Source organism: Schistocerca gregaria, chromosome 6, assembly GCF_023897955.1.
Source record: "Schistocerca gregaria isolate iqSchGreg1 chromosome 6, iqSchGreg1.2, whole genome shotgun sequence".
Lineage (NCBI taxonomy): Eukaryota > Metazoa > Arthropoda > Insecta > Orthoptera > Acrididae > Schistocerca > Schistocerca gregaria.
The window spans coordinates 24,062,518-24,134,606 of record NC_064925.1 but is presented as its reverse complement, the minus strand read 5'-3'; positions in this window follow the sequence as shown (position 1 = coordinate 24,134,606).

Genomic DNA, 72,089 nt, shown 5'->3' with positions numbered 1-72,089 from the left:
ATGCCACTAGATGTGCATCGGAAACTACTACTGGTCTTCCAGGGAACGATCAAAGCGTAGACTGTTTGAGACATACCTCCCGTGGAGGAAGGTGCGCATGGTGACTGTTGTATTTAATCACGATGCAATTTCTGTGTTTCATCAACACTCTGATAGTCCACAGATTACATAATGCCTCCAGATGTGCATTGGAAACTACAACTGGTCTTCCAGGGAACGATCAAATTGTAGACTGTTTGTGACATTACCAACATTGAGGAAAGTGCGCATGGTGACTGTTGTATTCAATCCCGATGCAATTTCTGTGTTTCATCAACACTCTGGTAGTCCACAGATTACAGAATGCCTGCAGATGTGCATCGGAAACTACTACTGGTCTTCCAGGGAACGATCAAAGCGTAAACTCTTTGAAACATTATTCCCATGGAGGAAGGTGCGCACAGTTACTGTTGTATTCAATCCCGATGCAGTTTCTGTGTTTCATCAACACTCTGATAGTCCACAGATTACAGAATGCCACCAGATGTGCATCGGAAACTACTACTGGTCTTCCAGGGAATGATCAAAGCGTAGACTGTTTGAGACATTACTCCCGTGGAGGAAAGTGGGCATGTTGACTTTTGTATTCAGTCCCGAATCAATTTCTGTGTTTCATCAACACTCTGATAGTCCACAGATAAGAGAATGCCACCAGATGTGCATCGGAAACTACTACTGGTCCTCCACTGAACGATCAAAGCGTGGACTGTTTCAGACCTCACTCCCGTGGAGGAAAGTGTGCATGGTGACTGTTGTATTCAATCACGATGCAAATTCTGTGTTTCATCAACACTCTGATAGTTCACAGATTACATAATGCCTCCAGATGTGAATTGGAAACTACCACTGGTCTTCCAGGGAACGATCAAAGCGTAGACAGTTTGAGACATTACTCCCGTGGAGGAAAGTGTGCATGGTGACTGTTGTATTCAATCCCGATGCAATTTCTGTGTTTCATCAACACTGTGATAGTCCGCAGAATACAGAATGCCACCCGATGTGCATCGGAAAATACTACTGGTCTTATACTAAACGATCAAATCGTAGACTGTTTCAGACATTACTCCCATCAAGGAAAGTGCGGATGGTGATTGTTGTATTCAATCCCGATGCAATTTCTCTGTTTCATCAACACTCTGATAGTCCACAGATTACAGAATGAAACCAGATGTGCATCGGAAACTACTACTGGTATTCCAGGGAACGATCAAAGCGTAGACTGTTTGAGAATTACTCCCATGGAGAAAAGTTCGCATGATAACTGCTGTATCAAATCCCGATGCAATTTCTGTGTTTCATCAACACTCTAATAGTCCACAGATTACAGAATGCCCCAGATGTGCATCGGAAACTACTACTGGTCTTCCAGGGACGATCAAATCGTGGACTGTTTCAGACACACTCCCAAGGAGGAAAGTGCGCATGGTGGCTGTTGTATTCAATCCCGTAAGCAATTTCTGTGTTTCACCAACACTCTGATAGTCCACAGATTACAGAATATCTCCAGATGTGCATCGGAAACTACTACTGGTCTTCCAGGGAACGTTCAAAGCGTAGACTCTTGGAGACATTACTCATATGGAGGAAAATGCGCATGGTGACTGTTGTATTCAATCCCGATGCAATATCTGTGTTTCATCAACACATTGAAGGTCCACAGATTACAGAATGCCTCCAGATGTGCATCGGAAAATTCTAATCGTCTTCCAGGGAACGATCAAAGCGTAGACTGTTTGAGACATTACTCCTGTGGAGGAAAGTGCGCATGGTGACTGTTGTATTTAATCACGATGCAATTTCTGTGTTTCATCAACACTCTGATAGTCCACAGATTACAGAAGCCTCCAGATGTGCATCGGAAACTACTACTGGTCTACCAGGGAACGTTCAAAACATAGACTCTTAGAGACATTACTCATATGAAGGAAAGTGCGCATGGTAACTGTTGTGTTCAATCAAAATGCAATATCTGTGTTTCATCAACACTTTGAAGGTCCACAGATTACAGAATGCCTCCAGATGGGCATCGGAAACTACTACTGGTCTTCCAGGGAACGATCAAAGCGTAGACTGTTTCAGACATACCTCCCGTGGAGGAAAGTGCGCATGGTGACTGTTGTATTTAATCACGATGCAATTTCTGTGTTTCATCAATACTCTGATAGTCCACAGATCACATAATGCCTCCAGATGTGCATTGGAAACTACAACTGGTCATCCAGGGAACGATCAAATTGTAGACTGTTTGAGACATTACCAACATTGAGGAAAGTGCGCATGGTGACTGTTGTATTCAATCCCAATGCAATTTCTGTGTTTCATCAACACTCTGGTAGTCCACAGATTACAGAATGCCTGCAGATGTGTATCGGAAACTACTACTTGTCTTCTAGGGAGCGATCAAAGCGTAAACTCTTTGAGACAATACTCCCATGGAGGAAGGTGCGCATGGTGACTGTTGTTTTCAATCCCGATGCAATTTCTGTGTCTCTTCAACACTCTGATAGTCCACAGATTACAGAATGCCTCCAGATGTGCATCGGAAACTACTACTGGTCTTCCAGGGAACGATCAAAGCGTAAACTCTTTGAAACATTACTCCCATGGAGGAAGGTGCGCACAGTTACTGTTGTATTCAATCCCGATGCAGTGTCTGTGTTTCATCAACACTCTGATAGCCCACAGATTACAGATTGCCTCCAGATGTGCATTGGAAACTACCAGTGGTCTGCCAGGGAACGATCAAAGCGTAGACTGTTTTAAACATTACTAAAATGAAGGAAAGTGCGCATGGTGACTGTTGTATTCAATCCCGATGCAATATATGGGTTTCATCAACACTTTGAATGTCCACAGATTACAGAATGCCACCAGATGTGCATCGGAAACTACAACTGGTCTTCCAGGGAACGATCAAAGCGTAGACTGTCTGACACATTACTCCCATGGGGGAAAGAGCGCATCGTGAGTGTTTTATTCAATCCCGATGCAATTTCTGTGTTTCATCAACACTCTGATAGTCCACAGATTACAGAATGCCACCAGATGTGCATCGGAAACTACTACTGGTCTTCCAGGGAATGATCAAAGCGTAGACTGTTTGAGACATTACTCCTGTGGAGGAAAGTGCGCATGGTGACTGTTGTATTCAATCCCGATGCAATTTCTGTGTTTCATCATCACTCTGATAGTCCACAGATTACAGAATGCCTCCAGATGTGCATTGGAAACTACCACTGGTCTTCCAGGGAACGATCAAAGCGTAGACTGTATGAGACATTACTAACATGGAGGAAATTGCGCATGGTGACACTTGTATTCAATCCCGATGCAATTTCTGTGTTTCATCAACACTCTGATAGTCCACAGGTTACAGAATGCCTCCATATGTGCATCGGAAACTACTACTGGACTTACAGGGAACGATCAAACCGTAAACTCTTTGAGACATTACTCCCTTTTAGGATGGTGCGCATGGTGACTGTTGTATTCAATCCCGATGCAATATCTGTGTTTCATCCACACTCTGATACTCCACGGATTACAGAATGCCACCAGATGTGCATCGAGAACTACTACTGGTCATCCACTGAACGATCAAAGCGTGGACTGTTTCAGACCTTACTCCCATGGAGGAAAGTGCGCATGGTGACTGTTGTATACAATCACGATGCAAATTCTGTGTTTCATCAACACTCTGATAGTTCACAGATTACATAATGCCTCCAGATGTGCATTCGAAACTGCCACTGGTCTTCCAGGGAACAATCAAAGCGTAGATAGCTTGAGACATTACTCCCGTAGAAGAAAGTGCGGATGGTGATTGTTGTATTCAATCCCGATGCAATTTCTGTGTTTCATCAACACTTTCAAGGTAAACAGATTACAGAATGCCTCCAGATGTGCATCGGAAACTACTACTGGTCTTCCAGGGAACGATCAAAGCGTAGACTGTTTGAGGCATTAATCCTGTGGAGGAAACTGCGCACGGTGATTGTTGTATTCAATCCCGATGCAATTCCTGTGTTTCATCAACACTCTGATAGTCCACAGATTACAGAATGCCACCAGATGTGCATCGGAAACTACTACTGGTCTTCCAGGGAACGATCAAAGCGTAGACTGTTTGAGACATACCGCCCGTGGAGGAAAGTGTGCATGGTGACTGTTGTATTTAATCACGATGCAATTTCTGTGATTCATCAACACTCTGATAGTCCACAGATTACATAATGCCTCCAGATGTGCATTGGAAACTACAACTGGTCTTCCAGGGAACGATCAAATTGTAGACTGTTTGAGACATTACCAACAATGAGGAAAGTGCGCATGGTGACTGTTGTATTCAATCCCGATGCAATTTCTGTGTTTCATCAACACTCTGGTAGTCCACAGATTACAGAATGCCTGCAGATGTGTATCGGAAACTACTACTGGTCTTCCAGGGAACGATCAAAGCGTAGACAGTTTGAGACATTACTCCCGTGGAGGAAAGTGTGCATGGTGACTGTTGTATTCAATCCCGATGCAATTTCTGTGTTTCATCAACACTGTGATAGTCCGCAGAATACAGAATGCCACCCGATGTGCATCGGAAAATACTACTGGTCTTATACTAAACGATCAAATCGTAGACTGTTTCAGACATTACTCCCATCAAGGAAAGTGCGGATGGTGATTGTTGTATTCAATCCCGATGCAATTTCTGTGTTTCATCAACACTCTGATAGTCCACAGATTACAGAATGAAACCAGATGTGCATCGGAAACTACTACTGGTATTCCAGGGAACGATCAAAGCGTAGACTGTTTGAGAATTACTCCCATGGAGAAAAGTTCGCATGATAACTGCTGTATCAAATCCCGATGCAATTTCTGTGTTTCATCAACACTCTAATAGTCCACAGATTACAGAATGCCCCAGATGTGCATCGGAAACTACTACTGGTCTTCCAGGGACGATCAAAGCGTGGACTGTTTCAGACACACTCCCAAGGGGAGAGTGCGCATGGTGGCTGTTGTATTCAATCCCGTAAGCAATTTCTGTGTTTCACCAACACTCTGATAGTCCACAGATTACAGAATATCTCCAGATGTGCATCGGAAACTACTACTAGTCTTCCAGGGAACGTTCAAAGCGTAGACTCTTGGAGACATTACTCATATGGAGGAAAATGCGCATGGTGACTGTTGTATTCAATCCCGATGCAATATCTGTGTTTCATCAACACATTGAAGGTCCACAGATTACAGAATGCCTCCAGATGTGCATCGGAAAATTCTAATCGTCTTCCAGGGAACGATCAAAGCGTAGACTGTTTGAGACATTACTCCTGTGGAGGAAAGTGCGCATGGTGATTGTTGTATTCAATCCCGATGCAATTTCTGTGTTTCTTCAACACTCTGATAGTCTACAGATTACAGAATGCCCCCAGATGTGCATCGGAAACTACTACTGGTCTTCCAGGGAACGATCAAAGCGTAGACAGTTCAAGACATACCGCCTGTGGTGGAAAGTGCGCATGGGGACTGTTGTATTCAATCCAGATGCAATTTCTGTGTTTCATCAACACTCTGATAGTCCACAGATTACAGAAAGCCACCAGATGTGCATCGGAAACTACTACTGGTATTCCAGGGAACGATCAAAGCGTAGTCTGTTTGAGAATTACTCCCATGGGGGAAAGTGCGCATAGTAACTGCTGTATCCAATCCCGATGCAATTTCTGTGTTTCATCAACACTCTGATAGTCCACAGATTACAGAAGCCTCCAGATGTGCATCGGAAACTACTACTGGTCTACCAGGGAACGTTCACAGCATAGACTCTTAGAGACATTACTCATATGGAGGAAAGTGCGCATGGTAACTGTTGTGTTCAATCAAAATGCAATATCTGTGTTTCATCAACACTTTGAAGGTCCACAGATTACAGAATGCCTCCAGATGGGCATCGGAAACTACTACTGGTCTTCCAGGAAACGATCAAAGCGTAGACTGTTTGAGACATTACTCCTGTGGAGGAAACTGCCCATGGTGATTGTTGTATTCAATCCCGATGCAATTCCTGTGTTTCATCAACACTCTGATAGTGCACAGATTACAGAATGCCACCAGATGTGCATCGGAAACTACTACTGGTCTTCCAGGGAACGATCAAAGCGTAGACTGTTTCAGACATACCTCCCGTGGAGGAAAGTGCGCATGTTGACTGTTGTATTTAATCACGATGCAATTTCTGTGTTTCATCAACACTCTGATAGTCCACAGATCACATAATGCCCCCAGATGTGCATTGGAAACTACAACTGGCCATCCAGGGAACGATCAAATTGTAGACTGTTTGAGACATTACCAACATTGAGGAAAGTGCGCATGGTGACTGTTGTATTCAATCCCGATGCAATTTCTGTGTTTCATCAACACTCTGGTAGTCCACAGATTACAGAATGCCTGCAGATGTGTATCGGAAACTACTACTTGTCTACTAGGGAGCGATCAAAGCGTAAACTCTTTGAGACAATACTCCCATGGAGGAAGGTGCGCATGGTGACTGTTGTTTTCAATCCCGATGCAATTTCTGTGTCTCTTCAACACTCTGATAGTCCACAGATTACAGAATGCCTCCAGATGTGCATCGGAAACTACTACTGGTCTTCCAGGGAACGATAAAAGCGTAAACTCTTTGAAACATTACTCCCATGGAGGAAGGTGCGCACAGTTACTGTTGTATTCAATCCCGATGCAGTGTCTGTGTTTCATCAACACTCTGATAGTTCACAGATTAAAGATTGCCTCCAGATGTGCATTGGAAACTACCACTGGTCTGCCAGGGAACGATCAAAGCGTAGACTGTTTTAAACATTACTAAAATGAAGGAAAGTGCGCATGGTGACTGTTGTATTCAATCCCGATGCAATATATGGGTTTCATCAACACTTTGAATGTCCACAGATTACAAAATGCCTCCAGATGTGCATCGGAAACTACAACTGGTCTTCCAGGGAACGATCAAAGCGTAGACTGTCTGACACATTACTCCCATGGGGGAAAGAGCGCATCGTGAGTGTTGTATTCAATCCCGATGCAATTTCTGTGTTTCATCAACACTCTGATAGTCCACAGATTACAGAATGCCACCAGATGTGCATCGGAAACTACTACTGGTCTTCCAGGGAATGATCAAAGCGTAGACTGTTTGAGACATTACTCCTGTGGAGGAAAGTGCGCATGGTGACTGTTGTATTCAATCCCGATGCAATTTCTGTGTTTCATCATCACTCTGATAGTCCACAGATTACAGAATGCCTCCAGATGTGCATTGGAAACTACCACTGGTCTTCCAGGGAACGATCAAAGCGTAGACTGTATGAGACATTACTAACATGGAGGAAATTGCGCATGGTGACACTTGTATTCAATCCCGATGCAATTTCTGTGTTTCATCAACACTCTGATAGTCCACAGGTTACAGAATGCCTCCATATGTGCATCGGAAACTACTACTGGACTTACAGGGAACGATCAAACCGTAAACTCTTTGAGACATTACTCCCTTTTAGGATGGTGCGCATGTTGACTGTTGTATTCAATCCCGATGCAATATCTGTGTTTCATCCACACTCTGATACTCCACGGATTACAGAATGCCACCAGATGTGCATCGGGAACTACTACTGGTCTTCCACTGAACGATCAAAGCGTGGACTGTTTCAGACCTTACTCCCATGGAGGAAAGTGCGCATGGTGACTGTTGTATACAATCACGATGCAAATTCTGTGTTTCATCAACACTCTGATAGTTCACAGATTACATAATGCCTCCAGATGTGCATTGGAAACTACCACTGGTCTTCCAGGGAACGATCAAAGCGTAGATAGCTTGAGACACTACTCCCGTAGAAGAAAGTGCGGATGGTGATTGTTGTATTCAATCCCGATGCAATTTCTGTGTTTCTTCAACACTCTGATAGTCCACAGATTACAGAATGCCTCCAGATGTGCATCGGAAACTACTACTGGTCTTCCAGGGAACGATCAAAGCGTAGACTGTTTGAGGCATTACTCCTGTGGAGGAAACTGCGCATGGTGATTGTTGTATTCAATCCCGATGCAATTCCTGTGTTTCATCAACACTCTGATAGTCCACAGATTACTGAATGCCACCAGATGTGCATCGGAAACTACTACTGGTCTTCCAGGGAACGATCAAAGCGTAGACTGTTTGAGACATACCGCCCGTGGAGGAAAGTGCGCATGGTGACTGTTGTATTTAATCACGATGCAATTTCTGTGTTTCATCAACACTCTGATAGTCCACAGATTACATAATGCCTCCAGATGTGCATTGGAAACTACAACTGGTCTTCCAGGGAACGATCAAATTGTAGACAGTTTTAGACATTACCAACAATGAGGAAAGTGCGCATGGTGACTGTTGTATTCAATCCCGATGCAATTTCTGTGTTTCATCAACACTCTGGTAGTCCACAGATTACAGAATGCCTGCAGATGTGTATCGGAAACTACTACTGGTCTTCTAGGGAACGATCAAAGCGTAAACTCTTTGAGACATTACTCCCATGGAGGAAGGTGCGCATGGTGACTGTTGTTTTCAATCCCGATGCAATTTCTGTGTTTCTTCAACACTCTGATAGTCCACAGATTACAGAATGCCTCCAGATGTGCATCGGAAACTGCTACTGGTCTTCCAGGGAACGATCAAAGCGTAAACTCTTTGAAACATTACTCCCATGGAGGAAGGTGCGCACAGTTACTGTTGTATTCAATCCCGATGCAGTTTCTGTGTTTCATCAACACTCTGATAGTCCACAGATTACAGAATGCCACCAGATGTGCATCGGAAACTACTACTGGTCTTCCAGGGAATGATCAAAGCGTAGACTGTTTGAGACATTACTCCCGTGGAGGAAAGTGGGCATGTTGACTTTTGTATTCAGTCCCGAATCAATTTCTGTGTTTCATCAACACTCTGATAGTCCACAGATAAGAGAATGCCACCAGATGTGCATCGGAAACTACTACTGGTCCTCCACTGAACGATCAAAGCGTGGACTGTTTCAGACCTCACTCCCGTGGAGGAAAGTGTGCATGGTGACTGTTGTATTCAATCACGATGCAAATTCTGTGTTTCATCAACACTCTGATAGTTCACAGATTACATAATGCCTCCAGATGTGCATTGGAAACTACCACTGGTCTTCCAGGGAACGATCAAAGCGTAGACAGTTTGAGACATTACTCCCGTGGAGGAAAGTGTGCATGGTGACTGTTGTATTCAATCCCGATGCAATTTCTGTGTTTCATCAACACTGTGATAGTCCGCAGAATACAGAATGCCACCTGATGTGCATCGGAAAAATCTTCTGGTCTTATACTAAACGATCAAATCGTAGACTGTTTCAGACATTACTCCCATCAAGGAAAGTGCGGATGGTGATTGTTGTATTTAATCCCGATGCAATTTCTGTGTTTCATCAACACTCTGATAGTCCACAGATTACAGAATGAAACCAGATGTGCATCGGAAACTACTACTGGTATTCCAGGGAACGATCAAAGCGTAGACTGTTTGAGAATTACTCCCATGGAGAAAAGTTCGCATGATAACTGCTGTATCAAATCCCGATGCAATTTCTGTGTTTCATCAACACTCTAATAGTCCACAGATTACAGAATGCCTCCAGATGTGCATCGGAAACTACTACTGGTATTCCAGGGACGATCAAAGCGTAGACTGTTTCAGACACACTCCCATTGGGGAAAGTGCGCATGGTGGCTGTTGTATTCAATCCCGTAAGCAATTTCTGTGTTTCAGCAACACTCTGATAGTCCACAGATTACAGAATATCTCCAGATGTGCATCGGAAACTACTACTGGTCTGCCAGGGAACGTTCAAAGCGTAGACTCTTAGAGACATTACTCATATGGAGGAAAATGCGCATGGTGACTGTTGTATTCAATCCCGATGCAATATCTGTGTTACATCAACACATTGAAGGTCCACAGATTACAGAATGCCTCCAGATGTGCATCGGAAAATACTAATCGTCTTCCAGGGAACGATCAAAGCGTAGACTGTTTGAGACATTACTCCTGTGGAGGAAAGTGCGCATGGTGATTGTTGTATTCAATCCCGATGCAATTTCGGTGTTTCTTCAACACTCTGATAGTCTACAGATTACAGAATGCCACCAGATGTCCATCGGAAACTACTACTGGTCTTCCAGGGAACGATCAAAGCGTAGACAGTTCGAGACATTCCTCCTGTGGAGGAAAGTGCGCATGGGGACTGTTGTATTCAATCCAGATGCAATTTCTGTGTTTCATCAACACTCTGATAATCCACAGATTACAGAATGCCACCAGATGTGCATCGGAAACTACTACTGGTATTCCAGGGAACGATCAAAACGTAGTCTGTTTGAGAATTACTCCCATGGGGGAAAGTGCGCATAGTAACTGCTGTATCCAATCCCGATGCAATTTCTGTGTTTCATCAACACTCTGATAGTCCACAGATTACAGAAGCCTCCAGATGTGCATCGGAAACTACTACTGGTCTACCAGGGAACGTTCAAAGCATAGACTCTTAGAGACATTACTCATATGGAGGAAAGTGCACATGGTAACTGATGTGTTCAATCAAATTGCAATATCTGTGTTTCATCAACACTTTGAAGGTCCACAGATTACAGAATGCCTCCAGATGTGCATCGGAAACTACTACTGGTCTTCCAGGGAACGATAAAAGCGTAGACTGTTTGAGACATTACTCCTGTGGAGGAAACTGCGCATGGTGATTGTTGTATTCAATCCCGATGCAATTCCTGTGTTTCATCAACACTCTTATAGTCCACAGATTACAGAATGCCACCAGATGTGCATCGGAAACTACTACTGGACTTCCAGGGAACGATCAAAGCGTAGACTGTTTCAGACATACATCCCGTGGAGGAAAGAGCGCATGGTGACTGTTGTATTCAATCCCGATGCAATATATGGGTTTCATCAACACTTTGAATGTCCACAGATTACAGAATGCCTCCAGATGTGCATCGGAAACTACAACTGGTCTTCCAGGGAACGATCAAAGCGTAGACTGTCTGACACATTACTCCCATGGGGGAAAGAGCGCATCGTGAGTGTTGTATTCAATCCCGATGCAATTTCTGTGTTTCATCAACACTCTGATAGTCCACAGATTACAGAATGCCACCAGATGTGCATCGGAAACTACTACTGGTCTTCCAGGGAATGATCAAAGCGTAGACTGTTTGAGACATTACTCCTGTGGAGGAAAGTGCGCATGGTGACTGTTGTATTCAATCCCGATGCAATTTCTGTGTTTCATCATCACTCTGATAGTCCACAGATTACAGAATGCCTCCAGATGTGCATTGGAAACTACCACTGGTCTTCCAGGGAACGATCAAAGCGTAGACTGTATGAGACATTACTAACATGGAGGAAATTGCGCATGGTGACACTTGTATTCAATCCTGATGCAATTTCTGTGTTTCATTAACACTCTGATAGTCCACAGGATACAGAATGCCTCCATATGTGCATCGGAAACTACTACTGGACTTACAGGGAACGATCAAACCGTAAACTCTTTGAGACATTACTCCCTTTTAGGATGGTGCGCATGGTGACTGTTGTATTCAATCCCGATGTAATATCTGTGTTTCATCCACACTCTGATACTCCACGGATTACAGAATGCCTCCAGATGTGCATCGGAAACTACTACTGGTCTTCCAGGGAACGATCAAAGCGTAAACTCTTTGAAACATTACTCCCATGGAGGAAGGTGCGCACAGTTACTGTTGTATTCAATCCCGATGCAGTTTCTGTGTTTCATCAACACTCTGATAGTCCACAGATTACAGAATGCCACCAGATGTGCATCGGAAACTACTACTGGTCTTCCAGGGAATGATCAAAGCGTAGACTGTTTGAGACATTACTCCCGTGGAGGAAAGAGGGCATGTTGACTTTTGTATTCAGTCCCGAATCAATTTCTGTGTTTCATCAACACTCTGATAGTCCACAGATAAGAGAATGCCACCAGATGTGCATCGGAAACTACTACTGGTCCTCCACTGAACGATCAAAGCGTGGACTGTTTCAGACCTCACTCCCGTGGAGGAAAGTGTGCATGGTGACTGTTGTATTCAATCACGATGCAAATTCTGTGTTTCATCAACACTCTGATAGTTCACAGATTACATAATGTCTCCAGATGTGCATTGGAAACTACCACTGGTCTTACAGGGAACGATCAAAGCGTAGACAGTTTGAGACATTACTCCCGTGGAGGAAAGTGTGCATGGTGACTGTTGTATTCAATCCCGATGCAATTTCTGTGTTTCATCAACACTGTGATAGTCCGCAGAATACAGAATGCCACCTGATGTGCATCGGAAAATTCTACTGGTCTTATACTAAACGATCAAATCGTAGACTGTTTCAGACATTACTCCCATCAAGGAAAGTGCGGATGGTGATTGTTGTATTCAATCCCGATGCAATTTCTGTGTTTCATCAACACTCTGATAGTCCACAGATTACAGAATGAAACCAGATGTGCATCGGAAACTACTACTGGTATTCCAGGGAACGATCAAAGCGTAGACTGTTTGAGAATTACTCCCATGGAGAAAAGTTCGCATGATAACTGCTGTATCAAATCCCGATGCAATTTCTGTGTTTCATCAACACTCTAATAGTCCACAGATTACAGAATGCCTCCAGATGTGCATGGGAAACTACTACTGGTATTCCAGGGACGATCAAAGCGTAGACTGTTTCAGACACACTCCCATTGGGGAAAGTGCGCATGGTGGCTGTTGTATTCAATCCCGTAAGCAATTTCTGTGTTTCAGCAACACTCTGATAGTCCACAGATTACAGAATATCTCCAGATGTGCATCGGAAACTACTACTGGTCTGCCAGGGAACGTTCAAAGCGTAGACTCTTAGAGACATTACTCATATGGAGGAAAATGCGCATGGTGACTGTTGTATTCAATCCCGATGCAATATCTGTGTTACATCAACACATTGAAGGTCCACAGATTACAGAATGCCTCCAGATGTGCATCGGAAAATACTAATCGTCTTCCAGGGAACGATCAAAGCGTAGACTGTTTGAGACATTACTCCTGTGGAGGAAAGTGCGCATGGTGATTGTTGTATTCAATCCCGATGCAATTTCGGTGTTTCTTCAACACTCTGATAGTCTACAGATTACAGAATGCCACCAGATGTCCATCGGAAACTACTACTGGTCTTCCAGGGAACGATCAAAGCGTAGACAGTTCGAGACATTCCTCCTGTGGAGGAAAGTGCGCATGGGGACTGTTGTATTCAATCCAGATGCAATTTCTGTGTTTCATCAACACTCTGATAATCCACAGATTACAGAATGCCACCAGATGTGCATCGGAAACTACTACTGGTATTCCAGGGAACGATCAAAACGTAGTCTGTTTGAGAATTACTCCCATGGGGGAAAGTGCGCATAGTAACTGCTGTATCCAATCCCGATGCAATTTCTGTGTTTCATCAACACTCTGATAGTCCACAGATTACAGAAGCCTCCAGATGTGCATCGGAAACTACTACTGGTCTACCAGGGAACGTTCAAAGCATAGACTCTTAGAGACATTACTCATATGGAGGAAAGTGCACATGGTAACTGATGTGTTCAATCAAATTGCAATATCTGTGTTTCATCAACACTTTGAAGGTCCACAGATTACAGAATGCCTCCAGATGTGCATCGGAAACTACTACTGGTCTTCCAGGGAACGATAAAAGCGTAGACTGTTTGAGACATTACTCCTGTGGAGGAAACTGCGCATGGTGATTGTTGTATTCAATCCCGATGCAATTCCTGTGTTTCATCAACACTCTTATAGTCCACAGATTACAGAATGCCACCAGATGTGCATCGGAAACTACTACTGGACTTCCAGGGAACGATCAAAGCGTAGACTGTTTCAGACATACATCCCGTGGAGGAAAGAGCGCATGGTGACTGTTGTATTCAATCCCGATGCAATATATGGGTTTCATCAACACTTTGAATGTCCACAGATTACAGAATGCCTCCAGATGTGCATCGGAAACTACAAGTGGTCTTCCAGGGAACGATCAAAGCGTAGACTGTCTGACACATTACTCCCATGGGGGAAAGAGCGCATCGTGAGTGTTGTATTCAATCCCGATGCAATTTCTGTGTTTCATCAACACTCTGATAGTCCACAGATTACAGAATGCCACCAGATGTGCATCGGAAACTACTACTGGTCTTCCAGGGAATGATCAAAGCGTAGACTGTTTGAGACATTACTCCTGTGGAGGAAAGTGCGCATGGTGACTGTTGTATTCAATCCCGATGCAATTTCTGTGTTTCATCATCACTCTGATAGTCCACAGATTACAGAATGCCTCCAGATGTGCATTGGAAACTACCACTGGTCTTCCAGGGAACGATCAAAGCGTAGACTGTATGAGACATTACTAACATGGAGGAAATTGCGCATGGTGACACTTGTATTCAATCCTGATGCAATTTCTGTGTTTCATTAACACTCTGATAGTCCACAGGATACAGAATGCCTCCATATGTGCATCGGAAACTACTACTGGACTTACAGGGAACGATCAAACCGTAAACTCTTTGAGACATTACTCCCTTTTAGGATGGTGCGCATGGTGACTGTTGTATTCAATCCCGATGTAATATCTGTGTTTCATCCACACTCTGATACTCCACGGATTACAGAATGCCTCCAGATGTGCATCGGAAACTACTACTGGTCTTCCAGAGAACGATCAAAGCGTAAACTCTTTGAAACATTACTCCCATGGAGGAAGGTGCGCACAGTTACGGTTGTATTCAATCCCGATGCAGTTTCTGTGTTTCATCAACACTCTGATAGTCCACAGATTACAGAATGCCACCAGATGTGCATCGGAAACTACTACTGGTCTTCCAGGGAATGATCAAAGCGTAGACTGTTTGAGACATTACTCCCGTGGAGGAAAGAGGGCATGTTGACTTTTGTATTCAGTCCCGAATCAATTTCTGTGTTTCATCAACACTCTGATAGTCCACAGATAAGAGAATGCCACCAGATGTGCATCGGAAACTACTACTGGTCCTCCACTGAACGATCAAAGCGTGGACTGTTTCAGACCTCACTCCCGTGGAGGAAAGTGTGCATGGTGACTGTTGTATTCAATCACGATGCAAATTCTGTGTTTCATCAACACTCTGATAGTTCACAGATTACATAATGTCTCCAGATGTGCATTGGAAACTACCACTGGTCTTACAGGGAACGATCAAAGCGTAGACAGTTTGAGACATTACTCCCGTGGAGGAAAGTGTGCATGGTGACTGTTGTATTCAATCCCGATGCAATTTCTGTGTTTCATCAACACTGTGATAGTCCGCAGAATACAGAATGCCACCTGATGTGCATCGGAAAATTCTACTGGTCTTATACTAAACGATCAAATCGTAGACTGTTTCAGACATTACTCCCATCAAGGAAAGTGCGGATGGTGATTGTTGTATTCAATCCCGATGCAATTTCTGTGTTTCATCAACACTCTGATAGTCCACAGATTACAGAATGAAACCAGATGTGCATCGGAAACTACTACTGGTATTCCAGGGAACGATCAAAGCGTAGACTGTTTGAGAATTACTCCCATGGAGAAAAGTTCGCATGATAACTGCTGTATCAAATCCCGATGCAATTTCTGTGTTTCATCAACACTCTAATAGTCCACAGATTACAGAATGCCTCCAGATGTGCATCGGAAACTACTACTGGTATTCCAGGGACGATCAAAGCGTAGACTGTTTCAGACACACTCCCATGGAGGAAAGTGCGCATGGTGGCTGTTGTATTCAATCCCGTAAGCAATTTCTGTGTTTCAGCAACACTCTGATAGTCCACAGATTACAGAATATCTCCAGATGTGCATCGGAAACTACTACTGGTCTTCCAGGGAACGTTCAAAGCGTAGACTCTTAGAGACATTACTCATATGGAGGAAAATGCGCATGGTGACTGTTGTATTCAATCCCGATGCAATATCTGTGTTACATCAACACATTGAAGGTCCACAGATTACAGAATGCCTCCAGATGTGCATCGGAAAATACTAATCGTCTTCCAGGGAACGATCAAAGCGTAGACTGTTTGAGACATTACTCCTGTGGAGGAAAGTGCGCATGGTGATTGTTGTATTCAATCCCGATGCAATTTCTGTGTTTCTTCAACACTCTGATAGTCTACAGATTACAGAATGCCACCAGATGTCCATCGGAAACTACTACTGGTCTTCCAGGGAACGATCAAAGCGTAGACAGTTCGAGACATACCTCCTGTGGAGGAAAGTGCGCATGGGGACTGTTGTATTCAATCCAGATGCAATTTCTGTGTTTCATCAACACTCTGATAATCCACAGATTACAGAATGCCACCAGATGTGCATCGGAAACTACTACTGGTATTCCAGGGAACGATCAAAACGTAGTCTGTTTGAGAATTACTCCCATGGGGGAAAGTGCGCATAGTAACTGCTATATCCAATCCCGATGCAATTTCTGTGTTTCATCAACACTCTGATAGTCCACAGATTACAGAAGCCTCCAGATGTGCATCGGAAACTACAACTGGTCTACCAGGGAACGTTCAAAGCATAGACTCGTAGAGACATTACTCATATGGAGGAAAGTGCACATGGTAACTGATGTGTTCAATCAAAATGCAATATCTGTGTTTCATCAACACTTTGAAGGTCCACAGATTACAGAATGCCTCCAGATGTGCATCGGAAACTACTACTGGTCTTCCAGGGAACGATCAAAGCGTAGACTGTTTGAGACATTACTCCTGTGGAGGAAACTGCGCATGGTGATTGTTGTATTCAATCCCGATGCAATTCCTGTGTTTCATCAACACTCTGATAGTCCACAGATTACAGAATGCCACCAGATGTGCATCGGAAACTACTACTGGTCTTCCAGGGAACGATCAAAGCGTAGACTGTTTCAGACATACCTCCCGTGGAGGAAAGTGCGCATGGTGACTGTTGTATTTAATCACGATGCAATTTCTGTGTTTCATCAACACTCTGATAGTCCACAGATCACATAATGCCTCCAGATGTGCATTGGAAACTACAACTGGTCTTCCAGGGAACGATCAAATTGTAGACTGTTTGAGACATTACCAACATTGAGGAAAGTGCGCATGGTGACTGTTGTATTCAATCCCGATGCAATTTCTGTGTTTCATCAACACTCTGGTAGTCCACAGATTACAGAATGCCTGCAGATGTGTATCGGAAACTACTACTGGTCTTCTAGGGAGCGATCAAAGCGTAGACTGTTTGAGACATTACTCCTGTGGAGGAAAATGCGCATGGTGACTGTTGTATTCAATCCCGATGCAATATCTGTGTTTCATCAACACTTTGAAGGTCCACAGATTACAGAATGCCTCCAGATGTGCATCGGAAACTACTAATGGTCTTCCAGGGAACGATCAATGCGTAGACTGTTTGAGACATTACTCCTGTGGAGGAAAGTGCGCATGGTGACTGTTGTATTCAATCACGAAGCAAGTTTTGTGTTTCATCAACACTCTGATAGTCCACAGATTACAGAATGCCCCCAGATGTGCATCGGAAACTACTACTGGTCTTCCAGGGAACGATCAAAGCGTAGACAGTTCGAGACATACCTCCTATTGAGGAAAGTGCGCATGGAGACTGTTGCATTCAATCCAGATGCAATTTCTGTGTTTCATCAACACTCTGATAGTCCACAGATTACAGAATGCCACCAGATGTGCATCGGAAACTACTACTGGTATTCCAGGGAACGAGCAAAGAGTACACTGTTTGAGAATTACTCCCATGGAGGAAAGTGCGCATGATAACTGCTGTATCCAATCCCGATGCTATTTCTGTGTTTCATCAACACTCTGATAGTCCACAGATTACAGAAGCCTCCAGATGTGCATCGGAAACTACTACTGGTCTACCAGGGAACGTTCAAAGCATAGACTCTTAGAGACATTACTCATATGGAGGTAAGTGCACATGGTAACTGATGTGTTCAATCAAATTGCAATATCTGTGTTTCATCAACACTTTGAAGGTCCACAGATTACAGAATGCCTCCAGATGTGCATCGGAAACTACTACTGGTCTTCCAGGGAACGATCAAAGCGTAGCCTGTTTGAGACATTACTCCTGTGGAGGAAACTGCGCATGGTGATTGTTGTATTCAATCCCGATGCAATTCCTGTGTTTCATCAACACTCTGATAGTCCACAGATTACAGAATGCCACCAGATGTGCATCGGAAACTACTACTGGTCTTCCAGGGAACGATCAAAGCGTAGACTGTTTCAGACATACATCCCGTGGAGGAAAGTGCGCATGGTGACTGTTGTATTTAATCACGATGCAATTTCTGTGTTTCATCAACACTCTGATAGTCCACAGATCACATAATGCCTCCAGATGTGCATTGGAAACTACAACTGGTCTTCCAGGGAACGATCAAATTGTAGACTGTTTGAGACATTACCAACATTGAGGAAAGTGCGCATGGTGACTGTTGTATTCAATCCCGATGCAATTTCTGTGTTTCATCAACACTCTGGTAGTCCACAGATTACAGAATGCCTGCAGATGTGTATCGGAAACTACTACTGGTCTTCTAGGGAGCGATCAAAGCGTAAACTCTTTGAGACAATACTCCCATGGAGGAAGGTGCGCATGGTGACTGTTGTTTTCAATCCCGATGCAATTTCTGTGTCTCTTCAACACTCTGATAGTCCACAGATTACAGAATGCCTCCAGATGTGCATCGGAAACTACTACTGGTCTTCCAGGGAACGATCAAAGCGTAAACTCTTTGAAACATTACTCCCATGGAGGAAGGTGCGCACAGTTACTGTTGTATTCAATTCCGATGCAATTTCTGTGTTTCATCAACACTCTGATAGTCCACAGATTACAGATTGCCTCCAGATGTGTATTGGAAACTACCACTGGTCTGCCAGGGAACGATCAAAGCGTAGACTGTTTTAAACATTACTAAAATGAAGGAAAGTGCGCATGGTGACTGTTGTATTCAATCCCGATGCAATATATGGGTTTCATCAACACTTTGAATGTCCACAGATTACAGAATGCCTCCAGATGTGCATCGGAAACTACTACTGGACTTACAGGGAACGATCAAACCGTAAACTCTTTGAGACATTACTCCCTTTTAGGATGGTGCGCATGGTGACTGTTGTATTCAATCCCGATGCAATTTCTGTGTTTCATCAACACTCTGGTAGTCCACAGATTACAGAATGCCACCAGATGTGCATCGGAAACTACTACTGGTCTTCCAGGGAATGATCAAAGCGTAGACTGTTTGAGACATTACTCCCGTGGAGGAAAGTGGGCATGTTGACTTTTGTATTCAGTCCCGAATCAATTTCTGTGTTTCATCAACACTCTGATAGTCCACAGATAAGAGAATGCCACCAGATGTGCATCGGAAACTACTACTGGTCCTCCACTGAACGATCAAAGCGTGGACTGTTTCAGACCTCACTCCCGTGGAGGAAAGTGTGCATTGTGACTGTTGTATTCAATCACGATGCAAATTCTGTGTTTCATCAACACTCTGATAGTTCACAGATTACATAATGCCTCCAGATGTGCATTGGAAACTACCACTGGTCTTCCAGGGAACGATCAAAGCGTAGACAGTTTGAGACATTACTCCCGTGGAGGAAAGTGTGCATGGTGACTGTTGTATCCAATCCCGATGCAATTTCTGTGTTTCATCAACACTGTGATAGTCCGCAGAATACAGAATGCCACCTGATGTGCATCGGAAAATTCTACTGGTCTTATACTAAACGATCAAATCGTAGACTGTTTCAGACATTACTCCCATCAAGGAAAGTGCGGATGGTGATTGTTGTATTCAATCCCGATGCCATTTCTGTGTTTCATCAACACTCTGATAGTCCACAGATTACAGAATGAAACCAGATGTGCATCGGAAACTACTACTGGTATTCCAGGGAACGATCAAAGCGTAGACTGTTTGAGAATTACTCCCATGGAGAAAAGTTCGCATGATAACTGCTGTATCAAATCCCGATGCAATTTCTGTGTTTCATCAACACTCTAATAGTCCACAGATTACAGAATGCCTCCAGATGTGCATCGGAAACTACTACTGGTATTCCAGGGACGATCAAAGCGTAGACTGTTTCAGACACACTCCCCTGGAGGAAAGTGCGCATGGTGGCTGTTGTATTCAATCCCGTAAGCAATTTCTGTGTTTCAGCAACACTCTGATAGTCCACAGATTACAGAATATCTCCAGATGTGCATCGGAAACTACTACTGGTCTTCCAGGGAACGTTCAAAGCGTAGACTCTTCGAGACATTACTCATATGGAGGAAAATGCGCATGGTGACTGTTGTATTCAATCCCGATGCAATATCTGTGTTACATCAACACATTGAAGGTTCACAGATTACAGAAAGCCTCCAGATGTGCATCGGAAAATACTAATCGTCTTCCAGGGAACGATCAAAGCGTAGACTGTTTGAGACATTACTCCTGTGGAGGAAAGTGTGCATGGTGATTGTTGTATTCAATCCCGATGCAATTTCTGTGTTTCTTCAACACTCCGATAGTCTACAGATTACAGAATGCCACCAAATGTCCATCGGAAACTACTACTGGTCTTCCAGGGAACGATCAAAGCGTAGACAGTTCGAGACATACCTCCTGTGGAGGAAAGTGCGCATGGGGACTGTTGTATTCAATCCAGATGCAATTTCTGTGTTTCATCAACACTCTGATAATCCACAGATTACAGAATGCCACCAGATGTGCATCGGAAACTACTACTGGTATTCCAGGGAACGATCAAAACGTAGTCTGTTTGAGAATTACTCCCATGGGGGAAAGTGCGCATAGTAACTGCTGTTTCCAATCCCGATGCAATTTCTGTGTTTCATCAACACTCTGATAGTCCACAGATTACAGATGCCTCCAGATGTGCATCGGAAACTACAACTGGTCTACCAGGGAACGTTCAAAGCATAGACTCTTAGAGACATTACTCATATTGAGGAAAGTGCACATGGTAACTGATGGGTTCAATCAAAATGCAATATCTGTGTTTCATCAACACTTTGAAGGTCCACAGATTACAGAATGCCTCCAGATGTGCATCGGAAACTACTACTGGGCTTCCAGGGAACGATCAAAGCGTAGACTGTTTCAGACATACCTCCCGTGGAGGAAAGTGCGCATGGTGACTGTTGTATTTAATCACGATGCAATTTCTGTGTTTCATCAACACTCTGATAGTCCACAGATCACATAATGCCTCCAGATGTGCATTGGAAGCTACAACTGGTCTTCCAGGGAACGATCAAATTGTAGATTGTTTGAGACATTACCAACATTGAGGAAAGTGCGCATGGTGACTGTTGTATTCAATCCCGATGCAATTTCTGTGTTTCATCAACACTCTGGTAGTCCACAGATTACAGAATGCCTGCAGATGTGTATCGGAAACTACTACTGGTCTTCTAGGGAGCGATCAAAGCGTAGAATGTTTGAGACATTACTCCTGTGGAGGAAAGTGCGCATGGTGACTGTTGTATTCAATCCCGATGCAATATCTGTGTTTCATCAACACTTTGAAGGTCCACAGATTACAGAATGCCTCCAGATGTGCATCGGAAACTACTAATGGTCTTCCAGGGAACGATCAATGCGTAGACTGTTTCAGACATTACTCCTGTGGAGGAAAGTGCGCATGGTGACTGTTGTATTCAATCACGAAGCAAGTTTTGTGTTTCATCAACACTCTGATAGTCCACAGATTACAGAATGCCTCCAGATGTGCATCGGAAACTACTTCTGGTTTTCCAGGGAAGATCAAAGCGTAGAATGTTTGAGACATACTCCCTTGGAGGAAAGTGCGCATGGTGACTGTTGTATTCAATCCCGAAGCAATTTCTGTGTTTTATCAACACTCTGATAGTCCGCAGTTTACAGAATATCTCCAGATGTGAATCGGAAACTACTACTGGTCTTCCAGGGAACGTTCAAAGCGTAGACTCTTTGAGACATTACTCATATGGATGAAAGTGCGCATGGTGACTGTTGTATTCAATTCCGATGCAATATCTGTGTTTCATCAACACTTTGACGGTCCACAGATTACAGAATGCCTCCAGATGTGCATCGGAAACTACTACTGGTCTTCCAGAGAACGATCAAAGCGTAGACTGTTTGAGACATTACTCCTGTGGAGGAAAGTGCGCATGGCGATTGTTGTATTGAATCCCGATGCCATTTCTGTGTTTCATCAACACTCTGATAGTAAACAGATACACAATGCCACCAGATGTGCATTGGATACTACTACTGGTCTTCCAGGGAACGATCAAAGCGTAGACTGTTTGAGACATACCTCCCGTGGAGGAAAGTGGGCATGGTGACTGTTGTATTCAATCCCGATGCAATATCTGTGTTTCATCAACACTTTGAAGGTCCACAGATTACAGAATGCCTCCAGATGTGCATCGGAAACTACTAATGGTCTTCCAGGGAACGATCAATGCGTAGACTGTTTCAGACATTACTCCTGTGGAGGAAAGTGCGCATGGTGACTGTTGTATTCAATCACGAAGCAAGTTTTGTGTTTCATCAACACTCTGATAGTCCACAGATTACAGAATGCCACCAGATGTGCATCGGAAACTACTACTGGTCTTCCAGGGAACGATCAAAGCGTAGACAGTTCGAGACATACCTCCTATTGAGGAGAGTGCGCATGGAGACTGTTGTATTCAATCCAGATGCAATTTCTGTGTTTCATCAACACTCTGATAGTCCACAGATTACAGAATGCCTCCAGATGTGCATCGGAAACTACTTCTGGTTTTCCAGGGAAGATCAAAGCGTAGAATGTTTGAGACATACTCCCTTGGAGGAAAGTGCGCATGGTGACTGTTGTATTCAATCCCGAAGCAATTTCTGTGTTTTATCAACACTCTGATAGTCCGCAGTTTACAGAATATCTCCAGATGTGAATCGGAAACTACTACTGGTCTTCCAGGGAACGTTCAAAGCGTAGACTCTTTGAGACATTACTCATATGGATGAAAGTGCGCATGGTGACTGTTGTATTCAATTCCGATGCAATATCTGTGTTTCATCAACACTTTGACGGTCCACAGATTACAGAATGCCTCCAGATGTGCATCGGAAACTACTACTGGTCTTCCAGAGAACGATCAAAGCGTAGACTGTTTGAGACATTACTCCTGTGGAGGAAAGTGCGCATGGCGATTGTTGTATTGAATCCCGATGCCATTTCTGTGTTTCATCCACACTCTGATAGTAAACAGATACACAATGCCACCAGATGTGCATTGGATACTACTACTGGTCTTCCAGGGAACGATCAAAGCGTAGACTGTTTGAGACATACCTCCCGTGGAGGAAAGTGGGCATGGAGATTTTTGTATTCAATCCCGATGCAATTTCTGTGTTTCATCAACACTCATATAGTCCACAGATTACAGAATGCCACCAGATGTGCATCGGAAACTACTACTGGTATTCCAGGGAACGATCAAAGCGTAGTCTGTTTGAGAATTACTCCCATGGAGGAAAGTGCGCATGGGGACTGTTGTATTCAATCCAGATGCAATTTCTTTGTTTCATCAACACTCTGATAGTCCACAGATTACAGAATGCCACCAGATGTGCATTGGAAACTACTTACTGGTATTCCAGGGAACGATCAAAGAGTAGACTGGTTGAGAATTACTCCCATGGGGGAAAGTGCGCATGATAACTGCTGTATCCAATCCCGATGCAATTTCTGTGTTTCATCAACACTCTGATAGTCCACAGATTACAGAATGCCTCCAGATGTGCATCGGAAAGTACTACTGGTCTTCCAGGGAAGATCAAAGCGTAGAATGTTTGAGACATACTCCCATATAGGAAAGTGCGGATGGTGACTGTTGTATTCAATCCCGAAGCAATTTCTGTGTTTCATCAACACTCTGATAGTCCGCAGATTACAGAATATCTCCATATGTGCATCGGAAACTACTACTGGTCTTCCAGGGAACGTTCAAAGCGTAGACTCTTTGAGACATTACACATATGGATGAAAGTGCGCATGGTGACTGTTGTGTTCAATCCCGATGCAATATCTGTGTTTCATCAACACTTTGAAGGTCCACAGATTACAGAATGCCTCCAGATGTGCATCGGAAACTACTACTGGTCTTCCAGGGAACGATCAAAGCGTAGACTGTTTGAGACATTACTCGTGTGGAGGAAAGAGCGCATGGCGATTGTTGTATTGAATCCCGATGCCATTTCTGTGTTTCATCCACACTCTGATAGTAAACAGATTACAGAATGCCACCAGATGTACATCGGATACTACTACTGGTCTTCCAGGGAACGATCAAAGCGTAGACTGTTTGAGACTTACCTCCCGTGGAGGAAAGTGGGCATGGAGGTTTTTGTATTCAATCCCGATGCAATTTCTGTGTTTCATCAACACTCTGATAGTCCACAGATTACAGAATGCCACCAGATGTGCATCAGAAACTACTACTGGTATTCCAGAGAACGATCAAAGCGTAGTCTGTTTGAGAATTACTCCCATGGAGGAAAGTGCGCATAGTAACTGCTGTACCCAATCCCGAAGCAATTTCTGTGTTTCATCAACACTCTGATTGTCCACAGATTACAGAAGCCTCCAAATGTGCATCGGAAACTACTACTGGTCTTCCATGGAACGTTCAAAGCATAGACTCTTAGAGACATTACTCATATGGAGGAAAGTGCGCATGGTGACTGTTGTATTCAATCCCAATGCAATATCTGTGTTTCATCAACACTTTGAAGGTCCACAGATTACAGAATGCCTCCAGATGTGCATCGGAAACTACTACTGGTCTTCCAGGGAACGATCAAAGCGTAGACTGTTTGAGAATTACTCCCATGGAGGAAAGTGCGCATAGTAACTGCTGTATCCAATCCCGATGCAATTTCTGTGTTTCATCAACACTCTGATAGTCCACAGATTACAGAATGCCTCCAGATGTGCATTGGAAACTACAACTGGTCTTCCAGGGAACCATCAAATTATAGATTGTTTGAGACATTACCAACATGGAGGAAAGTGCGCATGGTGACTGTTGTATTCAATCCCGATGCAAATTCTGTGTTTCATCAACACTCTTGTAGTCCACAGATTACAGAATGCCTCTAGATGTGTATCGGAAACTACTACTGGTCTTCTAGGGAACGATCAAGGCGTAAACTCTTTGAGACATTACTCCCATGGAGGAAAGTGCGCATGACGATTGTTGTATTGAATCCCGATGCCATTTCTGTGTTTCATCCACACTCTGATAGTAAACAGATACACAATGCCACCAGATGTGCATCGGATACTACTACTGGTCTTCCAGGGAACGATCAAAGCGTAGACTGTTTGAGACATACCTTCCGTGGAGGAAAGTGGGCATGGAGATTTTTGTATTCAATCCCGATGGAATTTCTGTGTTTCATCAACACTCATATAGTCCACAGATTACAGAATGCCACCAGATGTGCATCGGAAACTACTACTGGTATTCCAGGGAACGATCAAAGCGTAGTCTGTTTGAGAATTACTCCCATGGAGGAAAGTGCGCATAGTAACTGCTGTATCCAATCCCGATGCAATTTCTGTGTTTCATCAACACTCTGATAGTCCACAGATTACAGAAGCCACCAGATGTGCATCGGAAACTACTACTGGTCTTCCAGGGAACGTTCAAAGCATAGACACTTAGAGACATTACTCATATGGAGGAAAGTGCGCATGGTTACTGTTGTATTCAATCCCAATGCAATATCTGTGTTTCATCAACACTTTGAAGGTTCACAGATTACAGAATGCCTCCAGATGTGCATCGGAAACTACTACTGGTCTTCCAGGGAAAGATCAAAGAGTAGACTGTTTGAGACATTACTCCTGTGGAGGAAAGTGCGCATGGTGTTTGTTGTATTCAATCCCGATGCAATTCCTGTGTTTCATCAACACTCTGATAGTCCACAGATTACAGAATGCCACCAGATGTGCATCGGAAACTACTACTGGTCTTCCAGGGAACGATCAAAGCGTAGACAGTTCGACACATACCTCCTGTGGAGGAAAGTGCGCATGGGGACTGTTGTATTCAATCCAGATGCAATTTCTTTGTTTCATCAACACTCTGATAATCCACAGATTACAGAATGCCACCAGATGTGCATTGGAAACTACTTACTGGTATTCCAGGGAACGTTCAAAGCGTAGACTCTTTGAGACATTACTCATATGGATGAAAGTGCGCATGGTGACTGTTGTATTCAATCCCGATGCAATATCTGTGTTTCATCAACACTTTGAAGGTCCACAGATTACAGAATGCCTCCAGATGTGCATCGGAAACTACTACTGGTCTTCCAGGGAACGATCAAAACGTATACTGTTTGAGACATTACTCGTGTGGAGGAAAGAGCGCATGGCGATTGTTGTATTGAATCCCGATGCCATTTCTGTGTTTCATCCACACTCTGATAGTAAACAGATTACAGAATGCCACCAGATGTGCATCGGATACTACTACTGGTCTTCCAGGGAACGATCAAAGCGTAGACTGTTTGAGACTTACCTCCCGTGGAGGAAAGTGGGCATGGAGGTTTTTGTATTCAATCCCGATGCAATTTCTGTGTTTCATCAACACTCTGATAGTCCACAGATTACAGAATGCCACCAGATGTGCATTAGAAACTACTACTGGTCTTCCAGGGAACGTTCAAAGCGTAGACTCTTAGAGACATTACTCATATGGAGGAAAGGGCGCATGGTGACTGTTGTAATCAATCCCAATGCAATATCTGTGTTTCATCAACACTTTGAAGGTCCACAGATTACAGAATGCCTCCAGATGTGCATCGGAAACTACTACTGGTCTTCCAAGGAACGATCAAAGCGTAGACTGTTTGAGACATTACTCCTGTGGAAGAAAGTGCGCATGGTGATTGTTGTCTTCAATCCCGATGCAATTCCTGTGTTTCATCAACACTCGGATAGTCCACAGATTACAGAATGCCACCAGATGTGCATCGGAAAGTACTACTGGTCTTCCAGGGAACGATCAAAGCGTAGACTGTTTGAGACATACCTCCCATGGAGGAAAGTGCGCATGCTGACTGTTGTATTCAATCACGATGCAATTTCTGTGTTTCATCAACACTCTGATAGTCCACAGATTTCATAATGCCTCCAGATGTGCATTGGAAACTACAACTGGTCTTCCAGGGAACCATCAAATTGTAGATTGTTTGAGACATTACCAACATGGAGGAAAGGGCGCAATGTGACTATTGTATTCAATCCCGATGCAAATTCTGTGTTTCATCAACACTCTGGTAGTCCACAGATTACAGAATGCCTCTAGATGTGTATCGGAAACTACTACTGGTCTTCTAGGGAACGATCAAAGCGTAAACTCTTTGAGACATTACTCCCATGGAGGAAGGTGCGCATGCTGACTGTTGTTTTCAATCCCGATCCAATTGCTGTGTTTCATCAACACTCTGATAATCCACAGACTCCAGAATGCCTCCAGATGTGCATCTGAAACTACTACTGGTCTTCCAGGGAATGATCAAAGCGTAAACTCTTTGAAACATTACTCCCATGGAGGAAGGTGCGCATGGTTACTGTTGTATTCAATCCCGATGCAGTTTCTGTGTTTCATCAACACTCTGATAGTCCACAGATTACAGATTGCCTCCAGATATGCATTGGAAACTACCACTGGTCTTCCAGGGAACGATCAAAGCGTAGACTGTTTTAAACATTACTAAAATGAAGGAAAGTGCGCATGGTGACTGTTGTATTCAATCCCGATGCAATATATATGGGTTTCATCAACACTATGAAGGTTTACAGATTACAGAATGCCTCCAAATGTGCATCGGAAACTACTACTGGTCTTCCAGGGAACGATCAAAACGTAGACTGTTTGAGACATTACTCCCATGGAGGAAAGTGCGCATGGTGAGTGTTGTATTCAATCCCGATGCAATTTCTGTGTTTCATCAACACTCTGATAGTCCACAGATTACAGAATGCCACCAGATGTGCATCGGAAACTACTACTGGTCTTCCAGGGAATGATCAAAGCGTAGACTGTTTGAGACATTACTCCTGTGGAGGAAAGTGCGCATGGTGACTGTTGTATTCAATCCCGATGCAATTTCTGTGTTTCATTATCACTCTGATAGTCCACAGATTACAGAATGCCTCCAGATATGCATTGGAAACTACCACTGGTCTTCCAGGGAAGGATCAAAGCGTAGACTGTTTGAGACGTTACTAACATGAAGGAGATTGCGCATGGTGAGAGTTGTATTTAATCCCGATGCAATTTCTGTGTTTCATCAACACTCTGATAGTCCACAGGTTGCAGAATGCCACCAGATGTACATCGGAAACTACTACTGGTCTTCCAGGGAACAATCAAACCGCAGACTGTTTGAGACATTACTCCCGTGGAGGAGAGTGCGCATGGTGACTGTTGTATTCAATCCCGATGCAATATCTGTGTTTCATCAACACCCTGATAGTCCACAGATTACAGAATACCACCAGACGTGCATCGGAAACTACTACTGGTCTTCCAGGGAACGATCAAAGCGTAGACCGTTTGGGATCTTACTCCCGTGGAGGAAAGTGCGCATGGTGACTGTTGTATTCAATCCCGATGCAATTTCTGAGTTCCATCAACACTCAGTTAGTCCACAGATTACAGAATGCCTCCAGATGTGCAACGAAAACTACTTCTGGTCTTCCAGGGAACGATCAAAGCGTAGACTGTTTGAGACATTACTCCCGTGGAGGAAAGTGCGCATTGTGACTGCTGTATTCAATCCCGATGCAATTTCTGTGTTTCATCAACTCTCTGATTGTCCACAAATTACAGAATGCCACCAGATGTACATCGGAAACTACTACTGGTCTTCCAGGGAACGATCAAATCATTGACTGTTCGAGACATTACTCCCGTGGAGGATTGTGCGAATGGATACTGTTGTATTCAATCCCGATGCAATTTCTGTGTTCCATCAACACTCAGTTAGTCCACAGATTACAGAATGCCTCCAGATGTGCATTGGACACTACCACTGGTCTTCCAGCGAACGATCAAAGCGTAGACCGTTTGGGATCTTACTCCCATGGAGTAAAGTGGGCGTGGTGACTGTTGTATTCAATCCCGATGCAATTTCTGTGTTCTACCAAAACTCTGATAGCCCACAGATTGCAGAATGAAACCAGATGTGCATCGGAAACTACTACTGGTCTTCCAGGGAACGATCAAATCATTGACTGATCGAGACATTATTCCCGTGGAGGTATGTGCGCATGGTTACTGTTGTATTCAATCCCGATGCAATTTCTGTGTCCCATCAACACTCTGATAGCCCACAGATTGCAGAATGCCACCAGATGTGCATCGGAAACTACTACTGGTCTTCTAGGGAACGATCAAAGCGTAAACTCTTTGAGACATTACTCCCATGGAGGAAGGTGCGCATGCTGACTGTTGTTTTCAATCCCGATGCAATTTCTGTGTTTCATCAACACTCTGATAATCCACAGATTACAGAATGCCTCCAGATGTGCATCTGAAACTACTACTGGTCTTCCAGGTAATGATCAAAGCGTAAACTCTTTGAAACATTAATCCCATGGAGGAAGGTGCGCATGGTTACTGTTGTATTCAATCCCGATGCAGTTTCTGTGTTTCATCAACACTCTGATAGTCCACAGATTACAGATTGCCTCCAGATATGCATTGGAAACTACCACTGGTCTTCCAGGGAACGATCAAAGCGTAGACTGTTTTAAACATTACTAAAATGAAGGAAAGTGAGCATGGTGACTGTTGTATTCAATCCCAATGCAATATATATGGGTTTCATCAACACTTTGAAGGTCCACATATTACAGAATGCCTCCAGATGTGCATCGGAAACTACTACTGGTCTTCCAGGGAACGATCAAAGCGTAGACTGTTTGAGACATTACTCCCATGGAGGAAAGTGCGCATGGTGAGTGTTGTATTCAATCCCGATGCAATTTCTGTGTTTCATCAACACTCTGATAGTCCACAGATTACAGAATGCCACCAGATGTGCATCTGAAACTACTACTGGTCTTCCAGGGATGATCAAAGCGTAGACTGTTTGAGACATTACTCCTGTGGAGGAAAGTGCGCATGGTGACTGTTGTATTCAATCCCGATGCTATTTCTGTGTTTCATCATCACTCTGATAGTCCACAGATTACAGAATGCCTCCAGATGTGCATTGGAAACTACCACTGGTCTTCCAGGGAAGGATCAAAGCGTAGACTGTTTGAGACGTTACTAACATGAAGGAAATTGCGCATGGTGACACTTGTATTTAATCCCGATGCAATTTCTGTGTTTCATCATCACTCTGATAGTCCACAGGTTGCAGAATGCCACCAGATGTGCATCGGAAACTACTACTGGTCTTCCAGGGAACGATCAAAGCGTAAACTCTTTGAGACATTACTCGCTTTGAGGAAGGTGCGCATGGTGACTGTTGTATTCAATCCCGATGCAATATCTGTGTTTCATCCACACTCTGATACTCCACAGATTACAGAATGCCACCTGATGAGAATCGGAAACTACTACTGGTCTTCCAGGGAACAATCAAACCGTAGACTGTTTGAGACATTACTCCCGTGGAGGAAAGTGCGCATGGTGACTGTTGTATTCAATCCCGCTGCAATATCTGTGTTTCATCAACACTCCGATAGTCCACAGATTACAGAATACCACCAGACGTGCATCGGAAACTACTACAGGTCTTCCAGGGAACGATCAAAGCGTAGACCGTTTGGGATCTTACTCCCGTGGAGGAAAGTGCGCATGGTGACTGTTGTATTCAATCCCGATGCAATTTCTGTGTTCCATCAACACTCTGATAGCCCACAGATTGCAGAATGCCACCAGATGTGCATCGGAATCTACTACTGGTCTTCCAGGGAACGATCAAATCATTGACTGTTCGAAACATTACTATCGTGGAGGAATGTGCGCATGGTTACTGTTGTATTCAATCCCGATGCAATTTCTGTGTTCCATCAACACTCAGTTAGTCCACAGATTACAGAATGCCTCCATATGTGCAACGGAAACTACTTCTGGTCATCCAGGGAAGGTTCAAAGCGTAGACTGTTTGAGACGTTACTAACATGAAGGAAATTGCGCATGGTGACACTTGTATTCAATCCCGATGCAATTTCTGTGTTTCATCAACACTCTGATAGTCCACAGGTTACAGAATGCCTCCATATGTGCATCGGAAACTACTACTGGTCTTCCAGGGAACGATCAAACCGTAAACTCTTTGAGACATTTCTCCCTTTGAGGAAGGTGCTCATGGTGACTGTTGTATTCAATCCCGATGCAATATCTGTGTTTCATCCACACTCTGATACTCCACAGATTACAGAATGCCACCAGATGTGCATCGGAATCTACTACTGGTCTTCCAGGGAACAATCAAACCGTAGACTGTTTGAGACATTACTCCCGTGGAGAAGAGTGCGCATGGTGACTGTTGTATTCAATCCCGATGCAATATCTGTGTTTCATCAACACTCTGATAGTCCACAGATTACAGAATACCACCAGACGTGCATCGGAAACTACTACTGGTCTTCCAGGGACCGATCAAAGCGTAGACCGTTTGGGATCTTACTCCCGTGGAGGAAAGTGCGCATGGTAACTGTTGTATTCAATCCCGATGCAATTTCTGAGTTCCATCAACACTCAGTTAGTCCACAGATTACAGAATGCCTCCAGATGTGCAACGGAAACTACTTCTGGTCTTCCAGGGAACGATCAAACCGTAGACTGTTTGAGACATTACTCCCATGGAGGAAAGTGCGCATTGTGACTGTTGTATTCAATCCCGATGCAATTTCTGTGTTTCATCAACTCTCTGATTGTCCACAAATTACAGAATGCCACCAGATGTACATCGGAAACTACTACTGGTCTTCCAGGGAACGATCAAATCATTGACTGTTCGAGACATTACTCCCGTGGAGGAATGTGCGCATGGTTACTGTTGTATTCAATCTCGATGCAATTTCTGTGTTCCATCAACACTCAGTTAGTCCACAGATTACAGAATGCCTCCAGATGTGCATTGGAAACTACCACTGGTCTTCCAGGGAACGATCAAAGCGTAGACTGTTTGAGACATTACTAACATGGAGGAAATTGCGCATTGTGACACTTGTATTCAATCCGGATGCAATTTCTGTGTTTCATCAACACTCTGATAGTCCACAGGTTACAGAATGCCTCCATATGTGCATCGGAAACTACTACTAGTCTTCCAGGGAACGATCAAAGCGTAGACCGTTTGGGATCTTACTCCCATGGAGTAAAGTGCGCGTGGTGACTGTTGTATTCAATCCCGATGCAATTTCTGTGTTCCACCAAAACTCTGATAGCCCACAGATTGCAGAGTGCCACCAGATGTGCATCGGAAACTACTACTGGTCTTCCAGGGAACGATCAAATCATTGACTGATCGAGACATTACACCCGTGGAGGTATGTGCGCATGGTTACTGTTGTATTCAATCCCGATGCAATTTCTGTGTTCCATCAACACTCTGATAGTCCACAGATTACAGAATGCCACCAGATGTGCAACGGAAACTACTTCTGGTCTTCCAGGGAACGATCAAAGCGTAGACTGTTTGAGACATTACTCCCATGGAGGAAAGTGCGCATTGTGACTGTTGTATTCAATCCCGATGCAATTTCTGTGTTTCATCAACACTCTGATTGTCCACAAATTACAGAATGCCACCAGATGTTCATCGGAAACTACTACTGGTCTTCCAGGGAACGATCATAGCGTAGACCGTTTGGGATCTTACTCCCGTGGAGGAAAGTGCGCATGGTGACTGTTGTATTCAATCCCGATGCAATTTCTGTGTCCCATCAACACTCTGATAGCCCACAGATTGCAGAATGCCACCAGATGTGCATCGGAAACTACTACTGGTCTTCCAGGGAACGATCAAATCATTGACTCTTCGAGACTTTACTCCCGTGGAGGAATGTGCGCATGGTTACTGTTGTATTCAATCCCGATGCAATTTCTGTGTTTCATCATCACTCTGATAGTCCACAGATTACAGAATGCCACCAGATGTGCATTGGAAACTACCACTGGTCTTCCAGGGAACGATCAAAGCGTAGACCGTTTGGGATCTTACTCCCGTGGAGTAAAGTGCGCGTGGTGACTGTTGTATTCAATCGCGATGCAATTTCTGTGTTCCACCAAAACTCGGATAGCCCACAGATTGCAGAATGCCACCAGATGTGCATCGGAAACAACTACTGGTCTTCCAGTTAACGATTAAATCATTGACTGTTCGAGACATTACTTCCGTGGAGGTATGTGCGCATGGTTACTGTTGTATTCAATCCCGATGCAATTTCTGTGTTCCATCAACACTCTGATAGTCCACAGATTACAGAATGCCACCAGAAGTGCATCGGAAACTACTTCTGGTCTTCCAGGGAACGATCAAAGCGTAGACTGTTTGAGACATTACTCCCATGGAGGAAAGTGCGCATGGTGAGTGTTGTATTCAATCCCGATGCAATTTCTGTGTTTCATCAACACTCTGATAGTCCACAGATTACAGAATGCCACCAGATGTGCATCGGAAACTACTACTGGTCTTCCAGGGAATGATCAAAGCGTAGACTGTTTGAGACATTACTCCTGTGGAGGAAAGTGCGCATGGTGACTGTTGTATTCAATCCCGATGCAATTTCTGTGTTTCATTATCACTCTGATAGTCCACAGATTACAGAATGCCTCCAGATGTGCATTGGAAACTACCACTGGTCTTCCAGGGAAGGATCAAAGCGTAGACTGTTTGAGACGTTACTAACATGAAGGAGATTGCGCATGGTGAGAGTTGTATTTAATCCCGATGCAATTTCTGTGTTTCATCAACACTCTGATAGTCCACAGGTTGCAGAATGCCACCAGATGTACATCGGAAACTACTACTGGTCTTCCAGGGAACAATCAAACCGCAGACTGTTTGAGACATTACTCCCGTGGAGGAGAGTGCGCATGGTGACTGTTGTATTCAATCCCGATGCAATATCTGTGTTTCATCAACACCCTGATAGTCCACAGATTACAGAATACCACCAGACGTGCATCGGAAACTACTACTGGTCTTCCAGGGAACGATCAAAGCGTAGACCGTTTGGGATCTTACTCCCGTGGAGGAAAGTGCGCATGGTGACTGTTGTATTCAATCCCGATGCAATTTCTGAGTTCCATCAACACTCAGTTAGTCCACAGATTACAGAATGCCTCCAGATGTGCAACGAAAACTACTTCTGGTCTTCCAGGGAACGATCAAAGCGTAGACTGTTTGAGACATTACTCCCGTGGAGGAAAGTGCGCATTGTGACTGCTGTATTCAATCCCGATGCAATTTCTGTGTTTCATCAACTCTCTGATTGTCCACAAATTACAGAATGCCACCAGATGTACATCGGAAACTACTACTGGTCTTCCAGGGAACGATCAAATCATTGACTGTTCGAGACATTACTCCCGTGGAGGAATGTGCGCATGGTTACTGTTGTATTCAATCTCGATGCAATTTCTGTGTTCCATCAACACTCAGTTAGTCCACAGATTACAGAATGCCTCCAGATGTGCATTGGAAACTACCACTGGTCTTCCAGGGAACGATCAAAGCGTAGACTGTTTGAGACATTACTAACATGGAGGAAATTGCGCATTGTGACACTTGTATTCAATCCGGATGCAATTTCTGTGTTTCATCAACACTCTGATAGTCCACAGGTTACAGAATGCCTCCATATGTGCATCGGAAACTACTACTAGTCTTCCAGGGAACGATCAAAGCGTAGACCGTTTGGGATCTTACTCCCATGGAGTAAAGTGCGCGTGGTGACTGTTGTATTCAATCCCGATGCAATTTCTGTGTTCCACCAAAACTCTGATAGCCCACAGATTGCAGAGTGCCACCAGATGTGCATCGGAAACTACTACTGGTCTTCCAGGGAACGATCAAATCATTGACTGATCGAGACATTACACCCGTGGAGGTATGTGCGCATGGTTACTGTTGTATTCAATCCCGATGCAATTTCTGTGTTCCATCAACACTCTGATAGTCCACAGATTACAGAATGCCACCAGATGTGCAACGGAAACTACTTCTGGTCTTCCAGGGAACGATCAAAGCGTAGACTGTTTGAGACATTACTCCCATGGAGGAAAGTGCGCATTGTGACTGTTGTATTCAATCCCGATGCAATTTCTGTGTTTCATCAACACTCTGATTGTCCACAAATTACAGAATGCCACCAGATGTTCATCGGAAACTACTACTGGTCTTCCAGGGAACGATCATAGCGTAGACCGTTTGGGATCTTACTCCCGTGGAGGAAAGTGCGCATGGTGACTGTTGTATTCAATCCCGATGCAATTTCTGTGTCCCATCAACACTCTGATAGCCCACAGATTGCAGAATGCCACCAGATGTGCATCGGAAACTACTACTGGTCTTCCAGGGAACGATCAAATCATTGACTCTTCGAGACTTTACTCCCGTGGAGGAATGTGCGCATGGTTACTGTTGTATTCAATCCCGATGCAATTTCTGTGTTTCATCATCACTCTGATAGTCCACAGATTACAGAATGCCACCAGATGTGCATTGGAAACTACCACTGGTCTTCCAGGGAACGATCAAAGCGTAGACCGTTTGGGATCTTACTCCCGTGGAGTAAAGTGCGCGTGGTGACTGTTGTATTCAATCGCGATGCAATTTCTGTGTTCCACCAAAACTCGGATAGCCCACAGATTGCAGAATGCCACCAGATGTGCATCGGAAACAACTACTGGTCTTCCAGTTAACGATTAAATCATTGACTGTTCGAGACATTACTTCCGTGGAGGTATGTGCGCATGGTTACTGTTGTATTCAATCCCGATGCAATTTCTGTGTTCCATCAACACTCTGATAGTCCACAGATTACAGAATGCCACCAGAAGTGCATCGGAAACTACTTCTGGTCTTCCAGGGAACGATCAAAGCGTAGACTGTTTGAGACATTACTCCCATGGAGGAAAGTGCGCATGGTGAGTGTTGTATTCAATCCCGATGCAATTTCTGTGTTTCATCAACACTCTGATAGTCCACAGATTACAGAATGCCACCAGATGTGCATCGGAAACTACTACTGGTCTTCCAGGGAATGATCAAAGCGTAGACTGTTTGAGACATTACTCCTGTGGAGGAAAGTGCGCATGGTGACTGTTGTATTCAATCCCGATGCAATTTCTGTGTTTCATTATCACTCTGATAGTCCACAGATTACAGAATGCCTCCAGATGTGCATTGGAAACTACCACTGGTCTTCCAGGGAAGGATCAAAGCGTAGACTGTTTGAGACGTTACTAACATGAAGGAGATTGCGCATGGTGAGAGTTGTATTTAATCCCGATGCAATTTCTGTGTTTCATCAACACTCAGATAGTCCACAGGTTGCAGAATGCCACCAGATGTACATCGGAAACTACTACTGGTCTTCCAGGGAACAATCAAACCGCAGACTGTTTGAGACATTACTCCCGTGGAGGAGAGTGCGCATGGTGACTGTTGTATTCAATCCCGATGCAATATCTGTGTTTCATCAACACCCTGATAGTCCACAGATTACAGAATACCACCAGACGTGCATCGGAAACTACTACTGGTCTTCCAGGGAACGATCAAAGCGTAGACCGTTTGGGATCTTACTCCCGTGGAGGAAAGTGCGCATGGTGACTGTTGTATTCAATCCCGATGCAATTTCTGAGTTCCATCAACACTCAGTTAGTCCACAGATTACAGAATGCCTCCAGATGTGCAACGAAAACTACTTCTGGTCTTCCAGGGAACGATCAAAGCGTAGACTGTTTGAGACATTACTCCCGTGGAGGAAAGTGCGCATTGTGACTGCTGTATTCAATCCCGATGCAATTTCTGTGTTTCATCAACTCTCTGATTGTCCACAAATTACAGAATGCCACCAGATGTACATCGGAAACTACTACTGGTCTTCCAGGGAACGATCAAATCATTGACTGTTCGAGACATTACTCCCGTGGAGGATTGTGCGAATGGATACTGTTGTATTCAATCCCGATGCAATTTCTGTGTTCCATCAACACTCAGTTAGTCCACAGATTACAGAATGCCTCCAGATGTGCATTGGACACTACCACTGGTCTTCCAGCGAACGATCAAAGCGTAGACCGTTTGGGATCTTACTCCCATGGAGTAAAGTGGGCGTGGTGACTGTTGTATTCAATCCCGATGCAATTTCTGTGTTCTACCAAAACTCTGATAGCCCACAGATTGCAGAATGAAACCAGATGTGCATCGGAAACTACTACTGGTCTTCCAGGGAACGATCAAATCATTGACTGATCGAGACATTATTCCCGTGGAGGTATGTGCGCATGGTTACTGTTGTATTCAATCCCGATGCAATTTCTGTGTCCCATCAACACTCTGATAGCCCACAGATTGCAGAATGCCACCAGATGTGCATCGGAAACTACTACTGGTCTTCTAGGGAACGATCAAAGCGTAAACTCTTTGAGACATTACTCCCATGGAGGAAGGTGCGCATGCTGACTGTTGTTTTCAATCCCGATGCAATTTCTGTGTTTCATCAACACTCTGATAATCCACAGATTACAGAATGCCTCCAGATGTGCATCTGAAACTACTACTGGTCTTCCAGGTAATGATCAAAGCGTAAACTCTTTGAAACATTAATCCCATGGAGGAAGGTGCGCATGGTTACTGTTGTATTCAATCCCGATGCAGTTTCTGTGTTTCATCAACACTCTGATAGTCCACAGATTACAGATTGCCTCCAGATATGCATTGGAAACTACCACTGGTCTTCCAGGGAACGATCAAAGCGTAGACTGTTTTAAACATTACTAAAATGAAGGAAAGTGAGCATGGTGACTGTTGTATTCAATCCCAATGCAATATATATGGGTTTCATCAACACTTTGAAGGTCCACATATTACAGAATGCCTCCAGATGTGCATCGGAAACTACTACTGGTCTTCCAGGGAACGATCAAAGCGTAGACTGTTTTAAACATTACTAAAATGAAGGAAAGTGAGCATGGTGACTGTTGTATTCAATCCCAATGCAATATATATGGGTTTCATCAACACTTTGAAGGTCCACATATTACAGAATGCCTCCAGATGTGCATCGGAAACTACTACTGGTCTTCCAGGGAACGATCAAAGCGTAGACTGTTTGAGACATTACTCCCATGGAGGAAAGTGCGCATGGTGAGTGTTGTATTCAATCCCGATGCAATTTCTGTGTTTCATCAACACTCTGATAGTCCACAGATTACAGAATGCCACCAGATGTGCATCTGAAACTACTACTGGTCTTCCAGGGATGATCAAAGCGTAGACTGTTTGAGACATTACTCCTGTGGAGGAAAGTGCGCATGGTGACTGTTGTATTCAATCCCGATGCTATTTCTGTGTTTCATCATCACTCTGATAGTCCACAGATTACAGAATGCCTCCAGATGTGCATTGGAAACTACCACTGGTCTTCCAGGGAAGGATCAAAGCGTAGACTGTTTGAGACGTTACTAACATGAAGGAAATTGCGCATGGTGACACTTGTATTTAATCCCGATGCAATTTCTGTGTTTCATCAACACTCTGATAGTCCACAGGTTGCAGAATGCCACCAGATGTGCATCGGAAACTACTACTGGTCTTCCAGGGAACGATCAAAGCGTAAACTCTTTGAGACATTACTCGCTTTGAGGAAGGTGCGCATGGTGACTGTTGTATTCAATCCCGATGCAATATCTGTGTTTCATCCACACTCTGATACTCCACAGATTACAGAATGCCACCTGATGAGAATCGGAAACTACTACTGGTCTTCCAGGGAACAATCAAACCGTAGACTGTTTGAGACATTACTCCCGTGGAGGAAAGTGCGCATGGTGACTGTTGTATTCAATCCCGCTGCAATATCTGTGTTTCATCAACACTCCGATAGTCCACAGATTACAGAATACCACCAGACGTGCATCGGAAACTACTACAGGTCTTCCAGGGAACGATCAAAGCGTAGACCGTTTGGGATCTTACTCCCGTGGAGGAAAGTGCGCATGGTGACTGTTGTATTCAATCCCGATGCAATTTCTGTGTTCCATCAACACTCTGATAGCCCACAGATTGCAGAATGCCACCAGATGTGCATCGGAATCTACTACTGGTCTTCCAGGGAACGATCAAATCATTGACTGTTCGAAACATTACTATCGTGGAGGAATGTGCGCATGGTTACTGTTGTATTCAATCCCGATGCAATTTCTGTGTTCCATCAACACTCAGTTAGTCCACAGATTACAGAATGCCTCCATATGTGCAACGGAAACTACTTCTGGTCATCCAGGGAAGGTTCAAAGCGTAGACTGTTTGAGACGTTACTAACATGAAGGAAATTGCGCATGGTGACACTTGTATTCAATCCCGATGCAATTTCTGTGTTTCATCAACACTCTGATAGTCCACAGGTTACAGAATGCCTCCATATGTGCATCGGAAACTACTACTGGTCTTCCAGGGAACGATCAAACCGTAAACTCTTTGAGACATTTCTCCCTTTGAGGAAGGTGCTCATGGTGACTGTTGTATTCAATCCCGATGCAATATCTGTGTTTCATCCACACTCTGATACTCCACAGATTACAGAATGCCACCAGATGTGCATCGGAATCTACTACTGGTCTTCCAGGGAACAATCAAACCGTAGACTGTTTGAGACATTACTCCCGTGGAGAAGAGTGCGCATGGTGACTGTTGTATTCAATCCCGATGCAATATCTGTGTTTCATCAACACTCTGATAGTCCACAGATTACAGAATACCACCAGACGTGCATCGGAAACTACTACTGGTCTTCCAGGGACCGATCAAAGCGTAGACCGTTTGGGATCTTACTCCCGTGGAGGAAAGTGCGCATGGTAACTGTTGTATTCAATCCCGATGCAATTTCTGAGTTCCATCAACACTCAGTTAGTCCACAGATTACAGAATGCCTCCAGATGTGCAACGGAAACTACTTCTGGTCTTCCAGGGAACGATCAAACCGTAGACTGTTTGAGACATTACTCCCATGGAGGAAAGTGCGCATTGTGACTGTTGTATTCAATCCCGATGCAATTTCTGTGTTTCATCAACTCTCTGATTGTCCACAAATTACAGAATGCCACCAGATGTACATCGGAAACTACTACTGGTCTTCCAGGGAACGATCAAATCATTGACTGTTCGAGACATTACTCCCGTGGAGGAATGTGCGCATGGTTACTGTTGTATTCAATCTCGATGCAATTTCTGTGTTCCATCAACACTCAGTTAGTCCACAGATTACAGAATGCCTCCAGATGTGCATTGGAAACTACCACTGGTCTTCCAGGGAACGATCAAAGCGTAGACTGTTTGAGACATTACTAACATGGAGGAAATTGCGCATTGTGACACTTGTATTCAATCCGGATGCAATTTCTGTGTTTCATCAACACTCTGATAGTCCACAGGTTACAGAATGCCTCCATATGTGCATCGGAAACTACTACTAGTCTTCCAGGGAACGATCATAGCGTAGACCGTTTGGGATCTTACTCCCGTGGAGGAAAGTGCGCATGGTGACTGTTGTATTCAATCCCGATGCAATTTCTGTGTCCCATCAACACTCTGATAGCCCACAGATTGCAGAATGCCACCAGATGTGCATCGGAAACTACTACTGGTCTTCCAGGGAACGATCAAATCATTGACTCTTCGAGACTTTACTCCCGTGGAGGAATGTGCGCATGGTTACTGTTGTATTCAATCCCGATGCAATTTCTGTGTTTCATCATCACTCTGATAGTCCACAGATTACAGAATGCCACCAGATGTGCATTGGAAACTACCACTGGTCTTCCAGGGAACGATCAAAGCGTAGACCGTTTGGGATCTTACTCCCGTGGAGTAAAGTGCGCGTGGTGACTGTTGTATTCAATCGCGATGCAATTTCTGTGTTCCACCAAAACTCGGATAGCCCACAGATTGCAGAATGCCACCAGATGTGCATCGGAAACAACTACTGGTCTTCCAGTTAACGATTAAATCATTGACTGTTCGAGACATTACTTCCGTGGAGGTATGTGCGCATGGTTACTGTTGTATTCAATCCCGATGCAATTTCTGTGTTCCATCAACACTCTGATAGTCCACAGATTACAGAATGCCACCAGAAGTGCATCGGAAACTACTTCTGGTCTTCCAGGGAACGATCAAAGCGTAGACTGTTTGAGACATTACTCCCATGGAGGAAAGTGCGCATTGTGACTGTTGTATTCAATCCCGATGCAATTTCTGTGTTTCATCAACACTCTGATTGTCCACAAATTACAGAATGCCACCAGATGTACATCGGAAACTACTACTGGTCTTCCAGGGAACGATCATAGCGTAGACCGTTTGGGATCTTACTCCCGTGGAGGAAAGTGCGCATGGTGACTGTTGTATTCAATCCCGATGCAATTTCTGTGTCCCATCAACACTCTGATAGCCCACAGATTGCAGAATGCCACCAGATGTGCATCGGAAACTACTACTGGTCTTCCAGGGAACGATCAAATCATTGACTGATCGAGATATTACTCCCGTGGAGGTATGTGCGCATGGTTACTGTTGTATTCAATCCCGATTTAATTTCTGTGTTCCATCAACACTCTGATAGTCCACAGATTACAGAATGCCACCAGATGTGCAACGGAAACTACTTCTGGTCTTCCAGGGAACGATCAAAGCGTAGACTGTTTGAGACATTACTCCCATGGAGGAAAGTGCTCATTGTGACTGTTGTATTCAATCCCGATGCAATTTCTGTGTTTCATCAACACTCTGATTGTCCACAAATTACAGAATGCCACCAGATGTACATCGGAAACTACTACTGGTCTTCCAGGGAACGATCATAGCGTAGACCGTTTGGGATCTTACTCCCGTGGAGGAAAGTGCGCATGGTGACTGTTGTATTCAATCCCGATGCAATTTCTGTGTCCCATCAACACTCTGATAGCCCACAGATTGCAGAATGCCACCAGATGTGCATCGGAAACTACTACTGGTCTTCCAGGGAACGATCAAATCATTGACTCTTCGAGACATTACTCCCGTGGAGGAATGTGCGCATGGTTACTGTTGTATTCAATCCCGATGCAATTTCTGTGTTTCATCATCACTCTGATAGTCCACAGATTACAGAATGCCACCAGGTGTGCATTGGAAACTACCACTGGTCTTCCAGGGAACGATCAAAGCGTAGACCGTTTGGGATCTTACTCCCGTGGAGTAAAGTGCGCGTGGTGACTGTTGTATTCAATCCCGATGCAATTTCTGTGTTCCCCCAAAACTCGGATAGCCCACAGATTGCAGAATGCCACCAGATGTGCATCGGAAACAACTACTGGTCTTCCAGTTAACGATTAAATCATTGACTGTTCGAGACATTACTCCCGTGGAGGTATGTGCGCATGGTTACTGTTGTATTCAATCCCGATGCAATTTCTGTGTTCCATCAACACTCTGATAGTCCACAGATTACAGAATGCGACCAGAAGTGCAACGGAAACTACTTCTGGTCTTCCAGGGAACGATCAAAGCGTAGACTGTTTGAGACATTACTCCCATGGAGGAAAGTGCGCATTGTGGCTGTTGTATTCAATCCCGATGCAATTTCTGTGTTTCATCAACACTCTGATTGTCCGCAAATTACAGAATGCCACCAGATGTACATCGGAAACTACTACTGGTCTTCCAGGGAACGATCATAGCGTAGACCGTTTGGGATCTTACTCCCGTGGAGGAAAGTGCGCATGGTGACTGTTGTATTCAATCCCGATGCAATTTCTGTGTCCCATCAACACTCTGATAGCCCACAGATTGCAGAATGCCACCAGATGTGCATCGGAAACTACTACTGGTTTCCAGGGAACGATCAAAGCGTAAACTCTTTGAGACATTAGTCGCTTTGAGGAAGGTGCGCATGGTGACTGTTGTATTCAATCCCGATGCAATATCTGTGTTTCATCCACACTCTGATACTCCACAGATTGCAGAATGCCACCAGATGTGCATCGGAATCTACTACTGGTCTTCCAGGGAACGATCAAATCATTGACTGTTCGAGACATTACTATCGTGGAGGAATGTGCGCATGGTTACTGTTGTATTCAATCCCGATGCAATTTCTGTGTTCCATCAACACTCAGTTAGTCCACAGATTACAGAATACCACCACACGTGCATCGGAAACTACTACTGGTCTTCCAGGGAACGATCAAAGCGTAGACCGTTTGGGATCTTACTCCCGTGGAGGAAAGTGCGCATGGTGACTGTTGTATTCAATCCCGATGCAATTTCTGTGTTCCATCAACACTGTGATAGCCCACAGATTGCAGAATGCCACCAGATGTGCATCGGAATCTACTACTGGTCTTCCAGGGAACGATCAAATCATTGACTGTTCGAGACATTACTATCGTGGAGGAATGTGCGCATGGTTACTGTTGAATTCAATCCCGATGCAATTTCTGTGTTCCATCAACACTCTGATAGTCCACAGATTACAGAATGCCACCAGATGTGCAACGGAAACTACTTCTGGTCTTCCAGGGAACGATCAAAGCGTAGACTGTTTGAGACATTACTCCCATGGAGGAAAGTGCAAATTGTGACTGTTGTATTCAATCCCGATGCAACTTCTGTGTTTCATCAACACTCTGATTGTCCACAAATTACAGAATGCCACCAGATGTACATCGGAAACTACTACTGGTCTTCCAGGGAACGATCATAGCGTAGACCGTTTGGGATCTTACTCCCGTGGAGGAAAGTGCGCATGGTGACTGTTGTATTCAATCCCGATGCAATTTCTGTGTCCCATCAACACTCTGATAGCCCACAGATTGCAGAATGCCACCAGATGTGCATCGGAAACTACTACTGGTCTTCCAGGGAACGATCAAATCATTGACTCTTCGAGACATTACTCCCGTGGAGGAATGTGCGCATGGTTACTGTTGTATTCAATCCCGATGCAATTTCTGTGTTTCATCATCACTCTGATAGTCCACAGATTACAGAATGCCACCAGATGTGCATTGGAAACTACCACTGGTCTTCCAGGGAACGATCAAAGCGTAGACCGTTTGGGATCTTACTCCCGTGGAGTAAAGTGCGCGTGGTGACTGTTGTATTCAATCCCGATGCAATTTCTGTGACCCACCAAAACTCGGATAGCCCACAGATTGCAGAATGCCACCAGATGTGCATCGGAAACTACTACTGGTCTTCCAGTTAACGATTAAATCATTGACTGTTCGAGGCATTACTCCCGTGGAGGTATGTGCGCATGGTTACTGTTGTATTCAATCCCGATGCAATTTCTGTGTTCCATCAACACTCTGATAGTCCACAGATTACAGAATGCCACCAGAAGTGCAACGGAAACTACTTCTGGTCTTCCAGGGAACGATCAAAGCGTAGACTGTTTGAGACATTACTCCCATGGAGGAAAGTGCGCATTGTGACTGTTGTATTCAATCCCGATGCAATTTCTGTGTTTCATCAACACTCTGATTGTCCACAAATTACAGAATGCCACCAGATGTAAATCGGAAACTACTACTGGTCTTCCAGGGAACGATCATAGCGTAGACCGTTTGGGATCTTACTCCCGTGGAGGAAAGTGCGCATGGTGACTGTTGTATTCAATCCCGATGCAATTTCTGTGTCCCATCAATACTCTGATAGCCCACAGATTGCAGAATGCCACCAGATGTGCATCGGAAACTACTACTGGTTTCCAGGCAACGATCAAAGCGTAAACTCTTTGAGACATTAGTCGCTTTGAGGAAGGTGCGCATGGTGACTGTTGTATTCAATCCCGATGCAATATCTGTGTTTCATCCACACTCTGATACTCCACAGATTACAGAATGCCACCAGATGTGCATCGGAAACTACTACTGGTCTTCCAGGGAACAATCAAACCGTAGACTGTTGAGACATTACTCCCGTGGAGGAAAGTGCGCATGGTGACTGTTGTATTCAATCCCGCTGCAATATCTGTGTTTCATCAACACTCCGATAGTCCACAGATTACAGAATACCACCAGACGTGCATCGGAAACTACTACTGGTCTTCCAGGGAACGATCAAAGCGTAGACCGTTTGGGATCTTACTCCCGTGGAGGAAAGTGCGCATGGTGACTGTTGTATTCAATCCCGATGCAATTTCTGTGTTCCATCAACACTCTGATAGCCCACAGAATGCAGAATGCCACCAGATGTGCATCGGAATCTACTACTGGTCTTCCAGGGAACGATCAAATCATTGACTGTTTGAGACATTACTATCGTGGAGGAATGTGCGCATGGTTACTGTTGTATTCAATCCCGATGCAATTTCTGTGTTCCATCAACACTCAGTTAGTCCACAGATTACAGAATGCCTCCAGATGTGCAACGGAAACTACTTCTGGTCTTCCAGGGAACGATCAAAGCGTAGACTGTTTGAGACATTACTCCCATGGAGGAAAGTGCGCATTGTGACTGTTGTATTCAATCCCGATGCAATTTCTGTGTTTCATCAACACTCTGATTGTCCACAAATTACAGAATGCCACCAGATGTACATCGGAAACTACTACTGGTCTTCCAGGGAACGATCATAGCGTAGACCGTTTGGGATCTTACTCCCGTGGAGGACAGTGCGCATGGTGACTGTTGTATTCAATCCTGATGCAATTTCTGTGTCCCATCAACACTCTGATAGCCCACAGATTGCAGAATGCCACCAGATGTGCATCGGAAACTACTACTGGTCTTCCAGGGAACGATCAAATCATTGACTGTTCGAGACATTACTCCCGTGGAGGAATGTGCGCATGGTTACTGTTGTATTCAATACCGATGCAATTTCTGTGTTCCATCAACACTCTGGTAGTCCACAGATTACAGAATGCCTCCAGATGTGCAACGGAAACTACTTCTGGTCATCCAGGGAACGATCAAAGCGTAGACCGTTTGGGATCTTACTCCCGTTGAGTAAAGTGCGCGTGGTGACTGTTGTATTCAATCCCGATGCAATTTCTGTGTTCCACCAAAACTCGGATAGCCCACAGATTGCAGAATGCCACCAGATGTGCATCGGAAACTACTACTGGTCTTCCAGTTAACGATTAAATCATTGACTGTTCGAGACATTACTCCCGTGGAGGTATGTGCGCATGGTTACTGTTGTATTCAATCCCGATGCAATTTCTGTGTTCCATCAACACTCTGATAGTCCACAGATTACAGAATGCCACCAGAAGTGCAACGGAAACTACTTCTGGTCTTCCAGGGAACGATCAAAGCGTAGACTGTTTGAGACATTACTCCCATGGAGGAAAGTGCGCATTGTGACTGTTGTATTCAATCCCGATGCAATTTCTGTGTTTCATCAACACTCTGATTGTCCACAAATTACAGAATGCCACCAGATGTACATCGGAAACTACTACTGGTCTTCCAGGGAACGATCATAGCGTAGACCGTTTGGGATCTTACTCCCGTGGTGGAAAGTGCGCATGGTGACTGTTGTATTCAATCCCGATGCAATTTCTGTGTCCCATCAATACTCTGATAGCCCACAGATTGCAGAATGCCACCAGATGTGCATCGGAAACTACTACTGGTTTCCAGGGAACGATCAAAGCGTAAACTCTTTGAGACATTAGTCGCTTTGTGGAAGGTGCGCATGGTGACTGTTGTGTTCAATCCCGATGCAATATCTGTGTTTCATCCACACTCTGATACTCCACAGATTACAGAATGCCACCAGATGTGCATCGGAAACTACTACTGGTCTTCCAGGGAACAATCAAACCGTAGACTGTTTGAGACATTACTCCCGTGGAGGAAAGTGCGCATGGTGACTGTTGTATTCAATCCCGCTGCAATATCTGTGTTTCATCAACACTCCGATAGTCCACAGATTACAGAATACCACCAGACGTGCATCGGAAACTACTACTGGTCTTCCAGGGAACGATCAAAGCGTAGACCGTTTGGGATCTTACTCCCGTGGAGGAAAGTGCGCATGGTGACTGTTGTATTCAATCCCGATGCAATTTCTGTGTTCCATCAACACTCTGATAGCCCACAGATTGCAGAATGCCACCAGATGTGCATCGGAATCTACCACTGGTCTTCCAGGGAACGATCAAATCATTGACTGTTCGAGACATTACTATCGTGGAGGAATGTGCGCATGGTTACTGTTGTATTCAATCCCGATGCAATTTCTGTGTTCCATCAACACTCAGTTAGTCCACAGATTACAGAATGCCTCCAGATGTGCAACGGAAACTACTTCTGGTCTTCCAGGGAACGATCAAAGCGTAGACTGTTTGAGACATTACTCCCATGGAGGAAAGTGCGCATTGTGACTGTTGTATTCAATCCCGATGCAATTTCTGTGTTTCATCAACACTCTGATTGTCCACAAATTACAGAATGCCACCAGATGTACATCGGAAACTACTACTGGTCTTCCAGGGAACGATCATAGCGTAGACCGTTTGGGATCTTACTCCCGTGGAGGAAAGTGCGCATGGTGACTGTTGTATTCAATCCCGATGCAATTTCTGTGTCCCATCAACACTCTGATAGCCCACAGATTGCAGAATGCCACCAGATGTGCATCGGAAACTACTACTGGTCTTCCAGGGAACGATCAAATCATTGACCCTTCGAGACATTACTCCCGTGGAGGAATGTGCGCATGGTTACTGTTGTATTCAATCCCGATGCAATTTCTGTGTTTCATCATCACTCTGATAGTCCACAGATTACAGAATGCCACCAGATGTGCATTGGAAACTACCACTGGTCTTCCAGGGAACGATCAAAGCGTAGACCGTTTGGGATCTTACTCCCGTGGAGTAAAGTGCGCGTGGTGACAGTTGTATTCAATCCCGATGCAATTTCTGTGTTCCACCAAAACTCGGATAGCCCACAGATTGCAGAATGCCACCAGATGTGCATCGGAAACTACTACTGGTCTTCCAGTTAACGATTAAATCATTGACTGTTCGAGACATTACTCCCGTGGAGGTATGTGCGCATGGTTACTGTTGTATTCAATCCAGATGCAATTTCTGTGTTCCATCAACACTCTGATAGTCCACAGATTACAGAATGCCACCAGAAGTGCAACGGAAACTACTTCTGGTCTTCCAGGGAACGATCAAAGCGTAGACTGTTTGAGACATTACTCCCAAGGAGGAAAGTGCGCATTGTGACTGTTGTATTCAATCCCGATGCAATTTCTGTGTTTCATCAACACTCTGATTGTCCACAAATTACAGAATGCCACCAGATGTACATCGGAAACTACTACTGGTCTTCCAGGGAACGATCATAGCGTAGACCGTTTGGGATCTTACTCCCGTGGAGGAAAGTGCGCATGGTGACTGTTGTATTCAATCCCGATGCAATTTCTGTGTCCCATCAATACTCTGATAGCCCACAGATTGCAGAATGCCACCAGATGTGCATCGGAAACTACTACTGGTTTCCAGGGAACGATCAAAGCGTAAACTCTTTGAGACATTAGTCGCTTTGAGGAAGGTGCGCATGGTGACTGTTGTATTCAATCCCGATGCAATATCTGTGTTTCATCCACACTCTGATACTCCACAGATTACAGAATGCCACCAGATGTGCATCGGAAAATACTACTGGTCTTCCAGGGAACAATCAAACCGTAGACTGTTTGAGACATTACTCCCGTGGAGGAAAGTGCGCATGGTGACTGTTGTATTCAATCCCGCTGCAATATCTGTGTTTCATCAACACTCCGATAGTCCACAGATTACAGAATACCACCAGACGTGCATCGGAAACTACTACTGGTCTTCCAGGGAACGATCAAAGCGTAGACCGTTTGGGATCTTACTCCCGTGGAGGAAAGTGCGCATGGTGACTGTTGTATTCAATCCCGATGCAATTTCTGTGTTCCATCAACACTCTGATAGCCCACAGATTGCAGAATGCCACCAGATGTGCATCGGAATCTACTACTGGTCTTCCAGGGAACGATCAAATCATTGACTGTTCGAGACATTACTATCGTGGACGAATGTGCGCATGGTTACTGTTGTATTCAATCCCGATGCAATTTCTGTGTTCCATCAACACTCAGTTAGTCCACAGATTACAGAATGCCTCCAGATGTGCAACGGAAACTACTTCTGGTCTTCCAGGGAACGATCAAAGCGTAGACTGTTTGAGACATTACTCCCATGGAGGAAAGTGCGCATTGTGACTGTTGTATTCAATCCCGATGCAATTTCTGTGTTTCATCAACACTCTGATTGTCCACAAATTACAGAATGCCACCAGATGTACATCGGAAACTACTACTGGTCTTCCAGGGAACGATCATGGCGTAGACCGTTTGGGATCTTACTCCCGTGGAGGACAGTGCGCATGGTGACTGTTGTATTCAATCCCGATGCAATTTCTGTGTCCCATCAACACTCTGATAGCCCACAGATTGCAGAATGCCACCAGATGTGCATCGGAAACTACTACTGGTCTTCCAGGGAACGATCAAATCATTGACTGTTCGAGACATTACTCCCGTGGAGGAATGTGCGCATGGTTACTGTTGTATTCAATACCGATGCAATTTCTGTGTTCCATCAACACTCTGATAGTCCACAGATTACAGAATGCCTCCAGATGTGCAACGGAAACTACTTCTGGTCATCCAGGGAAGGTTCAAAGCGTAGACTGTTTGAGACGTTACTAACATGAAGGAAATTGCGCATGGTGACACTTGTATTCAATCCCGATGCAATTTCAGTGTTTCATCAACACTCTGATAGTCCACAGGTTACAGAATGCCTCCATATGTGCATCGGAAACTACTACTGGTCTTCCAGGGAACGATCAAACCGTAAACTCTTTGAGACATTTCTCCCTTTGAGGAAGGTGCTCATGGTGACTGTTGTATTCAATCCCGATGCAATATCTGTGTTTCATCCACACTCTGATACTCCACAGATTACAGAATGCCACCAGATGTGCATCGGAAACTACTACTGGTCTTCCAGGGAACAATCAAACCGTAGACTGTTTGAGACATTACTCCCGTGGAGAAGAGTGCGCATGGTGACTGTTGTATTCAATCCCGATGCAATATCTGTGTTTCATCAACACTCTGATAGTCCACAGATTACAGAATACCACCAGACGTGCATCGGAAACTACTACTGGTCTTCCAGGGACCGATCAAAGCGTAGACCGTTTGGGATCTTACTCCCGTGGAGGAAAGTGCGCATGGTAACTGTTGTATTCAATCCCGATGCAATTTCTGAGTTCCATCAACACTCAGTTAGTCCACAGATTACAGAATGCCTCCAGATGTGCAACGGAAACTACTTCTGGTCTTCCAGGGAACGATCAAACCGTAGACTGTTTGAGACATTACTCCCATGGAGGAAAGTGCGCATTGTGACTGTTGTATTCAATCCCGATGCAATTTCTGTGTTTCATCAACACTCTGATAGTCCACAGGTTACAGAATGCCTCCATATGTGCATCGGAAACTACTACTGGTCTTCCAGGGAACGATCAAACCGTAAACTCTTTGAGACATTTCTCCCTTTGAGGAAGGCGCTCATGGTGACTGTTGTATTCAATCCCGATGCAATATCTGTGTTTCATCCACACTCTGATACTCCACAGATTACAGAATGCCACCAGATGTGCATCGGAAACTACTACTGGTCTTCCAGGGAACAATCAAACCGTAGACTGTTTGAGACATTACTCCCGTGGAGAAGAGTGCGCGTGGTGACTTTTGTATTCAATCCCGATGCAATTTCTGTGTTCCACCAAAACTCTGATAGCCCACAGATTGCAGAATGCCACCAGATGTGCATCGGAAACTACTACTGGTCTTCCAGGGAACGATCAAATCATTGACTGATCGAGACATTACTCCCGTGGAGATATGTGCGCATGGTTACTGTTGTATTCAATCCCGATGCAATTTCTGTGTTCCATCAACACTCTGATGGTCCACAGATTACAGAATGCCTCCAGATGTGCATTGGAAACTACCACTGGTCTTCCAGGGAACGATCAAAGCGTAGACTGTTTGAGACATTACTAACATGGAGGAAATTGCGCATGGTGACACTTGTATTCAATCCCGATGCAATTTCAGTGTTTCATCAACACTCTGATAGTCCACAGGTTACAGAATGCCTCCATATGTGCATCGGAAAGTACTACTGGTCTTCCAGGGACCGATCAAAGCGTAGACCGTTTGGGATCTTACTCCCGTGGAGGAAAGTGCGCATGGTGACTGTTGTATTCAATCCCGATGCAATTTCTGTATTCCATCAACACTCTGATAGCCCACAGATTGCAGAATGCCACCAGATGTGCATCGGAAACTACTACTGGTTTCCAGGGAACGATCAAGTCATTGACTGTTCGAGACCTTACTCCCGTGGAGGAATGTGCGCATGGTTACTGTTGTATTCAATACCGATGCTATTTCTGTGTTCCATCAACACTCTGGTAGTCCACAGATTACAGAATGCCTCCAGATGTGCAACGGAAACTACTTCTGGTCATCCAGGGAAGGATCAAAGCGTAGACTGTTTGAGACGTTACTAACATGAAGGAAATTGCGCATGGTGACACTTGTATTCCATCCCGAAGCAATTTCTGTGTTTCATCAACACTCTGATAGTCCACAGGTTACAGAATGCCTCCATATGTGCATCGGAAACTACTACTGGTCTTCCAGGGAACGACTAAACCGTAAACTCTTTGAGACATTACTCCCTTTGAGGAAGGTGCGCATGGTGACTGTTGTATTCAATCCCGATGCAATATCTGTGTTTCATCAACACTCTGATAGTCCACAGATTACAGAATACCACCAGACGTGCATCGGAAACTACTACTGGTCTTCCAGGGAACGATCAAAGCGTAGACCGTTTGGGATCTTACTCCCGTGGAGGAAAGTGCGCATGGTGACTGTTGTATTCAATCCCGATGCAATTTCTGTGTTCCATCAACACTCCGATAGCCCACAGATTGCAGAATGCCACCAGATGTGCATCGGAAACTAATACTGGTCTTCCAGGGAACGATCAAATCATTGACTGTTCGAGACATTACTCCCGTAAAGGAATGTGCGCATGGTTACTGTTGTATTCAATCCCGATGCAATTTCTGTGTTCCATCAACACTCAGTTAGTCCACAGATTACAGAATGCCTCCAGATGTGCAACGGAAACTACTTCTGGTCTTCCAGGGAACGATCAAAGCGTAGACTGTTTGAGACATTACTCCCATGGAGGAAAGTGCGCATTGTGACTGCTGTATTCAATCCCGATGCAATTTCTGTGTTTCATCAACTCTCTGATTGTTCACAAATTACAGAATGCCACCAGATGTACATCGGAAACTACTACTGGTCTTCCAGGGAACGATCATAGCGTAGACCGTTTGGGATCTTACTCCCGTGGAGGAAAGTGCGCATATTGACTGTTGTATTCAATCCCGATGCAATTTCTGTGTCCCATCAACACTCTGATAGCCCACAGATTGCAGAATGCCACCAGATGTGCATCGGAAACTACTACTGGTCTTCCAGGGAACGATCAAATCATTGACTGTTCGAGACATTACTCCCGTGGAGGAATGTGCGCATGGTTACTGTTGTATTCAATCCCGATGCAATTTCTGTGTTTCATCATCACTCTGATGGTCCACGGATTACAGAATGCCTCCAGATGTGCATTGGAAACTACCACTGGTCTACCAGGGAACGATCAAAGCGTAGACTGTTTGAGACATTACTAACATGGAGGAAATTGCGCATGGTGACACTTGTATTCAATCCCGATGCAATTTCAGTGTTTCATCAACACTCTGATAGTCCACAGGTTACAGAATGCCTCCATATGTGCATCGGAAAGTACTACTGGTCTTCCAGGGACCGATCAAAGCGTAGACCGTTTGGGATCTTACTCCTGTGGAGGAAAGTGCGCATGGTGACTGTTGTATTCAATCCCGATGCAATTTCTGTATTCCATCAACACTCTGATAACCCACAGATTGCAGAATGCCACCAGATGTGCATCGGAAACTACTACTGGTTTCCAGGGAACGATCAAGTCATTGACTGTTCGAGACCTTACTCCCGTGGAGGAATGTGCGCATGGTTACTGTTGTATTCAATACCGATGCTATTTCTGTGTTCCATCAACACTCTGGTAGTCCACAGATTACAGAATGCCTCCAGATGTGCAACGGAAACTACTTCTGGTCATCCAGGGAAGGATCAAAGCGTAGACTGTTTGAGACGTTACTAACATGAAGGAAATTGCGCATGGTGACACTTGTATTCCATCCCGAAGCAATTTCTGTGTTTCATCAACACTCTGATAGTCCACAGGTTACAGAATGCCTCCATATGTGCATCGGAAACTACTACTGGTCTTCCAGGGAACGACCAAACCGTAAACTCTTTGAGACATTACTCCCTTTGAGGAAGGTGCGCATGGTGACTGTTGTATTCAATCCCGATGCAATATCTGTGTTTCATCAACACTCTGATAGTCCACAGATTACAGAATACCACCAGACGTGCATCGGAAACTACTACTGGTCTTCCAGGGAACGATCAAAGCGTAGACCGTTTGGGATCTTACTCCCGTGGAGGAAAGTGCGCATGGTGACTGTTGTATTCAATCCCGATGCAATTTCTGTGTTCCATCAACACTCCGATAGCCCACAGATTGCAGAATGCCACCAGATGTGCATCGGAAACTACTACTGGTCTTCCAGGGAACGATCAAATCATTGACTGTTCGAGACATTACTCCCGTAAAGGAATGTGCGCATGGTTACTGTTGTATTCATTCCCGATGCAATTTCTGTGTTCCATCAACACTCAGTTAGTCCACAGATTACAGAATGCCTCCAGATGTGCAACGGAAACTACTTCTGGTCTTCCAGGGAACGATCAAAGCGTAGACTGTTTGAGACATTACTCCTATGGAGGAAAGTGCGCTTTGTGACTGCTGTATTCAATCCCGATGCAATTTCTGTGTTTCATCAACTCTCTGATTGTTCACAAATTACAGAATGCCACCAGATGTACATCGGAAACTACTACTGGTCTTCCAGGGAACGATCATAGCGTAGACCGTTTGGGATCTTACTCCCGTGGAGGAAAGTGCGCATATTGACTGTTGTATTCAATCCCGATGCCATTTCTGTGTCCCATCAACACTCTGATAGCCCACAGATTGCAGAATGCCACCAGATGTGCATCGGAAACTACTACTGGTCTTCCAGGGAACGATCAAATCATTGACTGTTCGAGACATTACTCCCGTGGAGGAATGTGCGCATGGTTACTGTTGTATTCAATCCCGATGCAATTTCTGTGTTTCATCATCACTCTGATGGTCCACGGATTACAGAATGCCTCCAGATGTGCATTGGAAACTACCACTGGTCTACCAGGGACGATCAAAGCGTAGACTGCTTGAGACATTACTAACATGGAGGAAATTGCGCATGGTGACACTTGTATTCAATCCCGATGCAATTTCAGTGTTTCATCAACACTCTGATAGTCCACAGATTACAGAATGCCTCCAGATGTGCATCGGAAACTACTACTGGTCTTCCAGGGAACGATCAAACCGTAAACTCTTTGAGACATTTCTCCCTTTGAGGAAGGTGCTCATGGTGACTGTTGTATTCAATCCCGATGCAATTTCTGTGTTTCATCAACTCTCTGATTGTCCACAAATTACAGAATGCCACCAGATGTACATCGGAAACTACTACTGGTCTTCCAGGGAACGATCAAATCATTGACTGTTCGAGACATTACTCCCGTGGAGGAATGTGCGCATGGTTACTGTTGTATTCAATCCCGATGCAATTTCTGTGTTCCATCAACACTCAGTTAGTCCACAGATTACAGAATGCCTCCAGATGTGCATTGGAAACTACCACTGGTCTTCCAGGGAACGATCAAAGCGTAGACTGTTTGAGACATTACTAACATGGAGGAAATTGCGCATTGTGACACTTGTATTCAATCCCGATGCAATTTCTGTGTTTCATCAACACTCTGATAGTCCACAGGTTACAGAATGCCTCCATATGTGCAACGGAAATTACTACTGGTCTTCCAGGGAACGATCAAAGCGTAGACCGATTGGTATCTTACTCCCATGGAGTAAAGTGCGCATGGTGACTGTTGTATTCAATCCCGATGCAATTTCTGTGTTCCATCAAAACTCTGACAGCCCACAGATTGCAGAATGCCACCAGATGTGCATCGGAAACTACTACTGGTCTTCCAGGGAACGATCAAATCATTGACTGTTCGAGACTTTACTCCCGTGGAGTTATGTGCGCATGGTTACTGTTGTATTCAATCCCGATGCAATTTCTGTGTTACATCAACACTCTGATAGTCCACAGATTACAGAATGCCACCAGGTGGGCAACGGAAACTACTTCTGGTCTTCCAGGGAACGATCAAAGCGTAGACTGTTTGAGACATTACTCCCATGGAGGAAAGTGCGCATTGTGAATGTTGTATTCAATCCCGATGCAATTTCGTGTTTCATCAACACTCTGAGTGTCCACAAATTACAGAATGCCACCAGATGTACATCGGAAACTACTACTGGTCTTCCAGGGAACGATCATAGCGTAGACCGTTTGGGATCTTACTCCCGTGGAGGAAAGTGCGCATGGTGACTGTTGTATTCAATCCCGTTGCAATTTCTGTGTGCCATCAACACTCTGATAGCCCACAGATTGGAGAATGCCACCAGATGTGCATTGGAAACTACTACCGGTCTTCCTGGGAACGATAAAAGCGTAGACTTTTTGTGACATTATTCCTATGGAGGAAAGTGCGCATGATGACTGTTGTACTCAATCCCGATGCAATTTCTGTGTCTCATCAACACCCTGTTAGTCCACAGATTACAGAATGCCTCCAGATGTGCATCGGAAACTACTCCTGGTCTTTCAGGGAACGATCAAAGCGTAAACTGTTTGAGACATTACTCCCATAGAGGAAAGTGCGCATGGTGACTTGTTGTATTCAAACCCGATGCAATTTCTGTGTTTCATCTATACTCTGATAGCCCACAGATTACAGAATGCCTCCAGATGTGCATCACAAATTACTTCTGGTCTTCCAGGGAACGATCAAAGCGTAGACTGTTTGAGACAATACTCCCGTGGAGGAAAGTGCGCATGGTGACTGTTGTATACAATCCCAATGCAATTTCTGTGATTCATGAAGACTCAGTTAGTCCACAAATATCAGAATGCTTCCAGATGTGCATCGGAAACTACTACTGGTCTTCCAGGGAACGATCACAGCCTGGACTGTTTCAGACATTACTCCCGTAAAGGAAATTGCGCATGGTGACTGTTGTATTCAATCCCGATGCAATATCTGTGTTTCATCAACACTCTGATAGTCCACAGATTACAGAATACCACCAGACGTGCATCGGAAACTACTACTGGTCTTCCAGGGAACGATCAAAGCGTTGACCGTTTGGGATCTTACTCCCGTGGAGGAAAGTGCGCATGGTGACTGTTGTATTCAATCCCGATGCAATTTCTGTGTTAAATCAACACTCTGATAGCCCACAGATTGCAGAATGCCACCAGATGTGCATCGGAATCTACTACTGGTCTTCCAGGGAACGATCAAATCATTGACTGTTCGAGACATTACTATCGTGGAGGAATGTGCGCATGGTTACTGTTGCACTCAATCCCGATGCAATTTCTGTGTTCCATCAACACTCAGTTAGTCCACAGATTACAGAATGCCTCCAGATGTGCAACGGAAACTACTTCTGGTCTTCCAGGGAACGATCAAAGCGTAGACTGTTTGAGACATTACTCCCATGGAGGAAAGTGCGCATGGTGACTGTTGTATACAATCCCAATGCAATTTCTGTGATTCATGAAGACTCAGTTAGTCCACAAATTTCAGAATGCCTCCAGATGTGCATCGGAAACTACTACTGGTCTTCCAGGGAACGATCACAGCCTGGACTGTTTCAGACATTACTCCCGTAAAGGAAATTGCGCATGGTGACTGTTGTATTCAATCCCGATGCAATATCTGTGTTTCATCCACACTCTGATACTCCACAGATTACAGAATGCCACCAGATGTGCATCGGAAACTACTACTGGACTTCCAGGGACCAATCAAACCGTAGACTGTTTGAGACATTACTCCCGTGAAGGAGAGTGTGCATGGTGACTGTTATATTCAATCCCGATGCAATATCTGTGTTTCATCAACACTCTGATAGTCCACAGATTACAGAATACCCACCAGACGTGCATCGGAAACTACTACTGGTCTTCCAGGGAACGATCAAAGCGTAGACCGTTTGGGATCTTAATCCCGTGGAGGAAAGTGCGCATGGTGACTGTTGTGTTCAATCCCGATGCAATTTCAGTGTTCCATCAACACTCTGATAGCCCACAGATTGCAGAATGCCACCAGATGTGGATCGGAAAATACTACTGGTCTTCCAGGGAACGATCAAATCATTGACTGTTCGAGACATTACTATCGTGGAGCAATGTGTGCATGGTTACTGTTGTATTCAATCCCGATGCAATTTCTGAGTTCCATCAACACTCAGTTAGTCCACAGATTACAGAATGCCTCCAGATGTGCAACGGAAACTACTTCTGGTCTTCCAGGGAACGATCAAAGCGTAGACTGTTTGAGACATTACTCCCATGGAGGAAAGTGCGCATTGTGACTGTTGTATTCAATCCTGATGCAATTTCTGTGTTTCATCAACTCTCTGATTGTCCACAAATTACAGAATGCCACCAGATGTACATCGGAAACTACTACTGGTCTTCCAGGGAACGATCAAATCATTGACTGTTCGAGACATTACTCCCGTGGAGGAATGTGCGCATGGTTACTGTTGTATTCAATCCCGATGCAATTTCTGTGTTCCATCAACACTCAGTTAGTCCACAGATTACAGAATGCCTCCAGATGTGCATTGGAAACTACCACTGGTCTTCGAGGGAACGATCAAAGCGTAGACTGTTTGAGACATTACTAACATGGAGGAAATTGCGCATTGTGACACTTGCATTCAATCCGGATGCAATTTCTGTGTTTCATCAACACTCTGATAGTCCACAGGTTACAGAATGCCTCCATATGTGCATCGGAAACTACTACTGGTCTTCGAGGGAACGATCAAAGCGTAGACCGTTTGGGATCTTACTCCCATGGAGTATAGTGCGCGTGGTGACTGTTGTATTCAATCCCGATGCAATTTCTGTGTTCCACCAAAACTCAGATAGCCCACAGATTGCAGAATGCCAAGAGATGTACATCGGAAACTACTACTGGTCTTCCAGGGAACGAACAAATCATTGACTGTTCGAGACATTACTCCCGTGGAGGAATGTGCGCATGGTTACTGTTGTATTCAATCCCGATGCAATTTCTGTGTTTCATCAACACTCTGATAGTTCACAGATTACAGAATGCCACCAGATGTGCATCGGAAAGTACTACTGGTCTCCCTGGGAATGATCAAAGCGTAGTCTGTTTGAGACATTACTCCCATGGAGGAAAGTGCGCATGGTGACTGTTGTATTCAATCCCGATGCAATTTCTGTGTCCCATCAACACACTGATAGCCCACAGATTGCAGAATCCCACCATATGTGCATCGGAAACTACTACTGGTCTTCCAGGGAACGATCAAATCGTTGACTGTTCGAGACATTACTCCCGTGGAGGAATGTGCGCATGGTTACTGTTGTATTCAATCCCGATGCAATTTCTGTGTTTCATCATCACTCTGATAGTCCACAGATAACAGAATGCCACCAGATGTTTATTGGAAACTACCACTGGTCTTCCAGGGAACGATCAAAGTGTAGACTGTTTGAGACATTACTAACAAGGAGGAAATTGCGCATTGTGACACTTGTATTCAATCCCGATGCAATTTCTGTGTTTCGTCAACACTCTGATAGTCCACAGGTTACATAATGCCTCCATATGTGCATCGGAAACTACTACTGGTCTTCCAGGGAACGATCAAAGCGTAGACCGTTTGGGATCTTACTCCCGTAGAGGAAAGTGCGCATGGTGACTGTTGTATTCAATCCCGATGCAATTTCTGTGTTCCATCAACACTCTGATAGCCCACAGATTGCAGAATGCCACAAGATGTGCATCGGAAAGTACTACTGGTCTCCCTGGGAATGATCAAAGCGTAGTCTATTTGAGACATTACTTCCATGGAGGAAAGTGCGCATGGTGACTGTTGTATTCAATCCCGATGCAATTTCCGTGTTTCATCAACACTCAGTTAGTCCACAGATTACAGAATGCCTCCAGATGTGCGTTGGAAACTACTACCGGTCTTCCTGGGAACGATCAAAGCGTAGACTTTTTGTGACATTATTCCTACGGAGGAAAGTGCGCATGGTGACTGTTGTACTCAATCCCGATGCAATTTCTGTGTCTCATCAACACCCTGTTAGTCCACAGATTACAGAATGCCTCCAGATGTGCATCGGAAACTACTACTGGTCTTTCAGGGAACGATCAAAGCGTAAACTGTTTGAGACATTACTCCCATAGAGGAAAGTGCGCATGGTGACTTGTTGTATTCAATCCCGATGCAATTTCTGTGTTTCATCTACACTCTGATAGCCCACAGATTACAGAATGCCTCCAGATGTGCATCGCAAATTACTTCTGGTCTTACAGTGAACGATCAAAGCGTAGACTGTTTGAGACAATACTCCCGTGGAGGAAAGTGCGCATGGTGACTGTTGTATACAATCCCAATGCAATTTCTGTGTCCCATCAACACTCTGATAGCCCACAGATTGCAGAATGCCACCAGATGTGCATCGGAAACTACTACTGGTCTTCCAGGGAACGATCAAACCGTAAACTCTTTGAGACATTACTCCCTTTGAGGAAGGTGCGCATGGAACTGTTGTATTCAATCCCGATGCAATATCTGTGTTTCATCCACACTCTGATACTCCACAGATTACAGAATGCCACCAAATGTGCATCGGAAACTACTACTGGTCTTCCAGGAAACAATCAAACCGTAGACTGTTTGAGACATTACCCCCGTGGAGGAAAGTGCGTATGGTGACTGTTGTATTCAATCCCGATGCAATATCTGTGTTTCATCAACACTCTGATAGTCCACAGATTACAGAATGCCTCCAGATGTGCAACGGAAACTACTTCTGGTCTTTTTAGGGAACTATCAAAGCGTAGACTGTTTGAGACATTACTCCCATGGAGGAAAGTGCGCATTGTGACTGTTGTATTCAATCCCGATGCAATTTCTGTGTTTCATCAACACTCTGATTGTCCACAAATTACAGAATGCCACCAGATGTGCATCGGAATCTACTACTGGTCTTCCAGGGAACGATCAAATCATTGACTGTTCGAGACATTACTATCGTGGAGGAATGTGCGCATGGTTACTGTTGCAGTCAATCCCGACGCAATTTCTGTGTTCCATCAACACTCAGTTAGTCCACAGATTACAGAATGCCTCCAGATGTGCAACGGAAACTACTTCTGGTCTTTTTAGGGAACTATCAAAGCGTAGACTGTTTGAGACATTACTCCCATGGAGGAAAGTGCGCATTGTGACTGTTGTATTCAATCCCGATGCAATTTCTGTGTTTCATCAACACTCTGATTGTCCACAAATTACAGAATGCCACCAGATATACATCGGACACTACTACTGGTCTTCCAGGGAACGATCATAGCGTAGACCGTTTGGGATTTACTCCCGTGGAGGAAAGTGCGCATGGTGACTGTTGTATTCAATCCCGATGCAATTTCTGTGTCCCATCAACACTCTGATAGCCCACAGATTGCAGAATGCCACCAGATGTGCATCGGAAACTACTACTGGTCTTCCAGGGAACGATCAAATCATTGACTGTTCGAGACATTACTCCCGTGGAGGAATGTGCGCATGGTTACTGTTGTATTCAATACCGATGCAATTTCTGTGTTCCATCAACACTCTGATAGTCCACAGATTACAGAATGCCTCCAGATGTGCAACGGAAACTACTTCTGGTCATCCAGGGAAGGATCAAAGCGTAGACTGTTTAAGACGTTACTCACATGAAGGAAATTGCGCATGGTGACACTTGTATTCAATCCCGATGCAATATCTGTGTTTCATCAACACTCTGATAGTCCACAGGTTACAGAATGCCTCCATATGTGCATCGGAAACTACTACTGGTCTTCCAGGGAACGATAAAACCGTAAACTCTTTGAGACATTACTCCCTTTGAGGAAGGTGGGCATGGTGACTGTTGTATTCAATCCCGATGCAATATCTGTGTTTCATCCACACTCTGATACTCCACAGATTACAGAATGCCACCAGATGTGCATCGGAAACTACTACTGGTCTTCCAGGGACCAATCAAACCGTAGACTGTTTGAGACATTACTCCCGTGGAGAAGAGTGCGCATGGTGACTGTTGTATTCAATCCCGATGCAATATCTGTGTTTCATCAACACTCTGATAGTCCACAGATTACAGAATACCACCAGACGTGCATCGGAAACTACTACTGGTCTTCCAGGGAACGATCAAAGCGTAGACCGTTTGGGAACTTACTCCCGTGGAGGAAAGTGCGCATGGTGACTGTTGTATTCAATCCCGATGCAATGTCAGTGTTCCATCAACACTCTGATAGCCCACAGATTGCAGAATGCCACCAGATGTGCATCGGAAAATACTACTGGTCTTCCAGGGAACGATCAAATCATTGACTGTTCGAGACATTACTCCCGTGGAGGAATGTGCGCATGGTTACTGTTGTATTCAATCCCGATGCAATTTCTGAGTTCCATCAACACTCAGTTAGTCCACATATTACATAATGCCTCCAGATGTGCAACGGAAACTACTTCTGATCTTCCAGGGAACGATCAAAGCGTAGACTGTTTGAGACATTACTCCCATGGAGGAAAGTGCGCATGGTGACTGTTGTATTCAATCCCGATGCAATTTCTGTGTTTCATCAACTCTCTGATTGTACACAAATTACAGAATGCCACCAGATGTACATCGGAAACTACTACTGGTCTTCCAGGGAACGATCAAATCATTGACTGTTCGAGACATTACTCCCGTGGAGGAATGTGCGCATGGTTACTGTTGTATTCAATCCCGATGCAATTTCTGTGTTCCATCAACACTCAGTTAGTCCACAGATTAGAGAATGCCTCCAGATGTGCATTGGAAACTACCACTGGTGCCTCAGGGAACGATCAAAGCGTAGACTGTTTGAGACATTACTAACATGGAGGAAATTGCGCATTGTGACACTTGCATTCAATCCGGATGCAATTTCTGTGTTTCATCAACACTCTGATAGTCCACAGGTTACAGAATGCCTCCATACGTGCATCGGAAACTACTACTGGTCTTCCAGGGAACGATCAATGCGTAGACCGTTTGGGATCTTACTCCCATGGAGTATAGTGCGCGTGGTGACTGTTGTATTCAATCCCGATGCAAATTCTGTGTTCCACCAAAACTCAGATAGCCCACAGATTGCAGAATGCCACCAGATGTGCATCGGAAACTACTACTGGTCTTCCAGGGAACGATCAAATCATTGACTGTTCGAGACATTACTCCCGTGGAGGTATGTGCGCATGGTTACTGTTGTATTCAATCCCGATGCAATTTCTGTGTTTCATCATCACTATGATAGTCCACAGATAACAGAATGCCACCAGATGTGCATTGGAAACTACCACTGGTCTTCCAGGGATCGATCAAAGCGTAAACTGTTTGAGACATTACTAACAAGGAGGAAATTGCGCATTGTGACACTTGTATTTAATCCCGATGCAATTTCTGTGTTTCGTCAACACTCTGATAGTCCACAGGTTACATAATGCCTCCATATGTGCATCGGAAACTACTACTGGTTTTCCAGGGGACGATCAAAGCGTAGATCGTTTGGGATCTTACTCCCGTAGAGGAAAGTGCGCATGGTGACTGTTGTATTCAATCCCGATGCAATTTCTGTGTTCCATCAACACTCTGATAGCCCACAGATTGCAGAATGCCACCAGATGTGCATCGGAAAGTACTACTGGTCTCCCTGGGAATGATCAAAGCGTAGTCTATTTGAGAGATTATTTCCATGGAGGAAAGTGCGCATTGTGACTGTTGTATTCAATCACGATGCAATTTCTGTGTTTCATCAACTCTCTGATTGTCCACAAATTACAGAATGCCACCAGATGTACATCGGAAACTACTACTGCTCTTTCAGGGAACGATCAAAGCGTAAACTGTTTGAGACATTACTCCCATAGAGGAAAGTGCGCATGGTGACTTGTTGTATTCATTCCCGATGCAATATCTGTGTTTCTTCAACACTCTGATAGTCCACAGATTACAGAATACCACCAGACGTGCATCGGAAACTACTACTGGTCTTCCAGGGAACGATCAAAGTGTAGACTGTTTGAGACATTACTCCCGTGGAGGAAAGTGCGCATGGTGACTGTTGTATACAGTCCAAATGCAATTTCTATGATTCATGAAGACTCAGTTAGTTCACAAATTTCAGAATGCCTCCAGATGTGCATCGGAAACTACTACTGGTCTTCCAGGGAACGATCACAGCGTAGACTGTTTGAGACATTACTCCCGTGGAGGAAAGTGCGCATGGTGACTGTTGTATTCAATCCCGATGCAATTTCTGTGTTTCATCAACACTCTGATTGACCACAGATTACAGAATGCCACCTGATGTGCATCGGAATGTACTACTGGTCATCCTGGGAACGATCAAAGTGTACACTGTTTGAGACATTACTCCCGTGGAGGAAAGTGCGCATGGTGTCTGTTGTATACAATCCCGATGCAATTTCTGTGTTTCATCAACAATCACTTAGTCCACAGATTACAGAATGCCTCCAGATGTGCATTGGAAACTGCTACTGGTCTTTCTGGGAACGATCAAAGCGTATGCTGTTTGTGACATTACTCCTACGGAGGAAAGTGCGCATGGTGACTGTTGTATTCAATCCCAATGCAATTTCTGTGTTTCATCAACACTCTGATAGTCCACAGATTACAGAATGCCTCCAGATGTGCATCGGAAACTACTACTGGTCTTCCAGGGAACGATCAAAGCGTAGACTGTTTGATACATTACCCCCATGGAGGAAAGTGCGCATGGTGAATGTTGTATTCAATCCGGATGCAATTTCTGCGTTTCATTAACAATCACTTAGTCCACAGATTACAGAATGCCTCCAGATGTGCATTGGAAACTGCCATTGGTCTTTCTGGGAACGATCAAAGTGTATACTGTTTGTGACATTACTCCTACGGAGGAAAGTGCGCATGGTGACTGTTGTATTCAATCCCAATGCAATTTCTGTGTTTCATCAACACTCTGATAGTCCACAGATTACAGAATGCCTCCAGATGTGCATCGGAAACTACTACTGGTCTTCCAGGGAACGATCAAAGCGTAGACTGTTTGATACGTTACCCCCATGGAGGAAAGTGCGCATGGTGAATGTTGTATTCAATCCCGATGCAATTTCTGTGTTTCATCAACACTCTGATAGCCCACAGATTGCAGAATGCCACCAGATGTACATCGGAAACTACTACTGGTCATCCAGGGAACGATCATAGCGTATACCGTTTGGGATCTTACTCCCGTGGAGGGAAGTGCGCATGGTGACTGTTGTTTTCAATCCCGATGCAATTTCTGTATTCCATCAACACTCTGATAGCCCACAGATTGCAGAATGCCACCAGATGTGCATCTCAAACTACTACTGGTCTTCCAGGGAACGATCAAATCATTGACTGTTCGAGACATTACTCCCGTGGAGGAATGTGCGCATGGTTACTGTTGTATTCAATACTGATGCAATTTCTGTGTTCCATCAACACTCTGATAGCCCACAGATTAGAGAATGCATCCAGATGTGCAACGGAAACTACTTCTGGTCATCCAGGGAAGGATCAAAGCGTAGACTGTTTGAGACGTTACTAACATGAAGGAAATTGCGCATGGTGACACTTGTATTCAATCCCGATGCATTTTCTGTGTTTCATCAACACTCTGATAGTCCACAGGTTACAGAATGCCTCCATATGTGCATCGGAAACTACTACTGGTCTTCCAGGGAACGATCAAACCGTAAACTCTTTGAGACATTACTCCCTTTGAGGAAGGTGCGCATGGTGACTGTTGTATTCAATCCCGATGCAATATCTGTGTTTCATCCACACTCTGATACTCCACAGATTACAGAATGCCACCAGATGTGCATCGGAAACTACTTCTGGTCTTCCAGGGAACGATCAAAGCGTAGACTGTTTGAGACATTACTCCCATGGAGGAAAGTGCGCATTGTGACTGCTGTATTCAATCCCGATGCAATTTCTGTGTTTCATCAACTCTCTGATTGTCCACAAATTACAGAATGCCACCAGATGTACATCGGAAACTACTACTGGTCTTCCAGGGAACGATCAAATCATTGACTGTTCGAGACATTACTCCCGTGGATGAATGTGCGCATGGTTACAGTTGTATTCAATCCCGATGCAATTTCTGTGTTCCATCAACACTCAGGTAGTCCACAGATTACAGAATGCCCCCAGATGTGCATTGGAAACTACCACTGGTCTTCCAGGGAACGATCAAAGCGTAGACTGTTTGAGACATTACTAACATGGAGGAAATTGCGCATTGTGACACTTGTATTCAATCCCGAAGCAATTTCTGTGTTTCATCAACACTCTGATAGTCCACAGGTTACAGAATGCCTCCATATGTGCATCGGAAACTACTTCTGGTCTTCCAGGGACCGATCAAAGCGTAGACCGTTTGGGATCTTACTCCATGGAGTAAAGTGCGCATGGTGACTGTTGTATTCATTCCCGATGCAATTTCTGTGTTCCATCAAAACTCTGATAGCCCACAGATTGCAGAATGCCACCAGATGTGCATCGGAAACTACTACTGGTCTTCCAGGGAACGATCAAATCATTGACTGTTCGAGACATTACTCCCGTGGAGTTATGTGCGCATGGTTACTGTTGTATTCAATCCCGATGCAATTTCTGTGTTCCATCAACACTCTGATAGTCCACAGATTACAGAATGCCACCTGATGTGCAACGGAAACTACTTCTGGTCTTCCAGGGAACAATCAAAGCGTAGACTGTTTGAGACATTACTCCCATGGAGGAAAGTGCGCATATTGACTGTTGTATTCAATCCCGATGCAATTTCTGTGTTTCATCAACACTCTGATTGTCCACAAATTACAGAATGCCACCAGATGTACATCGGAAACTACTACTGGTCTTCCAGGGAACGATCATAGCGTAGACCGTTTGGGATCTTACTCCCGTGGAGGAAAGTGCTCATGGTGACTGTTGTATTCAATCCCGTTGCAATTTCTGTGTCCCATCAACACCCTGATAGCCCACAGATTCCAGAATGCCAAGAGATGTGCATCGGAAACTACTACTGGTCATCCAGGGAACGATCAAATCATTGACTGTTCGAGACATTACTCCCGTGGAGGAATGTGCGCATGGTGACTGTTGTATTCAATCCCGATGCAATTTCTGTGTTTCATCAACACTCTGATAGTTCACAGATTACAGAATGCCACCAGATGTGCATCGGAAAGTACTACTGGTCTCCCTGGGAATGATCAAAGCGTAGTCTATTTGAGACATTTCTCCCATGGAGGAAAGTGCGCATGGTGACTGTTGTATTCAATCCCGATGCAATTTCCGTGTTTCATCAACACTCAGTTAGTCCACAGATTACAGAATGTCTCCAGATGTGCATTGGAAACTACTACCGGTCTTCCTGGGAACGATCAAAGCGTAGACTTTTTGTGACATTATTCCTACGGAGGAAAGTGCGCATGGTGACTGTTGTACTCTATCCCGATGCAATTTCTGTGTTTCATCAACACCCTGTTAGTCCACAGATTACAGAATGCCTCCAGATGTGCATCGGAAACTACTACTGGTCTTTCAGGGAACGATCAAACCGTAAACTGATTGAGACATTACTCCCATAGGGGAAAGTGCGCATGGTGACTAGTTGTATTCAATCCCGATGCATTTTCTGTGTTTCATCTACACTCTGATAGCCCACAGATTACAGAATGCCTCCAGATGTGTATCGCAAATTACTTCTGGTCTTCCAGGGAACGATCAAAGTGTAGACTGTTTGAGACATTACTCCCGTGGAGGAAAGTGCGCATGGTGACTGTTGTATAAAATCCCAATGTAATTTCTGTGATTCATGAAGACTCAGTTAGTCCACAAAATTCAGAATGCCTCCAGATGTGCATGGGTAACTACTACTGGTCTTCCAGGGAATGATCACAGCCTAGACTGTTTGAGACATTACTCCTGTGGAGGAAAGTCCGCATGGTGACTGTTGTATTCAATCCCGATGCAATTTCTGTGTTTCATCAACACTCTGATAGTTCACAGATTACAGAATGCCACCTGATGTGCATCGGAAAGTAATACTGGTCATCCTGGGAACGATCAAAGTGTACACTGTTCGTGACATTACTCCCGTGGAGGAAAGTGAGCATGGTGACTGTTGTATACAATCCCGATGCAATTTCTGTGTTTCATCAACAATCACTTAGTCCACAGATTACAGAATGCCTCCAGATGTGCATTGGAAACTGCTACTGGTCTTTCTGGGAACGATCAAAGCGTATACTGTTTGTGACATTACTCCTACGGAGGAAAGTGCGCATGGTGACTGTTGTATCCAATCCCAATGCAATTTCTGTGTTTCATCAACACTCTGATAGTCCACAGATTAAAGAATGCCTCCAGATGTGCATCGGAAACTACTACTGGTCTTCCAGGGAACGATCAAAGCGTAGACTGTTTGATACATTACCCCCATGGAGAAAAGTGCGCATGGTGAATGTTGTATTCAATGCCGATGCAATTTCTGTGTTTCATCAACAATCACTTAGTCCACAGATTACAGAATGCCTCCAGATGTGCATTGGAAACTGCTACTGGTCTTTCTGGGAACGATCAAAGCGTATACTGTTTGTGACATTACTCCTACGGAGGAAAGTGCGCATGGTGACTGTTGTATTCAATCCCAATGCAATTTCTGTGTTTCATCAACACTCTGATAGTCCACAGATTACAGAATGCCTCCACATGTGAGTCGGAAACTACTACTTGTCTTCCTGGGAACGATCAAAGTGTAGACTGTATGAGACATTACTCCCATGGAGGAAAGTGCGCATGGTGACAGTTGTATTCAATCCCGATGCACTTTCTGTGTTTCATCAACACTCAGTTAGTCCACAGATTACAGAATGCCTCCAGATGTGCATTAGAAACTACTACCGGTCTTTCTGGGAACGATCAAAGCGTAGACTTTTTGTGACATGATTCCTACGGAGGAAAGTGCGCATGGTGACTGTTGTACTCAATCCCGATGCAATTTCTGTGTTTCATCAACACCGTGTTAGTCCACAGATTACAGAATGCCTCCTGATGTGCATCGGAAACTTCAACTGGCCTTTCAGGGAACGATCAAAGCGTAAACTGTTTGAGACATTACTCCCATAGAGGAAAGTGCGCATGGTGACTGTTGTATTCAATCCCGATGCAATTTCTGTGTTTCATCAACACTCTGATAGCCCACAGATTACAGAATGCCTCCAGATGTGCATCGCAAATTACTTCTGGTCTTCCAGGGAACGATCAAAGCGTAGACTGTTTGAGACATTACTCCCGTGGAGGAAAGTGGCGCATGGTCACTGTTGTATACAATCCCAATGCAATTTCTGTGATTCATGAAGACTCAGTTAGTCCACAGATTTCAGAATGCCTCCAGATGTGCATCGGAAACTACTACTGGTCTTCCAGGGAACGATCACAGCCTAGACTGTTTGAGACATTACTCCCTTGGAGGAAAGTGCGCATGGTGACTGTTGTATTGAATCTCGATGCAATTTCTGAGTTCCATCAAGACTCTGATAGTCCACAGATTACAGAATGACTCCAGATGTGCATCGTAAACTACTACTGGTCTTCCAGGGAACGATGAAATCGTAGACTGTTTGAGACACTACTCTCATGGAGGAAAGTGTGCTTGGTGACTGTTGTATTCAATCCCGATGCAATTTCTGTGTTTCATCAACACTCTGATACTCCAGAGATTACAGAATGCCTCCAGATGTGCATCGGAAACTACTACTGGTCTTCCAGGGAACGATCAAAGCGTAGACTGTTTGAGACATTACTCCCATGGTGGAAAGGGCGCATGGTGACTGTTGTATTCAATCGGAGATGCAATTCTGTGTTTCATCAACGCTCTGACAGCCCACAGATTACAGAATGCCTCCAGATGTGCATCGGAAACTACCACTGTCTTCCAGGTAACGATCAAAGCGTAGACTATTTGAGACATTACTCCCATGGAGGAAAGTGCGCATGGTGACTGTTGTATTCAATCCCGATGCAATTTCTGTGTTTCATCAACACTCTGATAGTCCACAGATTACAGAATGCTTCCAGATGTGCTTCGGAAACTACTACTGGTCTTCCAGGGAACGATGAATTCGTAGACTGTTTGAGACACTACTCTCATGGAGGAAAGTGGGCTTGGTGACTGTTGTATTCAATCCCGATGCAATTCCTGTGTTTCATCAACACTCTGATACTCCACAGATTACAGAATGCCTCCAGATGTGAGTCGGAAACTACTACTGGTCTTCCTGGGAACGATCAAAGCGTAGACTCTTAGAGACATTACTCCCATGGAGGAAAGTGCGCATGGTGACTGTTGTATTCAATCCCAATGCAATTTCTGTGTTTCATCAACACTCTGATAGTCCACAGATTACAGAATGCTTCCAGATGTGCTTCGGAAACTACTACTGGTCTTCCAGGGAACGATCAAAGTGTAGACTTTTTGTGACATTATTCCTACGGAGGAAAGTGCGCATGGTGACTGTTGTACTCAATCCCGATGCAATTTCTGTGTTTCATCAACACTCTGATAGTTCACAGATTACAGAATGCCACCAGATGTGCATCGGAAAGTACTACTGGTCTCCCTGGGAATGATCAAAGCGTAGTCTGTTTGAGACATTACTCCCATGGAGGAAAGTGCGCATGGTGACTGTTGTATTCAATCCCGATGCAATTTCTGTGTCCCATCAACACACTGATAGCCCACAGATTGCAGAATCCCACCATATGTGCATCGGAAACTACTACTGGTCTTCCAGGGAACGATCAAATCGTTGACTGTTCGAGACATTACTCCCGTGGAGGAATGTGCGCATGGTTACTGTTGTATTCAATCCCGATGCAATTTCTGTGTTTCATCATCACTCTGATAGTCCACAGATAACAGAATGCCACCAGATGTTTATTGGAAACTACCACTGGTCTTCCAGGGAACGATCAAAGCGTAGACTGTTTGAGACATTACTAACAAGGAGGATATTGCGCATTGTGACACTTGTATTCAATCCCGATGCAATTTCTGTGTTTCGTCAACACTCTGATAGTCCACAGGTTACATAATGCCTCCATATGTGCATCGGAAACTACTACTGGTCTTCCAGGGAACGATCAAAGCGTAGACCGTTTGGGATCTTACTCCCGTAGAGGAAAGTGCGCATGGTGACTGTTGTATTCAATCCCGATGCAATTTCTGTGTTCCATCAACACTCTGATAGCCCACAGATTGCAGAATGCCACCAGATGTGCATCGGAAAGTACTACTGGTCTCCCTGGGAATGATCAAAGCGTAGTCTATTTGAGACATTACTTCCATGGAGGAAAGTGCGCATGGTGACTGTTGTATTCAATCCCGATGCAATTTCCGTGTTTCATCAACACTCAGTTAGTCCACAGATTACAGAATGCCTCCAGATGTGCGTTGGAAACTACTACCGGTCTTCCTGGGAACGATCAAAGCGTAGACTTTTTGTGACATTATTCCTACGGAGGAAAGTGCGCATGGTGACTGTTGTACTCAATCCCGATGCAATTTCTGTGTCTCATCAACACCCTGTTAGTCCACAGATTACAGAATGCCTCCAGATGTGCATCGGAAACTACTACTGGTCTTTCAGGGAACGATCAAAGCGTAAACTGTTTGAGACATTACTCCCATAGAGGAAAGTGCGCATGGTGACTTGTTGTATTCAATCCCGATGCAATTTCTGTGTTTCATCTACACTCTGATAGCCCACAGATTACAGAATGCCTCCAGATGTGCATCGCAAATTACTTCTGGTCTTACAGTGAACGATCAAAGCGTAGACTGTTTGAGACAATACTCCCGTGGAGGAAAGTGCGCATGGTGACTGTTGTATACAATCCCAATGCAATTTCTGTGTC